This window comes from Pelophylax lessonae (genome assembly GCF_965119305.1).
Source record: "Pelophylax lessonae genome assembly, chromosome: 12".
NCBI classification, from domain to species: Eukaryota; Metazoa; Chordata; class Amphibia; order Anura; family Ranidae; genus Pelophylax; species Pelophylax lessonae.
In genome coordinates, this window is record NC_138779.1 from 13,953,313 (window position 1) to 14,025,401 (window position 72,089).

The following is a 72,089-nucleotide window of genomic DNA, read 5'->3' on the forward strand; positions in this document are numbered from 1 at the left end:
GGAAAGTGTAAAAATAAAAATAGAATAAATAATAAAAAAAAAAAAAATTAAACCCCCAGCCCCCCCGTCCCCACACGCAGAAGCAAACGCATGGGTACCTCGTCGGTTTACGTTCTGAAGTATTTCGGGCAATATTATCTGCTCATATTCAGCCAAATGCTTCAGAACTCATTGGACGGCGCTTCACAGTGCAGATGGACAATGACCCGAAGCATACTGCGAAAGCAACCAAAGAGTTTTTTAAGGGAAAGAAGTGGAATGTTATGCAATGGCCAAGTCAATCCCCTGACCTGAATCCGATTGAGCATGCATTTCACTTGCTGAAGACAAAACTGAAGGGAAAATGCCCCAAGAACCAGCAGGAACTGAAGACAGTTGCAGTAGAGGCCTGGCAGAGCATCACCAGGGATGAAACCCAGCGTCTGGTGATGTCTATGCGTTCCAGACTTCAGGCTGTAATTGACTGCAAAGGATTTGCAACCAAGTATTAAAAAGTGAAAGTTTGATTTATGATTGGTAATCTGTCCCATTACCGTATATACTCGAGTATAAGCCGAGTTTTTCAGCACATTTTTTTGTGCTGAAAACGTCCCCCTCGGCTTATACTCGAGTCAAAAAAAAAAATGTCCCCAGCCGGCGCCAAGGTATCACCACACATGCGCCGCCGCTCGGGACAGGCTGTACACGTTCGGCTATTCCCGTTAATAGCCGAACGTATATGAGGTTTCCCGAGCGGCGGCAGCGCATGTGCAATGACGCGTCGGCACCGGGCGGCCCCATTTTTAAATTTAAAGCGCTTCTAGAACAGGTAAGTGAAACACTCCGCACTACCTGCAATTATGTGGGGCTGCGGGCATACTACAAGGGATGCAGTGCTGCGGGCATGGTACACCTGTACCATGCCCGCAGCACTGCATCTCCTGTAGTATGCCCGCAGCCCCGCATTGTCCCGTACCATGCCCGCAGCCCTGCATTGTCCTGTACCATGCCCGCAGCCATGCATTGTCCTGTACCATGCCTGCAGCACTGCATTGTCCTGTACCATGCCCGCAGCCCAGCATTGCCCTGTACCATGCCTGCAGCCCTGCATTGTCCTGTACCATGCCCGCAGCCATGCATTGTCCTGTACCATGCCTGCAGCACTGCATTGTCCTGTACCATGCCCGCAGCCATGCATTGTCCTGTACCATGCCTGCAGCACTGCATTGTCCTGTACCATGCCCGCAGCACTGCATTGTCCTGTACCATGCCCGCAGCCCTGCATTGTCCTGTACCAGGCCGCAGCCCTGCATTGTCCTGTACCATGCCCGCAGCCCTGCATTGTCCTGTACCATGCCCGCAGCCCTGCATTGTCCTGTATCTTGCCCGCAGCCCTGTATTGTCCTGTACCATGCCCGCAGCCCTGCATTGTCCTGTACCATGCCTACAGCCCTGCATTGTCCTGTACCATGCCCGCAGCCCTGCATTGTCCTGTACCATGCCCGCAGCCCTGCATTGTCCTGTACCAGGCCGCAGCCCTGCATTGTCCTGTACCATGCCTGCAGCCCTGCATTGTCCTGTACCATGCCCGCAGCCCTGCATTGTCCTGTACCAGGCCGCAGCCCTGCATTGTCCTGTACCAGGCCGCAGCCCTGCATTGTCCTGTACCATGCCCGCAGCCCTGCATTGTCCTGTACCATGCCCGCAGCCCTGCATTGTCCTGTATCTTGCCCGCAGCCCTGTATTGTCCTGTACCATGCCCGCAGCCCTGCATTGTCCTGTACCATGCCTACAGCCCTGCATTGTCCTGTAACATGCCCACAGCCCTGCATTGTCCTGTACCATGCCCGCAGCCCTGCATTGTCCTGTAACATGCCCGCAGCCCTGCATTGTCCTGTAACATGCCCGCAGCCCTGCATTCTCACCCTAGGCTTATACTCGAGTCAATAATTTTTCCTATTTTTTTGTGGTAAAATTAGGGGACTCGGCTTATACTCGGGGTCGGCTTATATGTGGAGGTGTATAAAGCCAAAAAGATTAGAATTGTGTCCATGTCCAAATATTTATGGACCTGACTGTATATAGCAGAAAGTGAAAATGATTGTTTTTTTTTTTTTTTTTCTTCAGAATTGTCGCTCTTTTTTTGTTTATAGCGCAAAAAATAATAATCGCAGACGTGATCAAATACCACCAAAAGAAAGCTCTGTTTGTGGGGGAAAAAAAGGTACAGCATCGCACGACCGCGCAATTGTCCATTAAAGTAACGCAGTGCGAATCGCAAAATATAGCCTGGTCAGGAAGGGGGCAAATCCTTCCGGTCCAGAAGTGGTTAAGTGCTTCTGTCAGCACAGCAAATGGCTATGGATTCCTCCATCTCCTCCTCCTCCTGTCCCTAGATTCAGCAGTGCAATTGGAGACTGTATAGTAATGCAACATGCAGTGAGATTGTCCCTCCTGCTTCTCTCTGTTACCAGGCTCCCAACAACATGTGTTGTAGAAATGAGAGGCGAATGCTCATAGCGTAAAATGTTTACATTTATTAACCACTTCTTGACCGGAAGGATTTTCCCCCTTAATGACCAGGCCATTTTTTGAGATTCAGCACTGCATTATTTTAATGGACAATTGCGCAGTCGTGCAACGCTGTACCCAAATAAAATTGATGTCCTTTTTTCCCCGCAAATAGAGCTTTCATTTGGTGGTATTTGATCACCTGTGCGATTTTTATTATTTGTGCTATAAACAAAAAAAGAGCGACAATTTTGAAAAAAAAAAAAAACAATATTTTTCACTTTCTGCCATATAACATTCCCCCCAAAAAAATGAAAAATCAAAATGTTTTAACATTTTAGGCCAATTTGTTTTCTGCTACATATTTTTGGTAAAAAAAAAATTCAATAAGCGTATTTTGATCGGTTTGCACAAAAGTTATCGCGTCTACAAACTACGGGAAATATTTAGGTATTTTTTTTACTAGTAATGGTGGCGATCTGTGATTTTTTGTGGGACTGCGACATAGCGGTGGACAGATCAGACCCCTGACTGACTTTTTAGACACTTTTGGGGGGACCAGTGACATTACTACAGTAATCAGTGCTAAAAATATGCACTGTTACTGTAATAATGACACTGGCAGGGAAGCGGTTAACACAATAAGTGATCAAGGGGTTAAATGTGTACCTAGGGGAGTGATTCTAGCTGTGGGGGGGGCGTGGCTTGTGAAATGATCATAGACCTGTGATCCTATAAAGAAGGTTCACAGGGGCTCTGTGATCATTCCATTTACAACAGCTGACCGTCCCTCTCTCTCAGCGGGGAGCGATAGCAGGTGTCAGGTGGCAATCGGAGCGGCCTGCCCCGTGCATCGGAAGTCCTGCTGCCGAGTGGGGCGCTTGCCCTCTAGCTGCAGGCGCGCAAACGACATAGCCCTACGTCGGTTGGCGCAGTAGGGCCGCCCTGCCACAGTACATATGCAGTGGGCGGTCCGGAACCGGTTAAAATATAAAAGTGAATACACTTACAAAGTAAAATGATATGTTAGGCAGTAATAGTCCTGGTGGATGCTGCGGTGGCATGCATTCAAACCACCGCATGTGACCTCACTCATCGGTTCCCCTGCTTTGCGCGTTTTGCCTTTCCCACTGGGCGTCTTCAGAAGTTTACATCCACCCTAACTGGAAGTGATGTAATGACATTGCCGTTCCTTGGCCAGCTCTATGATAAGCTAGCAGCACCACCGGATTGGATACTGGGCTCTCCAATTGAACAGAAGGTAGGGGGACATCCCCTCCCACCACCTGTATAAGCAATCCAGCAGCTAATCAGCCATTAGGATTGCTTTTAGATGATACAGCATCGCTGGCTTCCGGTCCTTGGCCAGCATTTTGCCCCTCCCACTGGGCATCTTCAGAAGTTTACATCCAGCCTAACCGGAAGTGATGTAACGACATTGCTTCCGGTCCTTGGCCAGCTCTATGATAAGCTGGCAGCCCCACCGAATTAGATACTGGGCTCTCCAATATAACAGAGGGTAGGGGGAATGTCCCCTCCCACCACCTGTATAAGCAATCCAGCAGCTAATCAGCCATTAGGATTGCTTTTAGATGATAGAGCATCGCTGGCTAGGCTAGAAAAAAAACATACTTGGTTATGATATACAACTGCAGCCATAATCCCGGTATAACCATTTAATGCCAATCGTGTACATGTAGGGGAATTGGTGGGAAGTGGTTATACTCACACACGCTGCAGCAGCCCTTTAAATCTAAAATAGGCAGCGTTAGTTTTAAATGGTCCTACCGGTCTGCTTAGCTGGCATTGTCCGGTGCCAACACAGCTCGCCGAGAATAAACATTGCCAGCCATTGTCTGCTCTCTCCCATTTTGTCTGCTCAGTAGACTGCAGTGTGATGAGTGCAGCGTGCCGGAATCCGCCGGCCGAAGGAAAGGGTTTTGCATCTTGGATGAAGAGAGGAACTCGGCCAAGAAATTGGGCAGAGGAGGACGAGGAATGTGCATGGAAAGGTCTACAAAACACCCCAGAGAGCCCGTATCTGATTTACTGAAACAAATTGAATGTTTGCAGACAACATAGGAAAACCCCCGAGGAGGCAGCTGTCCATGAACTGGAAAAACTCAGAGCCAAACTCCCTCCCAGAGCTTTCTATAGAAAAAGAGATAATTTAAAGAGTAACTTCACTTTTACTAAGAGAAAAATCCCCAACCCTCTGGGTGATCTCTGTACATTGCAGGGATTGTAACAAACTATGTTGCAGAATCCTACCTTAACTGAACAAATCATTGTTTGCTCCTCTGTGCTGAGTGGGTCTAATGGGAGTGGTTTCACAATTATCTATCAGCTGTGGCAGCTGCAGAGCACTAATGAAGAAATCTGCTGGGCCTGAACAAATAGCTGTTTGTTTCTCTGTGCCCATGTGCAAAGTGAATGTGAATGGGAGTGACTTTATAATTATCAATCAGCTGCTCCACCTGCTGGGCTCTACTGAGGAAAGCGGCAGGGCCTGCATCCCTTTAGATGTGTTCCTATTGGGAGTATCTCGCCAAAAATGACATTTTTGATGCAGGGGATGCCAAAAATCTGACTTGTATCTTAGTGCAGTCTTCTGGGAAAATCAGTCAGCCAATCACACAAGCAGGACATGACATTTCTGGGGAGCGTTCTGTATACCATCTGTGTACAGAACACCTCCAGGTGGCCGTATTGCATTTTACAGAAAATTACCGATTGGAAAGGAAAAACTATTTTTAACCACTATTTTTTTTATATATTCCCTTGGAGCCTAAGCCTTTTTCTGACAATTGCTGCTTACAAGTTAAAATCAGTATTTTTTGTTAAAAGATTACTTAGAACCCCCAAACATTATATATATATATATATATATATATATATATATATATATATACACACACACATACTGTGTATATATATATATATATATATATATATATATATATATATATATATATATATACAGTGGGGATCGAAAGTTTGGGCACCCCAGGTAAAAATTTGTATTAATGTGCATAAAGAAGCCAAGGAAAGATGGAAAAATCTCCAAAAGGCATCAAATTACAGATTAGACATTCTTATAATATGTCAACAAAAGTTAGATTTTATTTCCATCATTGACACTTTCAAAATAACAGAAAACAAAAAAAATGGCGTCTGCAAAAGTTTGGGCACCCTGCAGAGTTATTTTCTTGTATTGCCCCCTTTGGCAAGTATCACAGCTTGTAAACGCTTTTTGTAGCCAGCCAAGAGTCTTTCAATTCTTGTTTGAGGTATCTTTGCCCATTCTTCCTTATAAAAGTCTTCCAGTTCTTTGAGATTTCTGGGCTGTCTGTCACGCACTGCTCTTTTAAGGTCTATCCATAGATTTTCAATTATGTTGAGGTCAGGAGATTGTGAAGGCCATGGCAAAACCTTCAGTTTACGCCTCTTGATGTAATCCTCCGTGGATCTCGAGGTGTGTTTAGGATCATTATCCATTTGTAGAAGCCATCCTCTCTTTAACTTCAGATTTTTCACAGATGGCATCAAGTTACCATCCAAAATTTGCTGAAATTTTATTGAATCTATTATTCCTTCTACTGGTGAGATGTTCCCTGTGCCACTGGCTGCAATACAACCCCAAAGCATGATTGATCCACCCCCATGCTTAACAGTTGGACAGAGGTTCTTTTCATTAAATTCTGTGCCCCTTCTTCTCCAAACGTATCTTTGCTCATTCTGGCCAAAAAGTTCAATTTTAACCTCATCGGTCCACAGAACTTGTTTCCAAAATGCATCAGGCTTGTCTATATGTTCATTTGCAAAGATCAAACGCTGATTTTTGTGGTGAGGACGTAGAAGAGGTTTTCTTCTGATGACTCTTCCATGAAGACCATATTTGTACAAGTATCTCTTTATAGTGGAATAGTGTACCACAACTCCAGTGTCTGCCAGATCTTTCTGGAGGGATTGTGCAATCAAACGTGGGCTTTGAATTGTTTTTCTCACAATCCTGCGAGCTGTTCTGTCTGAAATTTTTCTTGGTCTTCCAGATCTTGCTTTAACTTCAACTGTTCCTGATGACTGCCATTTCTTAATTACATTCCGAACAGAGGATATTGACATCTGAAAACGGTTTGCTATCTTCTTATAGCCTTCTCCAGCTTTGTGAGCGTCAACTATTTTCAGTTTTCTAGACAACTGCTTAGAAGATCCCATGGTGCTGATTGTTGGGGCAAGGTCAGATGAGTCTGGGCATTTAAAACCTTTGAGATTGACATCACCTGGTCTTCCCAGACGATGACTGAGAACAATCCATGACACTGGCAGGTCTCAGCCTTGCAAAGGGAGCAGTGCATGCTATCAATTCTGTAGGGTGCCCAAACTTTTGCAGATGCCATTTTTTTTGTTTTCTGTCATTTTGAAAGTGTCAATGATGGAAATAAAATCTAACTTTTGTTGACATATTATAAGAATGTCTAATCTGTAATTTGATGCCTTTTGGAGATTTTTCCATCTTTCCTTGGCTTCTTTATGCACATTAATACAAATTTTTACCTGGGGTGCCCAAACTTTCGATCCCCACTGTATATATATATATATATATATACTATATACTGTATAAATATATATATATATATATATATGTACATATATTTTTTTTTTTTATCAGAGACCCCAAAAAATAAAATGACGATCATTGCAATATTTTATGTCACACATGCACAGCGGTCTTTCAAATGCAATTTTTTGGGAAGACATACACTTTAATGAATAAAAAAAAAAAATAAAGCAGTAAAGTTAGCCCAATTTTTTGTGTATAATGTGAAAGATAATGTTACCCCGAGTAAATAGATACCTAACATGTCATGCTTTAAAATTGCGCACACACTCTATCCAAATACTTTATGTTAAATCAACCCCAAACTGTTTTTCCTGTAGGCCATTTTACTACGTGACCATTTAGGTTTGGGGCCTGTCCAAGGTGCCTGTGGGTCCAGGAGGGCTCCCATTTCCTTTTGCCTAATAGGGAATGATTTCATTCCCTAACCTTTTCTATCTGTACAACTCAAGGAGTGGTGTATCTTCTGGTCTGCCAATGCCATGTGTTTTACATTGGCAAGATCAACGGTGACTGGGATAGCAGTGGAATGGCGACAAACTACGGTTCTTAAAAATCTCCATAGGGAAATAAAAAATGTTAACGGTTACCAGTTTAGAGTTACAGAGGAGGTCCAGCGCTATAATTATTTCTCTCACTGTAACAATCACGGCGATACCTCACAAGTCTGGTTTGAACACCATTTACATATGCAGGTGCGTCTTGCTTATGCGTTCGCTTCTGCGTGTCTCCCATAAGGTCCCATAAGGTTTGTGGGACAAAGTCGGAAATGACGAAACACGTCGGGGCGTCCGCAATCAGCTGACAGGAACCGCCAAGTGTCTCTGAAAGATCTCGTATGAGAGGGTGGAGAGGGTGCGACCTTATGGGAGACGCTTAGCATGTACTCACAGGCGATTTTAACTTTTTGATCATGTGAGTGTATATAATGAAGTCTTTGAAATAAATGCGATGATTCCAACAATATCACACTAGTGGAAGCTATTCTTTTTCATATGCCTGTATACAACACCCCGGGGAAGTGGAGACAGCGAGTGAGGCGGTCGCACACTAATCATCTGGGTGATCGTGTTAAAAACACACTGAGTGCTCTGAGCCTTGTCTATGAGAGTGGAAAGGCATGGATGTCTGGTGAGTGTTTTATCTACCAAGAGTGTTCCTACACAGTGGTGGTGGAGTGTGAGGTGCCCCCATTACTGCGCATTGGAATTATCCTGGACTCTCCCGGAGGTTTAAGCTATACACCCATTTTCGGAAAGTGTGTTTGATGGACTCATTTCTAAAGAACTTTTAGGATTTTATTGATATTTATATTTATATTGTGTGGATCACTTTTTACTGTTCATCTGTGAAAGGTCAATTTTGCGCTACTGTTTTCTTTTGATGTGTAACCCAGTTTACTTGGGCACACGCTGGATTTCTTTTTTACAATAGGCAGTGACAGGTACTCTTTATGGAGCTATCGGGTTTTAAAAGACCCCCCAAATCCCTCCTCTGCACTCTTAAAGCATTCAAAACGCCAACGCCATACATTCAACCCATGTCCCCTTTGGTGCCACCCCCTCCCACTCCCGCCCCCTTACTCATACCGCTCTTCTTTCTTTCATGTGCCTCCTCCTCTTTTCCCAACTCTCCACCTCCCACCCCCCCCCCTTTACCTATATTCTTCCTATATCTCTGCATATTTCCCATATCTTTCGCAGGGAAAAAAATAGCAAATAAAGAAAAAACAATATAGCGTATGCAATTGTGACACAAATCATATTGTAATTGAATGGTATTAAAAATGACCTTTCCTTTCCAATCTGCAGCCGCTGTCATTTTCTGAAAATACAATATGGCCGCCTGGAGGTGTTCTGTACACAGAATGTATACTGACCACACCTCCAGAAACATCATTTCCTCCTTGTGTGATTGGCTCACCAATTTTCCCAGAAGTCTGCACTAAGATACAAGTCAGATTTCTGGCATCCCCTGCAACAAAAATGTCATTTTTTGGTGAGATAATCCCAATAGGAACACGTCTAAAGGGATGCAGGCCCAGCAGATTTCCTCAGTAGAGCCCTGCAGCTGCCACAGCTGATAGATAATTATGAAACCACTCCCAATAGACCCACTCAGCACAGAGGAACAAACAATGATTTTTTCAGAATAACAAAAGATAGGAATCTGCAACAAAGTTTGTTATAATCCCTGCAATGTACAGAGATCCCCCAGAGGGGAATGTTTTTTTTCTCAACAAAAGTGGAGTTAAGCCCCGTACACACGTACTGATCATCGGCCGAACGATCGGCCGTCTTTTGTCCAGGGCTGTCGTGTCTGTTGAAAACTGCAAAAGACTGCACACAAATTTTGTCGGCCAACAACAGCCGACTGCAGAAGTGATGTCATGTGATGGTTAACTTTCCTGGTCTGTTTTCTTTTCTGAGCATGCCCAGTCTTGCTAATCTGCTGTCTGTCGGCCGAAATCTGTACTGACTGGCGAACAATCAGCCGCTCTGGGGGTGGCCAACAAAAATTTTAATGCCTGCACGACAGATTCTGTTCGGCCGAAAATGCGCTGTCGGCTGTCGGAAGCATCATACTAACAAGCCTACAATCGGCCGATCGGTCGTCAGCCGAATATTTACGACCGACAATCGGTACGTGTGTAAGGGGCTTTACTCTTTAAATTCTATCCATTTTCCCCAGATGTTTGAGGAACTCTATATCAAGGAAATGCAAATGGTGGCCCTCCAGCTGTTGCAGAACTACAAGTCCCAGGAGGCATTGCAAGACTCTTGAAAGCCACAAGCATGACACCCAGAGGCAGAGGCATGATGGGACTTGTAGTTTTGCAACAGCTGGAGGGCCACAGTTTGCATATCCCTGCATATGATCTTCTTCTCTACTGCTTAGATACTCACTTATATATATGTAAATATATGTATTCAATTCATTTGAACCAGTCTCTTATTGTGGGGCATTTTTATATTTTTTAACTACTTGACCTCTGGAAGATTTACCCCCCTTCATGACCAAGCCACTGCGTTATTTTAGCTGACAATTACGCGGTCACGCAACTCTGTACACAAATGAACTTGATGTCCTTTTTTTCCCACAAATAAAGGTTTCTTTTGGTGGTATTTGATCTCCTCTGCGTTTTTTTTATTTTTTGCGCTATAACCAAAAAAATAAACAAAAAAATTTTTGAAAAAAACCCCCCCAATATTTTCTATTTTCTGCTACAAAACACATCCAATAAAAAAAATGTAAAAAAAATCTAATTTCTTTAAAATTTAGACCAATATGTATTCTGCTACATATTTTTGGTAAAAAAAAAAAAAAAAAATCACAAAAATTGTATATTTGTTGGTTTGCGCAAAAGTTATCGCATCTACAAACTTACGTGACGCTAAAACTTCGTACACTTCTGGGTAGAGCTGCCATTTGCTACAGCAGAAGCCGATCAGCGGGTTCCAGCCAATGATTTATGGTCAGAACCCGCCCATCGGCTAAGCGAATGACAGAAGGGAGCTCATCCATGTCTTTATGGACCTTGCTTTGTGCACTGGTGCGCAGTCATGTTGGAACAGGAAGGGGCCATCCCCAGACTCCTCCCACAAAGTTGGGAGCATGAAATTGAACAAAATGTCTTGGTATGGTGACGCCTTAAAGAGGAGTTCCGCCTGGAGAGAAAAAAAATGAAAAGTCAGCAGCTACAAATGCTGTACAAATCCTGTAGCTGCTGACTTTTATTATATAGACCTGTCCAGGGACCCCAGCAATGTCAGAACCCCAGCCGATTTTCGGATCGACTGTCAGGTGCTGCCGCCCCCATTTTTTCTAAAGGAACCCGGCAATGAAGCCTTTCGGCTTCAAAGCTGGTTCCCTACTGTGCATGGGCGAAGCATGCTGCACATTCTTATAGGCTTGGCAGTGGGGGAAGGGGAAGGAGGGCGGAACTTCCGGTGGAGGGTGCCGCGGCGCTGTCTCCCAGAAGTGGGGAAGGGTACCTGTTTTTGTCCATTCCCCCCTCCCCCCTGAAAGGTGCCAAATGTGGCACCGGAGGAGGGGAGGAAGCAAATGAGCGGAAGTTCCACTTTTGGATGGAACTCCACTTTAAGAGTTCCCTTCATTGGAACTAAGGCACTTTTCCACTGTAAGTACTGGCTTGGCTCCACTCGGCCCTGCTTGGCTCTGTTTGGTTTTCCACTGCATGGTACTGCATGGTACGGTGTTGGAATGGTTCGGTACGGTTTGCTTTTCCACTAAAGTAAAGTGGGTGGGATAACAACGATTCCCTGACCAATCAGTGGCTAGTAGTGACAAACAGTCAAGGCTGCATGCAAAGGATTGTGGGATCTGGTACCAGTACGGCCCTCTTGGAACCACAACTGAGGAGGTACTGTTTAAGCGAGCCGTACCATTCGGTTCCATGTAGTGGAAAAGGGCCGCCATACCGAACCGTTCCAACACTGTACCATGCGGTACCATGCAGTGGAAAAGTGCAAAAGCGAGCCGAACCGTTCGGTTCCATGCAGTGGAAAAGCGCCATAAGGGGCCAAGCCCAACCCCTGAAAAACAACTCCACACCATAATCACCCCTCCACCAAATGATTTGGACCCGTGCACGAGTTTGGGGTGGAGGAACTTAACTGGCCGGCACCTCAATCCCGATAGAACACCTTTGGGATGAGACTTGCGAGCCAGGCCTTCTCATCCAACAACACAACCATGAACTTGAATGGCATCCAGGTGCACAAAGCGAGGTCCATAAAGATATTGATGAGCGAGTTTGGGGTGGAGGAACTTGACTGGCCTGACCTCAACCCGATAGAACACCTTTGAGATGAATTAGAGTGGAGACTGCGAGCCAGTCCTTCTTGTCCATCATCAGTGCCTGACCTCACAAATGCGCTTCTGGAAGAATGGTCAAACATTCCTATAGACACACTCCTAAACCTTGTGGACGGCCTTCCCAGAAGAGTTGAAGCTGTTATAGCTGCAAAGGGTGGGCCAACTCAGTATTGAACCCTACGGACTAAGACTGGGATGCCATTAAATTTAATGTGCGTGTAAAGGCAGGCGTCCCAATACTTTTGACAATATAGTGTATTTGAATACAGATTTTCTCGGCTTTGGCTCTTGCAGCCGTTGATCTGGGCAGAGCTCAGACTTAAACTAGGCGCGCTCAGATTTGCATAGATTACTATTTCACTTAAAATTTCCCCTTCGGTAATCTTCTGGTCGCTACAACAGCTGGAGATGTTCCCATATACAAATCGCCACATCCCGTGGGCGGATGATGGGAAGGTATTTACGTCACCTGTACAGAACAAATACCTCTATTAATAGAAGGCACCTTGGCTCCTCCACTTTCCTATCCCATCGTTGGTGATATTTTGCACCATGGCGGTCGTATCAGCGTTGGATGGCTTGTTAATTCTCCTTCTCCGCCTCGACGTAGCGTTGGGCTTCCAAAACGTCAATTATAAATCAGAATTCAGACTGGCTGGGGATTACGTGATCGGCGGAATCTTCCCTCTTCATAAAGCCGATACGTCGCAATTTACGCCGCTGAGGATCGACTACTGCGACAGGTGAGAAGCCTGGAAAACGTTCCTCGTGAAGCAAACCTGGCATGCGGGAAACGAAAAGGCGGCCATTTTTTGAGCACTCCTGAAAATGCCAATTGCCTGGCTTTCATGGTGACCCTCCAGCTTCAATGCTCCAAAACAAGTAGGACAATACAGACTTTTGATTATTCTATTCTGATTTTCCTGATCTGTACACTGGTTCTGCTTTGGTGACCTGAGCCGTGGGGAATATCATAATAGCCAGGCAACTAGCATTTTTAGATCAGCAATGTCAGACCCTTTATGACAAATAAAGTAGATGATTGGACTATATTGGTGCTTAACCAGTGGCCCTCCAGCCCTTGTGGAACTACAAGTCCCATCATGCCTCTGCCTTCAGGAGTCATGCTTGTAACTGTCTGCCTTGCAATGCCTCATGGGAATTGTCGTTTTGCAACAGCTGGGGGGGGGGCGCAGATTGAGCACCATGCCCTACCTTTTAAATGATGCCCCCTCCCCCTATTGCCCTTCGTACATTGTAGCATAACCCCAAGAGACAATGTATGTGCGCCTGGTACAAGCCCCCTCCCCCCCCCTCCCGTAAATTGGATATTTTTTATTTTTGAACTGCTTTTTATTGTTTTGTGGTGCAGAGCATTGCACATGTGTGCGCTGATGTGCTGAAGAGCTCTGCCAAGCTTAAAACAGAACTCCACCCAAAAAAGCAAGCCATCCATTGTGTACAATTGTCGTGTGACCTGCTGTGATTGGTCACATAGGTCACATGGTACCGACAGCGAGTCGGTACACTGATTAGTCATGGGTGGACGCAGCAGTGACAGATCGCCTACATTTGTGAAGAAAATTGTCGTTTTACATTTTTTATAGGATGTGTTTTATAGCAGAAAGTAAAAAATATTGTTTTTTTTTTTGTTTTTTTTAAATTGTTGCTCTTTTTTTGTTTATAGCGCAAAAAAATAAAAATCGCAGAGGTAATCAAATACCACCAAAAGAAAGCTTTGTTTGTGGGGAAAAAACAGGACGTCAATGTTATTAGGGTTCAGCGTCGCACGACCGCACAATTGTCCATTAAATAACGCAGTGCCGTATCGCAAAAAAATGCCCTGGTCATTAAGGGGGCAAATCCTTCCGGTCCAGAACTGGTTAAAGCGGAGTTCCAGCCTAACACACTCACCTGTCCAACGGTCCAGCGATGCGGCTGCCCGAAGCCTCGCTCTTCTCCCTCTCTGCTCTCTGGCGCCGGCATCACTGGTGTGGACACCCGGCTGTGACAGTTTGCGGCTTCACAACCAGGTACGCACTGCGCATGTGCGAGTTGCGCTACGCGTCGTGATTGGCCGGCAATCTTGTCCCAGAAGATTGCAGGGAGGGAGGGGGAGAGGAGAACTTCCGCTCAGGGCGCCACGGCGCTCCAAACGGAAGTGGGAGCGGGTACCTGTCAAAACTAGGTACCCGCTCCCCCCCCCCCCACCCCCAAAAATGACATGCCAAATGTGGCATGTCAGGGGGTTAGCACTACCTAAAGCGGAAGTTCCACTTTTGGGTGGAACTCCGCTTTAAGGTGACAACAGAGATACTTTTTTTTCTCTGCTTTTATGCAAAAGTGTTGTTTTTTTTTTTGTACATGACATATGTGATGCTGTTCACTGTCTTTGGTTATTGTGAATGCCGTCTTGGAAACTTTGGGTTTATACTACTGTTATGTTTTCTGTTCTTTTTTTTTTTAATAAAATTTTTTCTGATTTAAAAGAAAAAAAAAAAGAAAATGCCAGAACATGACAATAAAATCTATATAGTCAGGGTTGAAGAGGTCCATATATCCCAAGTTACACACAGTTACATAGTTAGTTAGGTTGGAAAAAAGACACAAGTCCATCTGGCTCAAAATGTTTTCTGTTCTTTTTTTTCTTTTTAATAAAATATTTTCTGATTTAAAAAAAAAAATTCCAGATCATGACAAGTACATTTATATAGTCAGGGTAAAGAGGTCCATATATCCCAAGTTACATATAGTTAGTCAGGTTGAAAAAAAGACACAAGTCCATCTGGCTCAAAATGTTTTCTGTTCTTTTTTTCTTTTTAATAAAATATTTTCTGATTTAAGAAAAAAAAAGAGAGAAAGTTCCAGATCATGACAAGAAAATCTATATAGTCAGGGTAAAGAGGTCCACATATCCCAAGTTACACAAGTTGAAAAAAAACACAAGCCCACCTGACTCAAAATGTTTACTGTTCTTTTTTTTTTTTTAACCACTTAAGCCCCGGAAGATTTTACCCCCATTCCGACCAGGGGGTATTTTGCGATTCGGCACTGCGCGACTTTAACGGACAATTGCGCGGTCGTGCGACGCTGTACCTAAACAAATTTGGCGTCCTTTTTTTCCCACAAACAGAGCTTTCTTTTGGTGGTATTTGATCACCTGTGCGATTTTTTGATCACGCGCTATAAACAAAAAAAGAGCGTCAATTTTGCAAAAATAGCAATATTTTTCACATTTTTTTATATGAAATTCCCCCCAAAAAAAATGTAAAAATCTAAATTTTTTTACATTTTCGGCCAATTTGTTTTATGCTACCTATGTTTGGTAAAAAAAATCACAAAAAGCGTATTTTGATTGGTTTGCGCAAAAGTTATCGCGTTTACTAACAAAGGGAAAGATTTTTGTCATTTTTGTTGTTTTTTTTTTTTAACGCGTAATGGCGGCGATCTGCGATTTTTTTTGCGGTACTGCGACATTGCGGCGGACAGATCGGACCCTTGACTGACATTTTTGACACTTTTGGGGTTACCAGTGACATTTCTACAGTAATCAGTGCTATATATATGCACTGTTACTGTAAAAATACACTGGTAGTGAAGGGGTTAACTTTATTTGGGAGGGAGGGGCTGTGTGTGTCCCTAGGGGCATGCTTTCCACTGTGATTGGCTGTGGCTTGAGCTGTAAGGACACTGATCAACGGATCTACATAGTAGATCCATGTGATCAGTGTCTTTACAGCGAGGAGAATGACAGGTGGCTTGTTTACACAAGCTGCCTGACATTCTCCCTCTCCCCCGCCGATCGCCGAGTGGCCGGCGGACATCGGGTCCGCTGGTCACACGCGCGGGGGGGTCCGTGACCACGCGGGAGCGCGCCTCCGGCGGCGCGCGCTCGCTCCCTAGACCCTCACAAGCAAGCGACGTAGCCCTACGTTAGTTTGCCTGTGAGGGGCTGACCGCCGTCGTAGATAGTCGTGCGGCGGTCGGCAAGTGGTTAATAAAATATTTTCTGATTTAAAAAAAAAAATTCCAGATCATGACAAGTAAACTTATATAGTCAGGGTTGAAGAGGTCCATATATCCCAAGTTACATATAGTTAGTCAGGTTGAAAAAAAGACACAAGTCCATCTGGCTCAAAATGTTTTCTGCTCTTTTTTTTTTTAATAAAATATTTTCTGATTAAAAAAAAAAAAAAAAATTCCAGATCATAACAAGTAAATTTTTATAGTCAGGGTTGAAGAGGTCCATATACCACAAGTCACACATAGTTACATAGTTAGTCAGGTTGAAAAAAAAGACACAAGTCCATCTGGCTCAAAATGTTTTCTGCTCTTTTCTTTTAATACAATATTTTCTGATTTAAAAAAAAATATATAATTCCAGATCATGACAATAAAATCTATATAGTCAGGGTTGAAGATGTCCATATATCCAAGGTTACACATAGTTAGTCAGGTTGAAAAAAAAGACACCAGTCCATCCGGCTCAACCAAAAAAATAAAAATAAAGCAGTAAAGAAAACCCAACCATATAATTCCATATACATAATCCTATATCTGCAGCTGGTCCAATTTTTGTTGATTTTTTTTTGGATATCCCCTTCACTCTTCTCCTTCTTCCATTTTTCAGCACCGCCTTTAATACCCAGGGCTATCACTTAATCATGGCAACAAGAATGGCCATAGAGGAGATCAATAACTCCAGCACACTGCTCCCCAACGTCACTCTGGGCTATGAGCTATATGACACGTGCTCCGACCCCACCAACATATACGGAGTCCTGAAGAACCTCTACCAGCCTGAAGACCCCTTTATAAAGATGCAGAACAACTTCACCAACTACAAGACAAAGGTCATCGCTGTGGTCGGCCCATCCAGCAGTAGTTCTGCTTTTGTTGCAGCCAGTATTTTGGGCAAGTTTCTCGTTCCCCAGGTAAGATCCGTTTATCAATATCGCCATGATGTGTCGATAAGATAAAACGTTTTTCAGTAGAGCTACTTTTCTTTTAATGCATGATGATCGTAATTATAGGATCTCAGGTACGCGCCTCATCCACAGTATATGACTGGAAGCTTTTAGATTCCCTCCAAAGGATTGAGATCAGGTCTCTGGTGAAGGGTGCCGGTAATACTACAATATACAAAGATACCTGTGCTCCTCTAACCTTGCAGGAATAGTTTGCAGCAGCCCTTGTTGTAAAGTTTGGGGGGTAAACATACGGGGGGGGGGGGGGCAAATTATGTAAACCAATACCAATAAAACCAAGGAAATAAAATATACACTATATTGTCAAAAGTATTGGGACACCTGTCCTTTACACACACACATGAACTTTAACCAGATGGTCCGGCCGCATCCAGAGTATGCCGTCCAGTTCTGGGCACCGGTCCTCAGGAAGGATGTGCTGGAACTGGAGAGAGTCCAGAGAAGGGCAACAAATTGGGGTAATGGAGGATCTCAGCTATGAGGAAAGACTACAAGCATTGAACTTATTCTCTCTGGAGAAGAGACACTTAAGACACTTAAGAGGGGATCAATGACCCACACACAAGTGGGACACAAGTCGAAAAAGGGTCATGTACTACTTTGGGGAGACCTGGAGGCGACTTGCATTGACTTCAATGATATGAAGTCCGTGCATGTCACGCTGTGCACCGCGACTTCACAGGTCGCCCCGGCAAGTCATGTCGCCCCTGTGTGAATGGGCTCTTATACAAGCTGTACACTCACTACTTTACATTGTAGCAAAAGTGTCATTTCTTCAGTGTTGTCACATGAAAAGATAGAATAAAATATTTACAAACATGTGAGGGATGTACTCACTTTTGTGAGATACTGTGTGTATATATATATATACATATGTATACATATATATATACATATATATATATACATACTGTACATGTATATATATATATATATACATATATATATATACATACTGTACATATATATATATATATATATATATATATATATATATATATATATATATATATATATACATACTGTACATATATATATATATATATATATACACACAGTGTGTGTGTGTATATATATACAGTATGTATATATATATATATATATATATATACAGTATATGTGTATGTATATATATATATTTTTTTTATTGGATATGTTTTATAGCAGAAAGTAAAAAATATTGTTTTTTTTTTTTTCAATATTTTCGTTTTTTTTTTTTTTTTTTTTATAACACAAAAAAATAAAAAACCCAGTGCTTAAATACCACCAAAAGAAAGCTCTATTTCTGGGATAAAATGATATAAGTTTAATTTGTATACAAAGCTGTACACTGATGAAACATATACAGTATAATTTTTTTTTCACCAATTTGACCACAAAATCGCCAGTTAAAGTAGCGCAGTGCCAAAAAGCAAAAAAAAAAAAAAAATGGTCTGGTCATGAAGAGGTTCATTTTCCGGAGGTCAAGTGGATAGGAAACTGAAGTATTGATTAAAAGTACAATGCAGGTTATGTACGAGCTACCAGTACCTAAATGTGTCACAAAGGTTTGCAGAGATTGCAGTCAGAAAGGCAGGAGGGAGCCGAGTGACACATCGCTGCACACAAGGCAACATTCTGCAAAAGGAGCAGCAAGCTGAGAAGTGGATTTCTCTTCTTCTAGTGTACATGTAATATTTTATTAGGAAGAGAAACACTGCCCCCTGGTGTTTAGAAACCTAAACTGTAAATTGCCTGACTGCTTTTGAAGGCCACACTTTTTTTTTTCTTCTATAAAAAAAATATTAATTTTGTATCATGGACGAAAAGGAACAAATATGTGATAATAATCTTTATGTGTTGAAAAGTACTGTCAAGGGGATATCTTTTTTAGTTAAAAGCCATTTGAAGTCACAAAATTGGGCATTAAAGAGAAACATCAGAACAGAGTTTTAGTGCGGCAGGCAGCCCCTCCTGCGTGAACTGACATAGGTCTACGTCGGTCACGCGCCTGCAGCTAGGGGGCGAGCCCCTACTCGGCAGTGGGGACTCCGATGCACGGGGCAGGCGGATCCGATTGCCGCCTGCCACCCGCGATCGTTCCCCGCTGAGAGAGAAGAACAATCAGCTGTTGAAAAAACAACTTACCGTTCTCTCTGGAATGATCACAGAGTGCCTGTGATCCTTTAATATAGGATCACAGGTCTCTATGGTCAATCCAAAAGCCACGCCCCCATACAGTTAGAAAACACTCCCCTAGGCTCACATTTAACCCCTTGATCACCCTCAGTGTTAACCCCTTCCCTGCCAGTGTCATTATTACAGTAACAGTGCATATTTTTAGCACTGATTACTGTAGTAATGTCACTGGTCCCCCCCAAAAGTGTAAAAAAATGTGAGTTAGGGATCCGATCTGTCAGCCGCAATGTCGCAGTCCCGCAAAAAATTGCAGATCGCCGCCATTACTAGTAAAAAATAAGAAAAAAACAATAAAAATAACAAATCTTTCCCGTAGTTAGTAGACGCGATAACTTTTGCGCAAACCATTCAAAATACGCTTATTGCGATATTTTCTTTACCAAAAATATGTAGCAGAATACAAATTGGCCTAAAATGTTGAACAATTTTGATTTTTAAATTTTGGGGGGGGGGGGGGGGGAATGTTATATAGCAGAATGTGAAAAATATATATTTTTTTTTTTTTTCAGAATTGTCCCTCTTTTTTGTTTATAGCGCAAAAAATAAAAATCGCACAGGTGATCAAATACCACCAAAAGAAAGCTCTATTTGTGGGAAAAAAAGGGACATCAATTTTATTTGGGTACAGTGTTGCATGACCGTGCAATTGTCAGTTAAGATAACGCAGAGCCAAATCGCAAAAAATGGCCTGGTCATTAAGGGGCCGAATCCTTCCGGTACAGAAGTGGTTAACAGACAATTATACAGTTGTGCGACGCTGTACCCAAACAAAATGAATGTCCTTTTCCCACCCCAAAAAATAGAGCTTTCTTTTGGTGGTATTTGATCACCTCTGCGGTTTTTATTTTATGCGCTATAAACAAAAAAAGAGCAACAATTTTGAAAAAAATATATATTTTTTACTTTCTGCTATAAAACATTCCCAATAAAAAAAATGCAAAAAAAACTGGATTTTTGACTTACTGTAAAATCCTTTTCTCTGAAGTTCATTGACAGACGCAGCTCCATATTCTTCTTGACCACTGGGTTATGCTGCCCCCTACAGGAGAGTAGGACACTAGGTGGAAAAAAGTTTGACTACGCCTATGGGGCAGTCCCAGGGGGGTATACTCCCACTTCCTGCTATAGGTCTTCAGTTTTTTTCTGCCTAGTCACAGGCGTCAATGGTGCAAGTTTGCAAGGTGGCCACTTGCTCATCCATGCACAGATGCAGGAGAAATCTTTACCACGCCTATGGGGCAGTCCCTGCAGGCATACACCCACTCACTCTGCTATAGGATTCAGTTTTGTTGCAAGCAGTGTTTAGAAGAAAAAAAACCAACCCCCCTCTATTAATAGAGGGGCGGGTGCTGCGTCTGTCAATGAACTTCAGAGAAGAGGATTTGACAGTAAGTCAGAAATCCAGTTTTCGCTACCGTTCATTGGCTCCATATTTTTCTTGACCATTGGGACGTTCCAAAGCAGTATTTGCATGAAGGGTGGGAAAACAACGCAGAAAAGAATGTTATTCCCTAAAGGCTAAACTTAGCCAACCAGGTAACATGGAGCTCAACCAGGAACAACTGGAGCTCACCTAGAAACATACACCCTCAAAGAGAATATTTTCTCTTTTAAACAACAGCCTGCAAAACCTTGCGGCCAAAAGAAGCATCCCAGGATGCCAACACATCTACTTTGTAGAATGCTGTAAACAGGTGCACAGATGACCAAGTTGCCGCCTTGCAAACTCTTATTACTGACGCCTGATGGCGAGAAGCCCAAGAGGCACTCAGGGCCCTAGTAGAATGCGCTTTCACAGGGAAAGGTGGAACCTGACCCTTAAATGAATACGCCTGTACCACCTTCTGCCTGATCCATCTGGATATGGTCGCAGCAGACGCAGCCAATCCCTTGCGAGGTCCTTCCGCAAGGACAAAAAGAGAGTCTGATTTCCTGAAACATTCAGTAGCCGCCAGGTAAACCCTAATTGCCTGAACCACATCCGAAGAATGCAAGGCAATTTCCTTTGGATGCCTGGGCTTAGGACAGAGTGAAGGCAGCACAATGTCTTCATTCAAATGGAAACCAGAAACCACCTTAGGAAGAAACGACTGATTAGGTCAGAGTACCACTTTAACTCTGTGGACCACCACATTCACGGCGGCCATATCTACCTCAGAATCTGAGGACACAGGAGAGCCAGGTTTTCCAAAACCGTCGTTAAGGCAGACAGGGGTTGCGACCCAGAGGTTCCCTTAACCACAAGGAGGGGATCTGTAGGTGAAATTTGTTCCTGGGACTCCATATGAACCCTGGAAAAGCTCAGTGTCACTTTAAGAAAACTGCGGAAAACTGACCCACACCGCTGCACCAGCAGTACTACAAGTCCCAGCCACTAGCACTGCAGATAGCAGGGTGAGAGAGAGAGACTTACAGGGACCCCAATAGACATACCACCATTTGATATGGAGGAGAACAGGATCGTTCTGCTGGCAGAAAAAACAGTCTTCACAGGAAGAGGAAGTACCTGGGTCATTCACTAGAGTGAAGGCCTAGTGGCTCCCTGCTGTCTAGCGTTCGTGGACTCCGAGAAAATGGCTGTCCAATGCAACCACAAAAACATGGCCGCCCATGCATTTCAATGGGAACTTCTGCAAAATGAGGCTGAACGATTCTACAGTAAAATGGCGGGCCCCCTCAGCGTGCCATGCGGTCTCCAGGACCCCCTAAGCGGTCCAAATGATTAGTGGCATCGGGGGGGAGGGTCCCCGGCAGGGACTCCCACCAGGATTAACCCCCCCAAGTGGATCCGCTATAGTGGCACCTGTGGGTCTACCCCCCAAGGACCCCCGTCACTGACTGAGGTAGGGACCCCTATGATGGTGAGGAGGGAGGCCTTGGGGGGGGCCTGGTACATACCGAGAGGCCAGGGGGAATGAGGGGTACCCAAGGGTCCGACCTTCCCAGGGAGGGGCTCACGTCTGCCCCAAGACAGCCAGAGCTACGGGGGACACCATACCAATGACATTGGGTGGTTGCCACTCCGGACAGGCTACCTCTCCACTCGGGGTGTGGATGCTGATGGCCAAGGGATACGCTGCAACTCAGGTCAAACCAGGTCATGTGTGTCCCGGCGAGGTGTTTCACTCGAGGGCTAGCCCCTGTCCATTCGGCCTCTGTTGTGGCGAGGCCTAGCCCGGGGCTATAACCTGCTCACGCTCGCTGGCCGGACTGGGAGACCTTAAGGATCTAAGATATCCAGTCTGTTCATTGCAGTACTCTCAGGAACATAACTAGCAAAAAAATTAAAATTTCAACAAAGGTTCCCTTTAAAATAAAAAAGACAAGCTAACACCAAAGTCCCAGTCGGGAACTAGGTCCTACTCCTAAACTAGGCAGAAACAAACTGAATCATACAGCAGAGTGAGTGGGTGTATGCCTGCAGGGACTGCCCCATAGGCGTGGTAAAGATTTTTCCTGCCTAGTGACCTACTCCTGTAGGGGACAGCAAAACCCACTGGTCAAGAAGAATATGGAACTGCGTCTGTCAATTAACAATAGAGAAAATCTAATTCCTTCATCATTTTAGGCCAATATGTATTCTGCTACATATTTTTGGTAAAAAAAATCCCAATAGGAGTATATTGATTTGTTTGCGCAAAAGTTATCGCGTCTACAAACTATGGGATATTTTTATGGAATTGTTAAATTTTTTAATAGTAATGCGATCAGCGACTCGGAGGGACTGCGACATTGCGGCGAACAAATCTGACACTATCATGACACTTTTTAGGGACCAGTGACACCAATACAGTGGTCAATATTAAAAATATACACTGTCACTGTACAAATGACACTGGCAGGGAAGGGGTTAACATTAGGGGCAATCAAAGTGTTAAATGTGTTCCTAGGGAGTGCTTGCTAACTTTGGGGGAGGTGCTTGTACTGTGGGAAGACAGAGATCCATGTTCCAGACCCACTGATTAACACCTTAAAGAAAAAAGACGTACTGGTACGTGATTTCACGCTGAAGGGTCGCTCTGCCGCAGTATATGAGGGTGGGACGGTCCAGAAGTGGTTAATAAAGCTTGGCAAATGTCCTGTGTGTGTTTCATTTCTATTTGTTTAAAGGGTCCCAGTAGAACTCCAGCTCAGTAGTTCCCCCATTTAGCAGATCCCTAGTTCATTAGTACCCCCATTCATCAGATCCCCAGCTTAATAGTACCCTCGTTCAGCAGATCCCCTTGTTCAGTAATATCTCCAGCTCTGCTGACACCCCACTCAGTAGTAGCCTCCAGTTCTGCTGATCCCCGTCCGTCCCCTACTCGGTAATAACCCCCAGCTCTGCTGATCCTCTGGTCTGCTGATCCTCTCTGGCCCCTGTTCAACCCCTTCCCCCTGCTATATTGTCCCCGGGCTGCTCACCATGTGTGACATCTGCTACTCTTTCCTGCTCTGCTGAACCTCTGCCACTCAGTCCTCTCTCTCCGGTCCCGCTCACCTTCTGCTGTAGTGTTCCCATATTGCACATCACGTGTGTCGTCTGCTAGTTAGTCCGCTCAAGTCTGGACCCTGCTCACCTTCCTCCTGCTCCATGCTGCACACCAGATGTATGTGAGCTCTGCACCAGACACTCCCATAATATACACTATATTGTCAAAAGTATTGTGACGCCTGCCTTTACATGCACATGAACTTTAACCTCCCTGGCGGTATGATTATATCAGGAATTACATACCAAAAGCGGTACAATTGTTTTCATGGAAATTTGGCATTATGTATTATATCTCATCTCAAGTCAAAGCCCTATTGGAGGAAACGCGTCAGGAGGGAGGCGTGACGTCATTACGTCATCGGAGGTCCGTGCTGCAGCCGGACCCGATGCAAATAGAGATCCTCAGCCTGTCATTTTTATACTTTCTGCTCGTAATTGATCAACTCAATGTAAGTGCAAGTCTGTACACCTAATAAATTGTTTATTGCGGTAATGCACTATTAGTCTCATTTATACTTCCATGTGCATTGGAACATCGTGGGGAGTACACACTTTACCCTAAGGGAGTAGGAGACTTACGTGGTTCATACAGAGGGAAGAAAGTGGGAGCCATCCATCCATTCGCAGTGTTAAGGAAGCATCCTCATATCCATAGTGTCATCTGATATTTCAGAGGCTTGATTGTCTCTTATATCTGGTAAGAGGCTTGGATTGATTTATCACCAGTGGGATCGTGCACGTGTGGAGGTGGAAATAAGATTTTGGCTTCACTTTTATAGAAATTATCACTATCAGGCACTTACCTTCTTTCCGCCAGGTAAGGAGGCATTTCACCAGGTGGAGGGAACATCTCAATCATCACTAGATTTATTATTTGGACTTTACCACCATTTTTTCATTTTTTCAATTTTTTGGAACACTTTAATAACAGGACTTTAGTTCTCGTGTTTATTTGTTTATTTTCACTTTTTAATGTTTTTTGAAGACACTGTTTATTTATTGTTTATTCATTATTGATATAATTACTTAATTGGATCACACCTGTGCATTGATTTATATATTGTGCTATATATAATTTCCTATTCACTTGAAAAGCGCACCATCACTTTTAAACATTCGCATTTCACATCATCTGGTTGCAGCATTTCACTCAATCAGCGCACCCCTTTCTTTCAACGTTATGTATTATAGGCCTACAATTCTTAGTAATTACTGACTTAAATCTGACCAAAACAAGAGTCTAGTAGACATCCCAGATGTGATAAATTTGAAACACAAACAAGTGAATTATAATCGAATCAATAATATAATTTTATTATATAATATATATAATAAAATTATATTATTGATTAGATTATAATTCATGCATTATATATTATATATATATATATATATATATATGTGTGTGTGTGTGTATATATATATATATGTATATATATATATATATGCATATATATATATATATATATATATGCACATATATATAATATAAAATGTGTTATGTGTTTTGTGCAACGTTTTTTTTTTTTTTTTTTTTTTTTTAATTTCCCTCCCTAGTTCCGCTCCCATGCAGCATTGCTGCTGCAGGGAACGGAACTAGGAAGTCATCACACCGACGGAGGACGGAGGAGCGGCGGGACTCTCAGCTGGCGGTCACAGCAATGAGAGATCATCGCTGGATCGCCAGGAGAAGGTAAGAGAACACCGCTGCGCTCTCTGCACATCCACCCCGAGCGTGACTCGGGGTTACCGATCCTAACCTAAAAAATCCACCCCGAGTCACGCTCGGGATTACCGCCAGGGGGGTTAATGGCATCCCACTTCACATAAAAAGGTCCGTAAAGACATGAATGAGCGAGTTTGGGGTGGAGCAACTTGACTGGCCTGCACAGAAGCCTGACCTCAACCTGATAGAACACCTTTGGGATAAATTAGAGCAGAGACTGCAAGCCAGGCCTTCTCATCCAACATCAGTGCCTGACCATACAAATGCCCTTCTGGAAGAATGGTCAAACATTCCCATAGACACACTCCTAAACCTTGTGGACGGCCTTCCCAGAAGACTTGAAGCTGGTATAGCTGAAAAAGGTGGGCCAACTCAATGAACCCTACAGACTGAGACTGGGATGCGATTAAAGTTCATGTGTGTGTAAAGGCAGGCGTCCCAATACTTTTGACAATATAATATATACACATGAACTGGAAGTGACTGCTGATGACATCTTTCCGGTTCGCTTGTTGTTATCCTAGTGCATCCTGGGATATCACATACCTGTAATACCTCCAAAACAAATCAAAGCTAGAGCTCAAAAAATTCAGGTGCTGTTAGCGAGCGTTGTCATAAACTTCTATGGAGAGTTTGGAGACACTTTGAAGCACCAAGAAAGCGACATGGGGGATCATTTTTTGAAGCAAAGCAAACGCAAAGTTTGAACAGGATGGTAAGGTAACCATTTTATTTAATGACAGGTGCTTAAAGCGGAGTTCCGGGCACAAAAACGTTTTTTTTTTTTTGTGCTCCTCCGCTAGGTAGAGCTCACCTGAAAAGGAATTGGATAGTTATTTTTATTTTTTTTGTTTACTCACCTTTTTATTGAAGATCGTAAATACTCACCTCTGACTGCTTCCTCCCTCGGCGCCGCGGCTCACCCCGTCACTTCCTGCCTCGCGATGATTCCTGGGAGCTAAACGTCATAGCTCCAAGGAATCAATGCGACGGCACCGACCCCGCTCGTCATTTCCGGGCGACGCCGCATTCCCCTGCTAAACAGCTTCTGGGCATGCCCAGAAGCTGTTTAGGAATGCGGCGCCGCACCGGAAGTGACGAGAGGGGCCGGTGCAATGCATTCTGGGACACGAAGACGCGGAAGAAGACAGAGAAGAGGACCGCGCCGGCTTCAGCTGCCCACAACAGAGATGGACACGCTGTGGAAGAAATTTTATAAGTAAGTATTTCTTCTAAAAGGTAAGTGCGATCCGGGACAGATCAGAGGCTAGCCATTGTGGAATGTGCTAGCCCTGACTGTCCCGGGGGTATGTTCAGTAAAAAATAATTTCTGTGCCCGGAACTCCGCTTTAAAAGCAATTGTAAATTACCCCCTTAGAGAATGTCTGGTTTGTTTTTTCAGATAAGTTACTCAGCCACTCATGAGCAGCTCAGCAATAGGAATATCTATCCATCCTTCCTTCGCACCATCCCCAGCGACAAGCTCCAAGTAGAAGTCATCTTAAACCTGCTGCAGAGGTTTAAATGGACGTGGGTGGCAATAGTTGGCAGTGATGACGTCTATGGCCGGCAAGGCGTACAAGACTTGAACACCTTGGCCAGCAAGAATGGCATCTGCATAGCGTACCAGGGCCTGATCCCGTACAGCACAGACACAACCATGGTCAAGAAGATGGTGGCCAACATTGTCCAGACCAGAGTCAAGGCAACTGTGGTCTTCTCTGCCTTTTTCAACGCAAGGATATTTTTTCAAGAAGTCATAAATGCCAACATCACTGACTTTGTCTGGATCGGGAGTGAAAGCTGGTCTACAGACTCCCAAATCACGGCACTCACCAGTACCAAAAGAATTGGCTCGGTTTTAGGAGTTTCGGTGGGTCAGGTCTATTTCTCAAAGATCCTCCAATTTGAAACGGACTATGTCACATCTCCAAAAATGAAAACCACGGGTCAGAGTGGCTGCAACCAAGTCTGCCGGGACTGTCAGGCCTTCACACTGCAGACCATGCCCATCGCCACTCAGTTTGCCATGTCAGCTTCTTTCAATGTCTATTCGGCAGTGTACGCCATAGCAAATGCCCTACATGATCTACTCGACTGTGAATCTGGACAGTGCAGTAACAACACTTTCTACCCATGGCAAGTAAGTATTATTATTCAACCCTTTTCGCTGCCAGAGCCATTTTAGGATTTTTTGCACATGCATAAAAAATGCATGATTTAGGCCTGAATATTAATTAAACCCCACACACTATATACTGTATGTTGTGTTCACCCCCACAAGGGCAGCTGATTTTCCACAGGTTCTCAGATTTCTTGCCACAGCAGCCAGGCACACAGCAACAGTCACTCTCCTGGCTCAATGAACAGTCTAGGGCAGGGGTCAGGAAGACGTCAATCACCAGTCAATCACGGGCAGCTGACAGGTAGATTGGGAACACAGCCCTGCAAACCAGCCCTTCCGCTGGAGTTACCTGTTCAAATTTACCTGCAGGTGATTGGTTGCTGGGAAACTGGGTTGGGCAGAGGGCACAGGACACTGCTATGGGGAGGCACAGGACACTACAGTGGGGGGGGATGTGATGTGAAGGGGACAGAGGGGAATGGACACTGCTTTGGGAGGCACAGGACACTGCAATAGGGGGAGGGGCAAACAGAGGACACTACATTTGGGGGGAGCTGATGTGAAGGGGGGCAGAGGACATTGTTTTGGGGGGAGGGGGCACAGGACACTGCTATGGGGGGAGGGGGGGCACTACAGAGAGGTGTGATATGAAGGGGGGGTGGCTGAGGGCACAGGACACTAGAGTGTGGGGGAATGTGATGTGAAGGGGACAGAGGGGAAAAGACGCTACAGTTGGGGGGGGGGGTTATGTGAAGAGGGCAGAGGACACTACAGTGGTGGGGGGATGATTTGAAGAGGACAGAGGACACTACCTTGGGGAGGGGGGGGGACTGGACACTGTTATGGAGGGCAGAGGACACTACATGGAGAGGGTTGTAAAGGGGGCACTATGGTAGGGGGTTATGTGAAGGGGCACATGACACTGTTATTGGGGGGGGGGCAGAGGACACTGCTATGGGGGGCAGAGAACAATACAGTGGAGTGGGGGGATTATGTGAAGGGGCAGAAAACACTGCTATGAGGGGAGCAGGGGACACTACAGTAGGGGGGGGGGGGGTTATGTGAAGGGAAGAAGGACACTGGTAAAGGTAGGAAGAAGACACTACTATATGGGGGCAGACGACACTACTGTGGGAGGGATGATGTGAAGGTGAGCAGAGGACACTACATGGAGGGGGATGTAAAGGGGGCAGAGGACACAACGAGAGGGGGTGATGTGAAGGGGGGGCACAGGACACTGTTATGGGGGGAGAAGACTACACTGCTATGGGGTCACAGAACACTACAGTGGAGTGGGGGGGGGAATATGTGAAGGGGGCAGAAAACACTGCTATGAGGGGGGGAGTAGAGGACACTACAGTGGGGGATTATGTGAAGGGGAGCAGGACACTAGCATATGGAGGAAGAAGACACTACCATATGGGGGGCAGACGACACAACTCTGGGAGGGGTGATGTGAAGGGTAGCAAAAGAGTGCGTGGGGGGCACAGGGCACTATGCTGTCTTTTTTTTATTTTTTTAATGGGGGCTGTATGTTTTTTCTTATTTATTTATTTTTTTTTTTTAAAGGGTTTTCCTCCGCTAAAGACTTATGGTGACCTTCCCCAGACACAGAGGCTTCCCTTCCCAGAGTGTCCCTAATTAAAAGGACTCTATCCCTAGTGCAAGGCCAACCTCTCCACAATTGGGTCTCTGTCCCTGTCTGAAACATCACCATCCAGCAGGGGCTAAAAAAAAAAAAAACCCTTATGAGTTCAAGATGGCCACCCAACTCTTGAGAGAGCTCTAAGTCCAATGAAAATCAGGCTATCCCAAGATGGAGCCTGCAGTCCAGGGCAGAGGATACATTGACCTTTTATTAAATATCATTGGCTACATGACTGCTTTGCTTACAATGAAAATACGAGCCCCAAGTGACCTTGGCCAGCTTCTCCCTTCACAGAGCCCTTCTCGAGCGTAGGAACCTAATTCTCAATATATTCTGGACAGACTTCGTAGAAAGTGATTTAATAATTCCTGCACCACTTCCTAGCCCTGGTAATCTGACAAAGCTACTCAAATTACCAGCACCCATACTAACACCTGCCTACATCCTGTCTCGATGACCACTGTCTTTGGGAATGGAAACAACATATTCCCATTAGGGTCACAGAGAGCAGATTCTGACTCTTCCCCGATCTCTACAAAGCAGCCAAACACCTTGGGAGGCATACCCTTAAGGTTTTACCGTTCACTGGTTCAATTCTTGTGTTTTTTGTCCATAGCTTCTGCAAAAGGTGAAGAATGTGAATTTCACTCTCTTCAATCAGACTATTAATTTCGACAGTAATGGAAACCCGGCCACTGGTTATGACATAGTCATGTGGTCCTGGAGCAGCGACACCACAACAGTCAAAGTCATCGGCTCCTACAGTAAAACTTCACAGAGGTTGCAGTTGAATGACAAACTCCATTGGCACACCAATGACAATACCGTGAGTTGGCCTAAAAATTATTTTCAAACATTCCTCCCATATGTGGCTGCCTGTATTGCTCCATTTCAGAGCTGGTTGGGTCATATCTATATAATATTCTCTTGATGGTTGATTGCCATTTTCCATGTGGCACAGAGCACTGGTAAAGTGAAATTTCACACTTTTGGTTAACTACCTCCGCCAACTCCTATTCTAACTACCCCGAGAAAATAAAAAATATATACTTACTTATTCTGAGGGCACTTTGGTCCGGTCATGCGATTTTCCCAATGGCCGGCTTCAAGGAGAGGAGGGATCTCATACAACAGCTGAAATGCCTGTCACCTATAGGCTTACTATGGGGCATGTGTTGTTGACTGTCCCTCCTCCCCCTTGAAGCCACCGCTAGGTGCCGATTACATGACCGCAACAGAGTGCCCTCATAGGTAAATATAAGGATCTTCCTTTCACAGGGTAGCTAGAATAGGATTTAGAAGGGGCGGGAGCAGTTTAAGAATAAGTAGGAAACAGCCTGGAATTCCACTTTATTGGGTAGGCTTTAACGCCCACAGGTCGCACATATGTGTCAATGGGCAGCAGATCTTTCCGTGCTGAGAGTGTGCCGACTCCCAGCACGGTGACCAAGCTGTCGAGGCCGGTTCCCAGTCTCTAGTAATGATTGGGAGCTGGCGGGACTAACTCGTGATCAACGTGACAGCCAATCGCAGTGGTCACATGATCAGGAAGAAACTCCCACCCCCAGGGCGTAGTAGCCCAGTTAAAGAGAAGACAGGGCTGGGCTAAAGAGGGTTAACACATTGATGTAATGTCTACAGTTATTTTTAACCCTGCAGCTTTAATTAAAATAATACATGGCATTCCTGGCACGAAGCTCCTTGTTAATACGTCAGATCCGTCAGGCGACACATTCCTCCCCCCCCCCCCTCCTTACCTCCTGTCGGGAGCCGGGGAGTGCTGGATGGCTGAGCCGCTGTCCTCCTGCCTCCTCCAGCCTCCGTGTATCTTCTGCCTCTTCCTGGCCACTGGCCAGTAAGATCGCTTCTCTTTTCAGCCAATCAGGAAAGGGGTCTCACAACCCTCTTTCTGATTGGCTGGGAGGAGAGTCAGTGTGACAATAGCGAATATTAATTCGCTATTGTCACACAACTGGGTGGGCTCGGGGCGCAGTGCCCTGCGCCCCAAGCCCACCCTTTTCTGAAGCCTATTAGAGCCTCTGGCTTAAAAAAAAAAATCACCTATTGGATTCCATGCGTACGGCGCCCTGCATGTAGATTAGGGGACCGGATGCATGGATAGGGGAGCGGCGCCCCTGCATTGCGCATTAGCAAACCAAATGGAATTGTTCTAATTTACATTTGCTTTAGGAGTATTTTCTCTGTGGCATTAAAGTGTGCGGCCACTGTGATTCTTAAGAGCATAACCTCCGCATCATTTAGGTGGTATAGTTGCTTTGGCCCTTACATTATTATTGTGTAAAATTTGTGTGATATAAATGTAAACAAGAGGTCAATGAAGGCAGAGATATTTAATAGATAATATACTATGGATCTACATTATAATGAGGTTTGTTTGATACCCTATTCGGAAAAAGGTTTGTGGTTACTTGACCATCACACCTATATAAGTTTGCTGGGCATCCCATTCCAAAACCTTTGCCATTTGTATAGCATTGGCTCTCCTTTGTGGCTTTTCTACTCCAATCTTCTGGGAAGGCTTTCTACGAAATTTTGGAGGGTGTCTGTAGGAATTTGTGCCCATTTGTCAGGTACTGATATTGGATGAGAGGAACTTGCTTACCAGTGGGGTTCCAATGCATCTCAAAGCTGTTCAGTAGGGTTGAGGTCAGGGCTCTGTGCAGAATACTGACACCAAACTGGTCTAAACTGGTCAAACCATGTGTTTATGGAGCTGGTCTAAACTGGTCAAACCATATGTTTATGGAGCTGGTCTAAACTGGTCAAACTATGTGTTTATGGAGCTGGTTTAAACTGGTCAAACCATGTGTTTATGGAGGTGGTCCAAACTGGTCAAACCATGTCTTTATAGAGCTGGTCCAACCTGGTCAAACCATGTCTTTATAGAGCTGGTCCAACCTGGTCAAACCATGTCTATATGGAGGTGGTCCAAACTGGTCAAACCATGTCTTTATAGAGCTGGTCCAACCTGGTCATACTATGTCTTTATGGAGCTGACTTTGTATACAAGGGCACAGTCATGCTGGAACAGAAAAGGGTCTTAACCCAAGAATTTTGTGGTATGCTGCAGTATTAATAGTGCCCTTCAAACACCTGAACTTAATGGTTTGGAAGGATGTTCAATAGTGTACTTTGGTTTTTGAGTTCCAGGAGCCCAACACTTTGGTTCTGAAAACAAGTCTAAATAACAGAGTTATAACAAGAGGCTAAATGGGAACTGGCCAAATCTCAAGGTCGTATCTCAAAGTAAACCAACCATTTCATGTTGTCTTTGCACACAGGTACCAGAATCGGTTTGTTCTAAAGAATGTGGAAAGGGAGAAAGAAGGGTCCAGACTGGGTCCCACACCTGCTGCTTTGAATGTATCCCATGCCCGACAATGAGTTTTCTTAACACAAGCGGTGAGTTACTAATAACTGTATTTACATATATGACCATTCCAAAAAAAAAGTCCAGTTCTTGTAATTATATATTAGGAGGTGTTTCTGATACACATATGGAGTTGTCTTAACACATTTTCTTAAAGGCTCCCTTGAATGTTTTTAGTGGACTGTCTCTCTTCCCTCATAGACAGCCCTGCACCACTCACCATGCATCCATGCCATTACATGAAAGAAAGGAAAGTGAACAACATGTTCCTCCATATCTGGAAGTACTAAATGCTTTCTTTGCCACCCATGGTTGAAAAAGGAGTATGTGCTGCCAAGGTGGAGGGTGGAAGAAAGCAAACGTGTTGCTCTGCCCTATGTGGAAAAACTTAGGTTTTCTTTAACGTAACCATGTCTGTAAAGAGAAATTACCCACTAAAGAATCTTCAGAATCCAAGACTTCTGTAAATGTTAGATTCCTAGTTCCCCCTGTTCATAGTGGTTACTCCTGCCAGCTGTTACGTAACTAGAGGACACAGCAGTGATGAAGGCCAGAAGGAAAGACCTAACGGTGCTTAACCAGGTGGATCCGGTAGAAGTGTGTAGGCGACGGTGCTGCGGATAAGACCCCCGTAAACCTTTCCAACAAATTGTATGCAAAAACCAGCATTCAGCTATGGGCTGTACAATCTTTATTACATCACAGGATAAAAATACCACAGGACAGTGCTATTGCGTTTCAGCTAGAAAAGGCCTTAGTCTGGTAGAAACATGGTAGTGCTCTCCTGTAGCATTTTAATCTTGTGATCGAATAAAGAAGATTGTACAGCCCATAGACGAGTTCTGGCTTTTGGATACAAGTAGTGACGAAGGGGCTGGAGGACTGTACAAGTGACCACAGCGGGGGACCAGGGACTAGACACTACTGGAAATGTGTCAATTTCTACAGATTCTTCAAGTGGCAGTTCATGATCCTTACAGCAGAGATTGCCCTCAAGGATTGCGGGAGTGGTGAGAAGCTCAGGGTACATTCTTGGCACAGAGTTTTTGTGCCTAGATGAGTTAACTCATGTGCAGGAGTTATGTCATTCTTGTGCCGGCAAACCAAAACAGCCAAAGACCTGGCAACTGGAAGAGGTAGAAGAAAAGGTACCGGCACAAGCAGGGGACTTCATGGATGTTGGACTGTTGCTGGGGAGGTAAGACCTGGCAACTGGAAGAGGTAGAAGAAAAGGTACCGGCACAAGCAGGGGACTTCATGGATGTTGGACTGTTGCTGGGGAGGTAAGTATTTGCAGACTTTAGTACTTAGTGCTGTTTTTGTAATAAAACTTAAACATTTAATATCATGAACTGCAATGAGCCAAACTGCCCTAGGCTTGGCTAAAGCAGGGTTTGGCGAACTTCAAAAACGTCTGGATGCGAACCCTAATCCCATGAATAGTATGAATTTTTAAGGAATACGGCATGGTAAAACCCAAACAAAAACAAGAAAACCCAACAAACCTGGAACCATCCAGGAGCTAGCACAACTGGTCTGGATGGTTCTGCTCACAGAATGAAAGCTCCCCAAGCTGTCATTAACATATAAGGGAAGAGGTTGAGATAGTAGTGGAATCACTGAACAAACATGGCCATGGCCTATGTTTGGAATGAATCACTGACTCATCCCTAATCAAGACAAAATTACGGTGAAACAGTAAGGTTTGTGTATTTAACCTATAGGTTTAGCTGTGTGGCTGGAAATCTACTTTAAAAATCTTGTGAGTCCCAAACAAGGGAATCCAAAGAAATATAGGAAGAAATAACAACTGCCATGAAACACCACTACTGTAGATAAGTATCTGTTCTGGTGGAGAACAGGGTTGGGAAAACTGGACAGAGGTTATATGGAAGGAACTGGACACATCACAATCACTTCAAGAGTGCGTAAATTTCCTGGTGTCTATCAGAAAATTAGTTTTGGATGGGATTGGGGCTTTTTCTATAAAATATAACTTTATTTATGTAAACAAAATGACAAAATCAATATTTATGTTTTCCAGATCTTTATTCCTGTCACCCTTGTGGATCTGATCAGTGGTCACCAATGAAAAGTGACATCTGTTACAACCGAACCTTGGAATACCTACCTTGGACTGACCCATTGTCCCTGGTTCTTCTGTCTCTTGTTACATTGTTGCTATTAGTGACCATAGCAATAGTTGTTATATTCGTTATCAATCTGAACACTCCGGTAGTGAAATCGGCAGGAGGGAAGATGTGTCTGGGGATGTTAACGTCTTTAGCGCTCTCTCTTTGCACCTTATACTGCTATTTTGGTAAGCCTGGAATCATCACATGTATGTTGAGGCAACCAGTCTTTGCCGTGAGTTTCACTGTCTGCTTTGCTTGCATCGTGGTCCATGCCTTTCAGATAGTGTGCATTTTCAAGATGGCTACCCATATGCCAAGAGTATACGACATCTGGGTGAAGAAGAATGGCTCAGATGTCTTCATTGTCGTCAGTTCCGCCATTCAGGTTCTGATCTCCGTTGTGTGGATTGTGGTGAAACCTCCGATGCCTGTAGCAGATTATTCCATCTTCCCAGATCAGATCATACTGAAATGTTCCGAGGCTGTTTCTGTCGGCTCCATCGCTGAAATTATTTTCATTGCTTTCCTCAGCATGATATGTTTTATTTTCTGCTACATGGGGAAAGATTTACCGGCAAACTACAACGAGGCCAAGTGTATCTCATTCAGTTTACTGGTCTACTTCATCTCCTGGATCGGGTTCTTCACCACGTACATCGTCTATCAAGGGAAGTACCTTGCTGCGGCCAATGTGGGTGCCGTGCTCCTCAGCGTTTTTGGGATTCTAGCTGGATATTTTACTCCAAAATGTTACGTCATTCTGTTCAGACCAGAGATGAACACTACAGAACATTTCCAGAGTGCCATCCAAGATTACACCAAGAAACAGTCCGCACATGACTAATGATCAGAGGAGCATTACTAAGTCGATCGGGCTGATGGTTATGGAAATATGTAGACTGACAAAGTTAAGGAACTACCTAGAAATGCATTGTTTGTCAAATGAAAAGAAAACCTGAAAACTGGGGCTGGAGGAAACTGTCTCTGTCACAGAGCAACCAACCACATTCCAGCTTCAGTTTTTTTTTTTTTTTTTAGCTTTATTGATTATTAAACAGCCCAGTATTACGTATTAGGGTAATTTACTAAAACTGAAGAGTGCAAAAATCTGGTGCAGCTCTGCATGGTGGCCAATCAGCTTCTAACTTCAGCTTGTTGAATTAATGGGGTTGTAAAGGCAGAAGGTGTATTCTATGCATTATGATAAGAAGCGTTCTGTGTGCAACAGCCCCCCTCAGCCCCCCTAATACTTACCTGAGGTCCCTCTAGCTCCAGCGATGTTGTAGGAATGTCTCGGCCTTCTGGGACTCCCCTCCTCATTGGCTGAGACAGCAGCGCAGCACCACTGGCTCCTGCTGGTGTCAATCAGTCAGTCAGCCAATGAGAATACAAAGTGGTTGGGGATGGGCCGCAGCTCCGTATCTCAATAGACACACGGAGCTGTGACTCGGCTCGGGTGCCCCCACAGCAGGCTGCTTGCTGTGGGGTCACTCAGCAGGAGGGAGTGGCCAGGAGAGCCAAAGAGGGACGGGCGGTGCTCTCCCGCCCCCGCTTGTCAGCGGGGAAGCCGATGCGTGTGTCAGGCGGCTCTGATTGCTGCCTGACATTCTCGATAGTTCCCCGCTGAGAGAGGACGGTCGGCTGTTGTAAACACAGCCGACCGTCCTTCTCCCTGGGATGATCACAGAGCTCATGTGATCCTTTTATATAGGATCATGTCTCTATTGTCATCTCAGAAGCCCAACTCCCATACAGTTAGAATCACTCCCCTAGGGTCACATTTAACCCCTTGATCACCTATACTGTTAACCCCTTCCCTGCCAGTGTCATTATTACAGTAACAGTGCATATTTGTTAGCACTGATTACTGTAGTAATTTCACTGGTACCCCTAAAAGTGTCAAAATGTCAGTTAGGGGCCCGATCTGTCCGCCGCAATGTCGCAGTCCTGCTAAAAATTACCAGATCGCCGCCATTACTAGTAAAAAAAAAAAAAAAACAATAAAAATGATAAATCTTTCCCGTAGTTAGTAGACGCGATAACTTTTAATTATTGCGGATTTTTTTTACCAAAAATATGTAGAAGAAAAAAAAATTGGCCTAAAATGTTAAAAAAAATGTGTTTTTTATGGGAATGTTATATAGCAGAATGTAAAAATTATTGTTTTTTTTAATCAAAATTGTCGCTCTTTTTTTGTTTATAGTGCAAAAAATAAAAATCGCACAGGTGATCAAATACCACCTAATCGCAAAAATAGGGCCTGGTCATTAAAGGAGAAAATCTTCCGCTCTTAAAGTGATAAAGTAATGCAGTGCCGAATTGCAAAATATGGCCTGGTCATTAAGGGGGCAAATCCTTCCGGGGCTGAAGTGGTTAAAGTGGTGGTAAACTCTTACAAGTTGAAATCCGCTGACGAGTAGACTCTTTATAACATGAGAGACCTCTCTGCCTGTCAGCGGGTAATATAATCTGAGCTGCACATGCGCAGACCACATTTATGGCCCGCTCTGCATGCCGCAGCAATGTGATTCCTGTGGGCACAGCCATTCAAGTGCCTGAAGATCGGGAACCTGGAAGCAAGGAAGACCAGGCGAAGGTGGAAGCTGCCGTAGAAGGGGAGCCTTGTCAGCGCAGCGCTGGAGGGTAAGTCTGTGATAATGTACTAGTACAGTGCAGTGCATACCAGTACATTATGACCTAAGCCTGCACGGGGCGCCATCTAAATAAAAAGACTTTAATATCACTTTAATGGCGGCTGTGCCAGTGGAGCGACCCTCTGTGGTTACTTAGCAGAAGAGCAGCAGCTCGGGACAACACCTGGAAGACTGCGGCTATCATTGTAGTAGTTTGGGCTACTACAGTGATTTGCAGCTTCTACAGTGGCTGTTACATATGTGTACTTACATTGTGCCAAGCTGGACCATCCCTGGAGTTCAGCTTTAAACACTCGCTGACTGCCCTATAGCAGTTTCACTGCTACAGAGCTGAAGCTGTGCGCAGGATCGTGTGTATATACATGACCCTGCACTCCCGGGTAGGTGGCGCAAATGCGCGCTGCTGGCTGCTCGCTCCCGCTGTATATACACGAATTAACATGAATTTTGAGTACTCCTATCTTATTTTCCTTACCCTCCTTTTTCGCTTAATTTCTGGGGATACTGTATCTCCCCTAATCCTGGTCCTCCAGTATCTCACCCCCCACACCTAGCACCCTCCTTTTCTCCTAATTTCTGGTGGATACAGTTGTGCTCATAAGTTTACACACCCTGGCAGAATTTATGATTTCTTGGCCATTTTTCTGAGAATATGAATGATAACACAAAAACTTTTCTTTCACTCATGGTTAGTGTTTGGCTGAAGTCATTTATTATCAATCAGCTGTGTTTACTCTTTTTATATCATGATGAAAACAGAAACTACCCAAATACAAAAAGGATTCCCCTATAGATATGGGACTGTGAATGCCACTGAACACTGTGTTTTGTATAAAAATAACTTTATTAATTACAAAAAATTAAACACACAAAGAAAAAACGTAAATCAATAACATGTACAGGGCATTAAAAATGCATGCATTGACAGACCAAATACCGAACCAAAGGGGCGCATAGGTGTACAAGGTGATCATGGAACCGGAACCGACCCTACGCGTTTCGGGCCAAGAAGCCCTTCCTCAGGGGTCACCCAGAGTTCCAGATAAAACACCAAGTATATCCTTAGCGTCCAGCCCTCAGGCTTGGATTGGTCTGTCGACTAAAAACTGGTATTGCTACCATCAGGAGGAATGCCCAATTCCCACAGGCCCATTCAAAGGCTACGAAGTCCGTGAGAGCATATAGAGAAAGTAGTAGCAGTTGCCCAGAGGGACCAGCAGGGCACCACGATGATCGGCAAAAAGGGTGGCTCGATATGGACTACTTCCCATAAAGGGGAGGATATGTTCATATAGTGAACCTGTAGTGTACAAGAAGAGTAGGACCGCAGAAGGTCATATACAGTACATGTAGTAATGGTCTTGTGTGGACCAAGTCAGAGTTTGTATATATCTGTCCCTGAGCTTCCTATGGGCATGGCATCCTCTGTGTTTACTCTTTTTATATCATGATGAAAACAGAAACTACCCAAATGACCCTGATCAAAAGTTTACACCCCCCCAGTTCTTAATATTGTGTATTGCCCCCTTTAACATCAATGACAGCTTGAAGTCTTTTGTGGTGTTTGTGGATGAGGCTCTTTATCTTCTCAGATGGTAAAGCGGCCCATTCTTCCTCCAGTTCCTGTAAACCAGGCATGTCCAGAGTCCGGCCCGCGGGCCAAATGCGGCCCCCGGGCTGCTTTAATACGGCCCCACAGGTAATTTGGAAAAATACATTGGCATCATTCATGACTTTTTTTGCTGCCATCATTAATCATCATCGGTGGGTTCATATAGCGCTTATATGTGGTTAACCCTTGTGTGACTGATTAGGAAGCACGCATGTTCCGGATTATGATGAATACATTGTAAAATCTCAGTTAAAGTCAGTTGGTCTAAATCAGTTATCAATATATTTGAACACAACATGTATACTTGGTGTTATGTTCCTGTTCATATTCTTTTTTAACTTAAAAGTTGACAGACAACCTTTATTACCAATAATATGTAATGTACTTTACAATGTTCCTGACATATATTTCAGCTTCCTGGATTTTTTTTCATCTGGCCTTCAGATATGAAAGGCGGAGCGATTTAACATCCGTTTAGATTTGTCATCCATGTGATGAAAGGAAAAGTATGCCGTTTGCAATAAACTTTGCATAAAATAGTTTGTTTGTATTTAATTTGAATGGTCCAAAGAATGTCAGGCAAAATGGTCGGCCCTCACGCATGTTCATTTCATCAAATCTGGCCCTCTTTGAAAAAAGTTTGGACACCCCTGCTGTAAACTCTTGGTCTGTCTTGCATGAACGGTACGTTTGAGATCTCCCCAGAGTGGCTCAATGATATTGAGGTCAGGAGACTGAAGTGGCCACTCCAGAACCTTCACTTTATTCTGCTGTAGCCAATGACAGGTGGACTTGGCCTTGTGTTTAGGATCATTGTCATGTTGGAATGTCCAAGTACGTCTCATGCGCAGCTTCCGGGCTGATGAATGCAAATTTTCCTCCAATACTTTTTGATAACATTCTGCATTCATCTTGCCATCAATTCTGTCCAATTTTCCTGTGCCTTTGTAGCTCACACATCCCCAAAACATCAGCGATCCACCACCGTGTTTCACAGTAGGAATGGTGTACCTTTCATCATAGGACCTTGTTGACTTCTCTCCAAATGTAGCGTTTATGGTTGTGGCCAAAAAGCTGAATTTTGGTCTCATCGCTCCAAATGACTTTGTGGCAGAAGGTTTGAGGCTTGTCTCTGTGCTGTTTGGCGTATTGTAAGCGGGATACTTTGTGGCATTTATTTATTCCAGGTACTTATATAGCGCTGTCAATTTACGCAGCGCTTTACATATACATTTTACATTCACATCAGTCCCTGCCCTCAGGGAGCTTACAATCTAAGGTCCCTAACTCACGTGCATACACAGTAGGGACAATTTTTTTATACAGGATCCAATTAACCTACCAGCATGTCTTTGGAGTGTGGGAGGAACCCGGAGTACCCGGAGGAAACCCACGCAGTCACAGGGAGAACATGCAAACTCCAGGCAGGTAGTGTCGTGGTTGGGATTCGAACCAGTGACCCTCTTGCTGCTAGGTGAAAGTGCTAACCACTACACCACTGTGCCGCGTACTCATAGTTACATAGTTAGTGAGGCTGAAAAAAGACACAAGTCCATCCAGTTCAACCTATGTGTGTGTGTTTGCTTTTAACCGTACATTGTATACCCCTGTAATGACTTTGTGGCAGAAGGTTTGAGGCTTGTCTCTGTGCTGTTTGGCGTATTGTAAGCGGGATACTTTGTGGCATTTATTTATTCCAGGTACTTATATAGCGCTGTCAATTTACGCAGCGCTTTACATATACATTTTACATTCACATCAGTCCCTGCCCTCAGGGAGCTTACAATCTAAGGTCCCTAACTCACGTGCATACACAGTAGGGACAATTTTTTTATACAGGATCCAATTAACCTACCAGCATGTCTTTGGAGTGTAGGAGGAACCCGGAGTACCCGGAGGAAACCCACGCAGTCACAGGGAGAACATGCAAACTCCAGGCAGGTAGTGTCGTGGTTGGGATTCGAACCAGTGACCCTCTTGCTGCTAGGTGAAAGTGCTAACCACTACACCACTGTGCCACGTACTCATAGTTACATAGTTAGTGAGGCTGAAAAAAGACACAAGTCCATCCAGTTCAACCTATGTGTGTGTGTTTGCTTTTAACCGTACATTGTATACCCCTGTATGTTGTGGTCTTTAAGGTGTCCATCCAATAGTTTTTTGAAACTATCAATGCTCCCCGCTGATACGACTGCTTGCGGAAGAGAATTCCACATCCTTACCGCTCTTACAGTGAAGAACCCCTTACGCACTTTAAGGTTAAACCGCCTTTCCTCTAGTTTTAGTGAGTGGCCACGTGTCTTATTGTATTCCCTTACTCTAAATAGTTTGTTCCTTATGCTAGGGTCGCCAGTACAGTATTTGTACATTGATATCATATCCCCCCTCAAGCGTCTCTTCTCCAGAGAGAAAAGGTTCAGGGCTTGTAGTCTTTCCTCATAGCCGATGTCCTCCATTCCCCTAATTATTTTTGTTGCCCTTCTCTGGACTTTCTCCAGTTCCAGCACATCCTTCCTGAGGACCGGTGCCCAGAACTGGACAGCATACTCCAGATGTGGCCGGACCAGAGTCTTGTAGAGTGGAAGAATAATCTCTTTATTTCTGGAGTGAATCCTCTTTTTTATACATCCCAGTATTCTGTTGGCTTTGCTTGCAGCGGCTTGGCATTGCATGCCACTTCCAAGCCTGTTGTCTACCAGTACCCCCAGGTCCCTTTCCATCCTAGACTCACCCAGAGGTTCCCCCCTAGTGAGTAGCTTGCTTTCTGGTTTCTGGCCCCCAAGTGCATTACTTTACATTTTTCTACATTAAATCTCATCTGCCATGTAGTTGCCCACCCCGTTATTTTGTTCAGGTCTGCTTGCAAGATTTCCACATCCTGCATAGAAGATATTGGCATGCCTAATTTAGTATCATCTGCAAATACTGAGATTGTACTAGATATCCCCTCCTCTAGATCATTTATGAATAAATTAAACAGGATTGGTCCCAGGACAGAACCCTGGGGGACCCCACTTTCCACACCCGCCCAATCCGAGTACTCCCCATTAATCATCACCCTCTGGACTCTCCCCTGGAGCCAGTTCTCTATCCAGGTACTCACCTTATGGTCCATACCTACCTTCCTTAGTTTGTACAGTAAGCGTTTGTGGGGAACGGTGTCAAAGGCCTTTGCAAAGTCCAGATACACCACATCCACAGGCTTACCTTTATCTAAGTGGCAGCTCACTTCATCGTAGAAGGTTAATAGATTGGTTTGGCATGAACGATTTTTCATGAATCCATGCTGATTACTACTTATAATACCGTTTTCATTACTAAAGTCTTGTATGTGGTCCCTTATCATCCCCTCCAAAATTTTGCAGACTACAGATGTTAGGCTGACCGGCCTATAGTTACCCGGGATATATCTCGGCCCCTTTTTAAATATTGGTACCACGTTGGCTTTTTTCCAATCAGCTGGCACCATACCTGTCTGTAAACTATCCTTAAAGATCAAGAATAATGGTCTGGCAATCACCTGACTGAGCTCATTTAGAACCCTTGGGTGCAAGCCATCCGGTCCCGGGGATTTATTTATGTTAAGTTTCTCTAGTTTAGCTCTAAGTCTATCCTCTGTTAGCCATGGCGGCACTTCCTGAGGTGTATTATTTAGTTCGGCCTTACAAGCGGGGTTCGTGTAGCCCCCCGATTCTTTTGTGAAGACTGAAGAAAAGAAATTATTTAACACTTCCGCCTTTTCTCTGTCCTCAGTGGCCATTTTTCCTTTATCATCTTTTATGGGGCCAATGTGTTCTGGCCTCGCTTTCTTACTGTTTATATACTTAAAGAATTTCTTGGGGTTCTTTTTACTCTCCTCCGCTATATGTCTCTCGTGTTCTATTTTAGCCGCCCTGATTTCATCTTTACATTTCTTATTACACTCTTTGTAATGCTTAAATGCTGCCAATGACCCCTCAGTCTTGTATTTTTTGAAGGCCTTTTCTTTAGCTCTAATATACATTTTTATGTTGGAGTTTAGCCACCCAGGGTTTAGTTTTGCTCTTTTAAATTTATTTCCCTGTGGAATGCACTGGCCCACCCCCTTGTTAAGTATGCTCTTGAAGTACTCCCATTTTTCCTCCGTGTTCTTTGTTCCCAGGGTTCTATCCCATTTGATATTTTCTAGCAGCGAGCGCAGTTTAGGGAAATTGGCTCTTTTGAAATTCAGTGTCCTTATATTACCCTTGTGTTTCCTATTACTGTAATTAATACTGAAACCAATTGACCTATGGTCACTGTTCCCTAAGTTGTCCCGTATTTCTATATCCGTGAGCAGGTCTGTATTGTTGGTAATCAGTAGGTCAAGTACCGCATTGTTTCTTGTCGGTGCATTCACCATCTGACCCATGAAATTGTCCTGCAAAACATTTAGGAACTGCCGAGCCTTGGCTGAATGCGCGGTTCCTTCTGCCCAGTCTATATCAGGATAATTAAAGTCCCCCATTATAATGACATTTCCCATCCTTGCTGCCAATCCTATCTGTAACATGAGGTCCACCTCACCCTCCTCCCTCTGGTTTGGGGGCCTATAGCATACGCCCAATATTACCTTCCCCACCGTGCCTTTCCTTTGAAGCTCTACCCATAGGGATTCTGCCTCGTCCATAGCTCCATTATTAATATCATCCCTCATATTTACCTGTATACTGTTCTTAATATACAAACATACCCCTCCCCCTTTTTTACTCTCTCTATCTCTGCGATAAAGGGAATACCCCTGAATGGTCGCCATCCAGTCATGAGAGCTGTCAAACCAAGTCTCAGTTATCCCCACAAAATCTAAGTCCTCCTCAAACATCAGCAGCTCCAGCTCTCCCATCTTGTTGGCCAGGCTTCTGGCATTGGTATATAAGCCTCGTAATTTTGATGTTTTTAGGCTGCTCTCTTGATTTTTCCCCGTACCCACCCTGGGTATAGGGGCTCCGAACACCCTACCGCTAATGCCCCCATTTCTGCCCTCTGAAACTTGCTTTCCACTGGCTAATTCTACATCTGTACCCTCCCCCCCATTCCCTAGTTTAAAAGCCCCTCTAACTTTTTGGCCATCCTCTCACCCAGTACGGCTGCACCCACCCCATTTAGGTGCAATCCGTCCCTACCAAAGAGCCGGTGACCGACTGAGAAGTCGGCCCAGTTCTCCAGGAACCCGAAACCCTCCTTACTACACCAGCTCCTCAGCCACTCGTTAACTTCCCTAATCTCCCGCTGCCTCTCTGGTGTGGCTCGAGGTACCGGTAGTATTTCGGAAAATACTACCTTGGAGGTCCTAGTCCTCAACTTAGCGCCTAAGTCCCTGAAATCGTTTAGGACTCTCCGTCTTCCTCTGCCTATGTCATTGGTACCCACGTGTACCATGACAGCTGGGTCTTCCCCAGCCCCACCCAATAATACTCGACCATGCAGCCCATATTTCTTCAAGTGCCTCCTTATTGTGCATCTTGAAACAGCCACACCACATGTTTTCAGAGAGTCCTGTACTTCACCTTAAGTTATTTGTGGGTTTTTCTTTGCATCCCGAACAATTTTCCTGGCAGTTCTGGCTGAAATTTTAGTTGCTCTACCTGACCGGGGTTTAGTTTCACCAGAACCCCTCATTTTCCACTTCTGGATTAGAGTTTGAACACTGTTGATTGGAATTCCCAATTCCTTGGATATCTTTTTATATCCCTTTCCTGTTTTATACAGTTCAACTACCTTTTCCCGCAGATCCTTTGACAATTCTTTTGCTTTCCCCATGACTCAGAATCCAGAAACGTCAGTGAAGCACTGGATGAAAGATGCAAGGGTCTGTCAGGAGTACAGAAACTCATTGACCTTTTATAAACACACATTAATTACAAGCATACAGATCACAGGTGAGGATGATTACTTTTAATAGCCATTCCAAACCCCTTTGTGTCAACTTGTGTGCATGTTATCAGGCCAAAATCACCAGGGTATGTAAACTTTTGATCAGGGTCATTTGGGTAGTTTCTGTTGTCATTATGATTTAAAAAGAGTAAACACAGCTGATTGATAATAAACGTCTTCAGCCAAACACTAACCATGAGTGAAAGAAAAGTTTTTGTGTTATCATTCATATTCTTGGAAAAATGGCCAAGAAATCATAAATTCTGCCAGGGTATATAAACTTATGAGCACCACTGTATCTCCCCTAATCCTGGTCCCCCAGTATCTCACCCTCACACCTAGCACCCTCCTTTTCAGTTTAATTCCAATTCCCCTGCTCCCAAAAACCACCCCCCCCTCATGTGTCCTCTGGAATGTCCACTCTGGCTGTAAGGAACTCACCTCTGTCTATGGCCTTTTTGTCCCCTACTCTCGTAACCTACTTGTATTTACAGAAACGTGGCGTAAAGCACCAGACTATGCCTCTCCCGCTGCCCTCTCCCATGGAGGCCTCCACTGGACTCACTCACCCGGACCCAGTGGTCAGAAAGGAGGTGTAAAGGCCTGTACACACGTACCGATCGTCGGCCGAAAAGCTTCGGCCGACGACCGATCTGCCGATTGTAGGCTTGTTAGTATGATGCCTCCGACAGCCGACAGCGCACATTCGGCCGAAAAGAATCTGTCATGCAAGCATTAAAATTTTTGTATGCCGACACCAGAGCGGCCGATTGTTCGCCAGTCAGTACAGAATTCGGCCGACAGACCGCAGATTTGCAAGACTGGGCATGCTCAGAAAAGGAAAAACACAGGGAAAGTTAACTATTACATGACATCACTTCTGCAGTCGGCTGTAGTCGGCGGACAAAATTCTTGTGCAGTCTTTTGCACTTTTCAACAGACACCGACAGCCCTGGACAAAAGACGGCCGATTGTTCGGCCGACGATCGGTACGTGTGTACGGGGCTTAAGAATTGCAGTGATCTATTGGCCTCTTGGACCTGGGTCATGCTTTTCTGATGACTTCCCTGCCTGGCTACTCTACTTTCTCTCCTCTAAAATACCCACTATCATTCTTGGTGATTTTAATATCCCCATTAATGTTAACAGCCCAGCTACATCCCAACTTTTCAGCTTAAAGCGGAGTTCCACCCACATTTCAGGACAGCGAGAATTGCCTCTCCCGCTGCCCTCTCCCATGGAGGCCTCCACTGGACTCACTCACCCAGACCCAGTGGTGGGAAAGGAGATGGAGTTGGCTTGCTTCTGGAAATTCCCACAGAGCTCCTTTCAAGTCCTTCCTACCCCTTCCTCTCTTCTTTCGAGACTAACTGTATTTGTCTGTTTTTCTCCCATTTCTGTAAGGATTGCAGTGATCTTTTGGCCTCTTGGACCTGAGTCATGGTTTTCTGATGACTTCCCTGCCTGGCTACCCAACTTTCTCTCCTCAAAATACCCACTATCATTCTTGGTGATTTTAACATCCCCATTAATGTTAACAGCCCAGCTACATCCCAACTTTTCAGCTTAAAGCGGAGTTCCACTCACATTTCACACTTGGCTCCATGCAGATCTTGTTTGCAAGCTAAAAACTTTTTTTCAGTTTTTTGGGTTTTTTTCGGTCGATTTACCTTCTTTTTGAAGCCATATGTGTCCTCTTCACGTGTACCTCACCACGGCGAGGTACGTAATTTCTGGCGGTGCTTCGGCTCCTGGGAGATGAGTATCATCAATCCCAGGAATCAATGGCCAACACTGGCCACTTCTTTTAGTTCCTGGTTCCTTGACTGATAGAAGAGGTTTCTGTAGCCACGGGGCGACGCCGCCATCGCTATGGAAACCCAGCCAACATGCAGTGGGGCAAGATTCCATTGCACTGCACATGGGCAAGATCGACTACCCAGCATGCATCGAAACCTGGAACAGAGATCCAAAGGGCTTCACATGCCCACAGTCTAGATGGCTGCGCTGTACAGAAGAAGAGAAAAGTAGGTTTTCAGTGCAGCTCAAAAACAAACCAGCTTTCGCTTACTACACTCCACTGACACGGCCCTACTAAAACTCACTAATGATTTACTAACAGCTAAAACCAATGGCCTCTACTCCTCACTACTCGGAACTACTAGACCTCTCAGCAGCCTTTGATACTGTTGACCATCCGCTCCTTCTCAAAAAAACTCCACTCCCTTGGCCTTCTAGACTCTGCTATCTCCTGGTTTTCTTCCTACCTATAACAGTGGTCTTTCTGTATTACCTATAACTCTGTCTCCTCCTCTCCACTTGCTCTTTCTTTAGCGGTCCCCCAAGATTCTGTCCTTGGACCCCATCTCTTCTACATCTCTTCCCTTGGCCACTTGATTAACTCCTACAGCTTCCAATACCATCTCTATGCTGATGGCACACAAATCTATCGGTCTACTCCTCACCTCACTCCTTCAGTCTCCTATTGAATTACTAGCTTATTAACTGACCTATCAGCATGGATGTCACACCACTTCAAAAATCACCTCAAAATCAATCTGTCTAAAACTGAGCTCATAATATTCCATCTGGCCCCTGCCCCCTCCCCTGACTTCTCCATCAAGATCAATCATACAACTATCAGGGTGCTAGGTATAACCCTGGACTCTGACCTTTCCTTTCAACCCCAAATCCAATCGCTGTCTAAATCTTGTAGACTTCACCTCTGGAACTTCTCCAAAAAACTGACCTTTTTAACAGTTGAAACCACTAAGCAACACATCCCTTGTTATCTCTCACCTTGACTATTGTAAATCCCTCCTATTGGTCCATCTTTTCGCAGGCTATCCCCTCTTCAGTCTATCGTAAATGCTGCTGCCAGACTCATCCACCTTATTAACTGTTCAGTGTCCGACACCCCTCTCTGTCAATCCCTCCACTGGCTTCCCATTGCCCAACGAATACAATTTAAAACACTAACAAGAGCATACAAAGCCATTTACAACTCTGCTTATGCTACATCATCAATCTTGTCTCCAAATATCACCCAAACCGTCCTCTCTGCTCCTCCCAAGACATTCTGCTCTCTAGCTCCCTTGTCTCCTCCTCCCATCTCCAGGACTTCTCCAGAGCCTCTCCCAACATCTGGAACTCCCTAATCCAATTTGTCCAGCTATCTCTAACACTGTCCAAATTTTAGGCCATCCCTGAAAACTCATTTCTTCAGGGAAGCCTATCCTGACTTCAGCTAATAACCAAATCTTCTTTTTCTCCCATCAGTTCATCCCTCACAGTTATTTATTACCTTTTGCTCCACCAGCCCACCCCTATTAGATTGTATGCTCCCAGTAGCAGGGCTCTCCCAACCCTCCTGTATTGAATTGTTGAGTTAAGTTGAGTTGAATTGAGTTGTTGCTGTATTTTCTCCCTTTATGTTGTAAAGCACTGTGCAAACTGTTGGCGCTAAATAAATCCTGTAAAATAATAATGTGTGTGTGCTTCTTTTAACCAGCTCTGGACCGGAAGGTTTTCCCCCTTAATGACCAGATAATTTTCTGCGTTACTTTAACGGACAATTGCGTGGTCATGCAACGCTGTACCCAAATAAAACTGATGTCCTTTTTTTTCCCACAAATTAATCTTTCTTTTGGTAGTATTTGATCACCTGTGCGATTTTTATTTTTTGCGCTATAAACAAAAAAAGAGCAACAATTCTGAAAAAAAAACTGTATTTTTGTCTTACCATAAAATCCTTTTCTCTGATGTTCTTTGACCGACACAGCTCCATATTTTCTTGAACCTTGGGTTATGCTGCCCCCTACAGGAGTAGGACACTAGGCTGAAAAAAGTTTGACTACGCCTATAGGGCAGTCCCAGGGGGTATACTCCCACTTCCTGCTATAGGTCTTCAGTTTTGTAACAAGCAGAGTCAGAATAACATATAACCCATCTCAATAGAGGGGTGGGTGCTGTGTCCGTCAATGAACATCAGAGAAAAGGATTTTACGGTAAGACAAAAATCCAGTTTTCTCTTTTGTTCATTGATGGACACAGCTCCAGAATTTTCTTGACCATTGGGATGTCCCAAAGCAGTGTCAACATGAGGGGTGGGAAGAACACAGCAATAAACATGCTTCCCAAAAGCTAAACGTAGAAAACCAGGGAAAACAGGAGCGCAACCAGGAACCAACTGGAGCTCACCTGACAAAAAAAATACAGCCTCAAAGAGGGCTAATCCTCTCCAACAGGAGGCCTGTTGGCAGCATCCGCAGATGCCAACACATCCACCTTATACATTTTTGTGAAAGTGTGCATGGATGACCAAGTGGCCACCTTGCAAACTTGCAGGACAGATCGGACACCTAACTGACATTTTTTACACTTTTGGGGGGAACCAGTGACATTATTACAGTAATCAGTGCTAAAATATGCACTCTTAGTGTACTAATGACACTGGCAGGGAAGGGGTTAACACCAGGGGCTATCAAATGGTTTAAAGTGTCCCTAGGGGGTGCTTTATAACTGTGTGGGGGGTGGGATTGCTGAATGAACACAGAGACCTGTGTTCCTAAATAGGAGGAACACAGGATCCCTGTATTCATTACCGACAGAACAGCGGTCTGCCGTGTTTACAACTGCCATTCTGTCTCCACAGGGGGGCGATTGCGGGTGCCCGGCGGACATTACGGCCGCCGGACCAACTCATTGGCTCCCCCTGTAGCCAATCGGCGTGCACGCGCCCCCACTAGAAGTCCTGCGAAACGACGTACAGTTACGTCGTTTCGTGGGACAGAGCTGACTTGTCACAGGATATGTACTGCTGGCGGTCAGCAAGTCGTTAACAAAATCAACGGCAGCTAATCAGGGATGAGCATGACCAACTATAGTCCTTTAGAGATTTAAAGGGACATAGGTCAACAATTGCATTGTGCAGCAAAGTGTGTGCTTGCTTGTGCTACTGAAACCTTGTAGAATTTGGCTCTGTTTGTTCGACAATAATAAAAACTTTTGTAAAAGAAAACTTGTAGAATTCAGGTTCTGTAAATAACATGCCTATTTCTTTGCCTTAAAATGGCATCAAACAATTAAAAAAGCAATTTTACAATTAAAGCCTAACTCAAGGTTTTGGGTTACTCTTAATAGCTGGCCCAAATTAACTATTTCCATTACCAAGAAATGTGCCTGCTGTCAGCACAGTATAAATTGTATGTAGCATCGGCTTTATAATTAATGCAGCGCAGTAGTACAGGGACTTCTTATCCTGTTTCCGGAACGAAATTGAATTGGGCTGAGTGCTGCTCAGCTATTTGAAGGAAGACAAATCCTGGACTCCTCCAGGATGGCACATCAATACATGCAATTGCCGGAAGGTTTGCTGTGTCTCCCAGAAATGTCTCAAGAGCATGGAGGAGATTCCAGGAGACAGGCAGTTACTCTAGGAGCGCTGGACAGGGCCGTAGAAGGTCCTTAACCAATCAGCAGGACCGGTATTTGCTTCTTGGTGCAAGGAGGAACAGGATGAGCGCTGCCAGAGCCCTACAAAATGACCTCCAGCAGGCCATTGGTGTGAATGTCTAAACAATCAAAAACAGACTTCATTAGGGTGGCCTGAGGGCTCGATGTCCTCTAGTGGGCCCGTGCTTACTGCCTGGCACTGTGGAACTGGATTGGCACTTGCCACGGAACACCAGAATTGGCAGGTCAGCCACTGGCACCCTGTGCTTTTCACAGATGAGAGAAGGTTCACCCTGAGCACATGTGACAGACGTGAAAGGGTCTGGAGAAGCCGTGGAGAACATTATGCTGCCTGTAACATCGTTCAGCATGACGGTTTGGTGGTGGATCAGTGATGGTCTGGGGAGGCATATCCATGGAGGTACACACAGACCTCTACAGGCTAGACAATGGCACCCTGACTGCAATTAGGTATCAGGATGAAATCCTTGGATCCATTTGAAGACCCTACGCTAGTGCAATGGGTCCTGGGTTCCCGCTGGTGCACCACAATGCCCGGCCTCATGTGGCGAAATTATGCAGCCAGTTCCTAGAGGATGAAGGAATTTATACCCCTCTCTCGCCTCTCTCTCTCTTATGGCCCCCACTCTCGCCTGACCTAAATCCAATAGAACACCTCTGGGTCATTATGTTTCGGTCCATCCGACGCCGCCAGGTTGCACTGTTGTCTGTTCAGGAGCTCAGTGATGCCCTGGTCCAGATCTGGGAGGAAATACACCAAAGAGGCCATCTGTCATCTAATTAGGAGCATGCCCCGACGTTGTCAGGCATGCATACAAGCACGTGGGGGCCATACAAACTACTGAGGACTATTTTGAGTTGCTGCAATGAAATTGCAGCAAAATGGAGTAGCCGGCTGCATCATTTTTTTCACTTTCATTTTCGGGGTGTCTTTGAATTCAGCCCTCTGTAGGATGATAATTTTCATTTCCATCAAACGATGTGGCATCCTTTCCTTCCTAACACATTACCCAGTCCATACCAGTATAGATCCTAACACATTACCCAGTCCATACCAGTATAGATCCTAACACATTACCCAGTCCATACCAATATAGCTCCTAACATATTACCCAGTCCATACCAGTATAGATCCTAACACATTACCTAGTCTATATCAGTATAGATCCTAACACATTACCCAGCCCATACCATAATCGATCCTAACACATTACCCAGTCCATACCAGTATAGATCCTAACACATTACCCAGTCCATATCAGTATAGATACTAACACATTACCCAGTCCATACCATTATAGATCCCAACACATTACCCAGTCCATATCAGTATAGATACTAACACATTACCCAGTCCATACCATTATAGATCCTAACACATTACCCAGTCCATATCAGTATAGATATCCAGCATGAGATTTTTCCCCATTGAGATCTGATGTGTTTTCAAAGTGTTCCTTTAATTTTTGCTAGACTAATGTAAATATGTGCAAATATCCATACCTGGAATTCAGCTTTACGAAAGCATGCAACATGTCACATGCCACCCCACAATGCAGCACTTGAGACCTGAGTGATGTAGTCACCTGTGGTAGGGGTGATATTTAGGCCCCTTTCACACAGGGAGTCCGTCAGGCGGACTCCGTGTTTCTCAGCGGGGGGATTGATCCGCCGATCCCCCCGCTGAGCAGACGGATGGCAGCTCTGTCTCCACCCTGTGTGCGCAGACAGAGCTGTCAGGTCCCCATTCTTCTCTATGGGGGAATCGGATGAGAACGGACCGTCTGTCCGTTCTCATCCGATCCACCAGACGGAAGTGAAAATAGGGTTTCCATCCATCCGGATTTGACGGATCGGATGTCAGCGGACATGTCTTCGCTGACATCCGATGCCCCATAGAGATACATGGGGCATCCATTCAGATCCACGTGAAAAATGGACAGGCGGATCTGAATGGACTCCCTGTGTGAAAGGGGCCTTAGGCTGGGTTCGCACATACGCGGCCGGTCGTGGTTTCAGTGCGGCAGTGCGGTGCATTTCTGTTCACTGGTTCAGGTGCTATTCATGTGCAAATTTTTACCTGAAATCGCACCTGAACCAGGCCCAAGAACACAAAGGACTCTTTTTGAAACTGCACAGTGGCCGCCCCACACATGTGTAAACTGGCTGCATTGAAAGCCGTTCACATTCACATGTTATGCGAATTGGATGCGGTTAAAATGCATCCAATTCGCATATATGTTACACAGCCTTAAGAGTAATACTATAAATTAGTTTGGACTGTTTACCAACCTGCTAGACTAAATTTTACCAGCAAACAAAAAAATGTTTAAACCAGCTCCTTGATAATCCCTCCTTGACCCAGCTTGCTGCTTCCTTTTCTTTAGTTCTCTTCAAAAATCTGACAAATTATTGCTAGCCTTCTAACTTTGCGTTTTTATCTTGCTGACTTTAGTCAAGATTCCTTGCTACACCACTGCTGGAACTGGTCTGTAAATGGCAGCTATACGGATCGGTAGCTCCTCAGCACTAGCTTTGAAGGCTGTGACTCTGGCTTACTGGACGTGCAGGAAAAGTGTGGAATGGCTCACAGGGACCTCCATATCCGCTTTGCACTTCCTTGCTGCTTGTGCTCAGATACCAGGACACTCTGCCCAAAGAGCTTCTAAGCATGCTTCTGCACCATCCCCTGCAGAGTCTGTCTCTGAACATCCTGAGACCCTAGCTCTAGTTGGCCCTGCAGCCCTTGTTAATTACTTTGATTAAGATTCAGTTGCAATAGTCTATCTCTGATGAGACGATTTCTAGACTCCGCAGTCTCTTCAGATTTACGAAGGGTTGCTTCAAACCCTATAGATGCAGTGTGTACCACCCTGCACCCGGAGGATCAGTCTGCTGGCCTACAAACCAAAAAAAGGGCACACCAGCCTAGCGCATTACCTTCATATACACTTTTATTAATGAATAAAAGCAAATATCATGCTCACAGCTGTAGTGTCAACAAGCATATCCGAAATCAGTCAGGCCTGATTCACACCAATGTAGGTTGCAGTTTGCATATTCCAGGTGCATTTTGCGTTTTTTTTCAAAACACGCTTTTGATCCATTGCAGTCTATGGAACCAAAAACCAGAGAAAAGTCCCTGGCCCTTTCCATAAAATGCACAGATGTGAACATGACCTATAGGAAACCATGGTAAATGGACTGTAGTGTGTTCCTGCAAAACTGAAAATGCACCAGAAAAAAAAAAAAATTCATGGGTGTGTACCAGGCCTCAAAGAGTACCTGTCTTCAGATCCAAAACATTTTGCTTGTAGCATGGGAAGACCCTTCAGCGTTCCATATGACTTAAATATTTCAAAGGGCAGTGCCTCTTGCTCAGAACCCGTTATTTTTCTTATGGACCTTTTCTCTCTTTTTGGCTTTTTCCTCTACGAGGTACGTAAACACACCAAAGGTTACTGGACTCCACCTCAGAGTGTGCTAGAACTTTCTCCTTTTTAGAGGGATTTTATAGATCTGCGTTCCTTTGCCCGCTGTTGATGTACCCGTGATCCATCTTAACAGGCAGACCTCCAAGCAGGTGGACAGCATGCTTATTTTTTAGGGATTTTACTAACAGACAGTTTAACTCCCTCCTAAAATCCCATTTTGAATTAAGTGGTGTGGCTCACTGCTCTGTGTTTAATCTGCCAATCCCTACCCTTTCAGGGAAGATGTCGCTACAGACCTACTCCTGACACTGCCATTATGCTACAGGTAGCCAGAGTGAGCTCCTGTCCTAACATAGGAGGTCTGTGAAGAGGGTTGAGGAAACCCACCCAGCTCCTTCATCCACTTCAGTAGTCAGTACATGTAAGCATTCTAAGCCTACCTGCCATGTAGGGCTCAAAGCCAGAAGTCAGCCATTCCCACTGGAAAGCCTTCTGCATCTTCTGCATTAAAGTGTGCCTCTTTTTAAGTTGGGGGGGGGGGGGCCCATTTCCACATCCTTATGGGTCCTTGGGTAGAGGGAGTCAGTACACGTAAGCATTCTAAGCCTACCTGCCATTTAAGTTGTAGGGCTCAAAGCCAGAAGTCAGCAATTCCCACTGGAAAGCCTTCTGCATCTTCTGCATTAAAGTGCGCCTCTTCTTAAATTGGGGGGGCTATTTCCACATCCTTATGGGTCCTTGGGTAGAGGGAGTCAGTACACGTAAGCATTCTAAGCCTACCTGCCATTTAAGTTGTAGGGCTCAAAGCCAGAAGTCAGCCATTCCCACTGGAAAGCCTTCTGCATCTTCTGCATTAAAGTGCGCCTCTTCTTAAATTGGGGGGGCAATTTCCACATCCTTATGGGTCCTTGGGTAGAGGTACTTCCTGCCCTTCCAGGCCAGCAGGATCAGTTTGTTCTGTTCCCTTCCCTAAAAGGGACCTGTTTTTGCACGGATCTTCAGAGGCTTCTATTGCTGCTCAAAAACAATGGATCATATGTATATCCTAGTATATCCCCCATTGTGGAATGTTCAGACAAGCTCCCATTGAAAATGGTCAGTTTCCTGGACTCTTTCAGTATAAACCATTCATGGGGGCCTGATTGATACCTGCAAGCTTCAATTGGATTTAGCAATGGTAGTTCTTGCCCACCATTGGGGAATGTTATTTAGCTCAAATCCTCGCTTAGAAAGCTCACCCCTTGTGAGATGTTTATCCCTTTCTTATCTGTGAGGAAACTTCTCCCTTCTTCCTCTCCAGGGATTGTAGGGTGCCAAGAGAATACTCTCTATATATAGTCTTTCCTTTTCTGGTTTATTATCAGCCCTTTTCAGTCTCCACTTCTTGGTCTGGGCGCCTGGATTAGGAGCAAGACATCCATCCAAATTGGCACTTGGGTAGTACTGGGACATTTGGACCAGTCAGTCTCTTGAGGTGAAGAGGGTAGTCTCTTCCCCTGCCCTGGAATGATTCTACTTGATGGTGTGTCCCCATACCTTGGGCTTCAATCTGGTTCCCCTGTACAGACAGTTCTTGCTTCATCAGGGGAACCTTCTTTAACTCAGTATCATGACCTAGTCTCCATTGGACATCACTCAAATGTTGCTGAGCCATCACCTCTGGGAGAGCCTCTCCATGTGACAATTCAAGGGGCCTTGTCCCCACAATGAAGGACATTGAGAATGCTATGCCCGACTACACACCATTCCATTGATGGTCTCCACATGGTGTAAAGAAGATTTGGCTCCTGGGCACGCCTCAGCTTCTGCATGGCAGGAAGTAGCCATCGCTGGGTGGCCCTGTGCTTCGCTGGATTAACACCAGGCTTAATATACTAGGATCCTGTTGCCAGCACCGCCTGGCAGGGATATTGTATGTCCAGCAGCCTTTGTGAGATCTAATCACTAGAAGATGGATCCTCCTGCTGTGGCTGGGGTGCAGATTTTTGAGGCAGTTGCTCCAGATACCTTCCTTGCTCATGTTCTTAAAGCAGTAATAAACCCAAAAGCAAACTTTAGATTGCAGATTACTAATTTTTAGATGTGATGACTACATAAGTTTCCTTTTTTAGACTCTTACTTCTACCCTCATCTGTAGATCCAGCCAGAAAATCTAAGTTTTCAAAAGCTCAAGCTCTCCAGCAGAATGTATCAGTTTACATGGACGAGACAAGTAGTGTCATTACTTTTGGCAGTAACATCTCTATCCTGGACTGGGGCACCAGGTTGATCCTTTGTGGTCTCCCCTTGGTCATGCCAGTTCTCAGTTTGGCTATTGGACCTTTAGGTACCTTTGTGTCCCATACAGTTTCCAACACCTTGTCAGTGGCTGTTGGCCATTCCTAAATTGAACCACTTTACTATTCTTTCTGAATTCCTTTATATCAATGGAAGAAAGGAAGGATTTTTGTACTTACTGTAAAATCTTTTTCTCCATGTTGGTTGAGGGACATCGGTCCCACTGTGTCTTTTTCTGATCCTGTGTATTGCGCCCACACTCTCCTGTTATGTAGAGGAGGGTTCATACTAGGGGCTAACTTACAAATGTTCTGTTTGTCAGTGGCCCAGCCTCCTGTAGGTGACAGTATAACCCAACTTTTTCTAAATCCCAGTGTCCCTCAAAATATTTGAAAAAAAAGATTTTACGCAAAGTACAAAAATCTTATTTAAAATAAAAAATGTTTTTGATGCACAGGGATTACATCTTCTTTAGGTAGTAAACATAGCTGAAGACCCCGTTCACACTGGGGCGACCCGACTTTGCCGGGCGACCTGTGAAGTCGCGATGCGCAGCTCGCACCGCGACCTCGTAGTGCCAGCACGGACTTCATATCATTGAAGTCAATGCAGGTCGCCCCAAAGAAGCTCCGGACCCTTTTTCTAAGTCGGACTTGTGTCGCTCCTATTAGAACGGGTCCACAGCTACTCTATGGCAGGCGACCAGGTCGCCTGATAGGCCGCCCCAGTGTGAACGGGGTGTTATCGATTTTAAATCTACAGCCAATCGTATGTGTCTACAGTTAAAAGTCCCCTTAAACTCCTAATTTGTAAACCTACGCAGTGTTTTTAGATGCCATTATTCTCGGTGGAACACCTCCCTATTCCTGCTGCTATGGAATTCAAAAGCTTGCGCATATTCAGATATGGTATGCTGACTTTGTGGAAGGACATACAACATATTATATAGCTTTGTGATCTTCAGTAAAGCAAAAAGTCCTATAAAATAGACCATGCATCCAGTATTTATTCAGTATCAGAAGACATCACGCCAGCCACCTTAAAGGACAATATGAGGTCCTTTAGTATGCACTTCTATTTTTAATGCGTCTGGTTGCGGAAAATGGAATGTGGAATTTAGTTCACCTGGACATTTCGTCTTCAGAGGTTTATTCACTGTCCAATAAGCAGAGGGCTCTGTAAGATCCACACCGGATTGACATTAGGTTAGAACATTTTCACATGAAAGGTTTTGTTTGTACCAGTCAGTTTAAAACAGGGTGCAGGAAAGGCACACGGAACAAGGCTTTCCCGCACTGCGTCCTGGTGTGAAAGGTCCCTGATTGTTTAGACAAGGGTCACACAATGGGTAAATGAAATACACATACAAACTGCTCGGTTTCATTTTATCCTTTATTAACTCTCGACACTACATTGTAGAAAACAGTTTTTTTTATTATTGTGGTCATTTCTTTATTACAAGAAACATTTTATAACATACACCGTAAACAAAAAATACCTGGAAGGAGATTGTGACGTTTACTGGTTTTGATGATAGTGAGTTAGATGGACATATTGCAGGGACATTGCATAATCCATGGCTGCTTGCTCTTCTATTAATGGTATTACTATTACAATGGACTAAGTCTGGGTCACATTGACGGAGTACGCCTTCCTTGACTGTATTAGTCTAGGTCACACTGACTGAGTGCACCTTCCTTCATTGTATTAGAATCTGGGACACATTGGTAGAGTGTACCTCCTTGACTGTATTATTCTGGGACACCTTGGCTGAGTGCCCCTTGTTGACTGACTTTGAATGTGGAACACTGGATGAATACATCTTCCTTGGCCGTATTAGTCTGGGACACATTGGTCAAGTACGTTTTCCTTTAACGTAAGAGTCTGGAATACACTGGCTGAGCACGTCTTCCTTGACTATATTAGAATGCAAGACATAGCTTGAGTGCACCTTCCTTGACTGTATTGGAATCTGGGACACATTGGTTGATTGCACCTTTATTGACTATTAGAATCTGGGACAGGTTGGTTGACTGCGCTTCCTGGACTGTATTCATCTGGGACACATTGCTTAAATGCACCTTCTTGACTATATTAGAATCTGGGACACATTGTTTGATTGTGCATTCTATGACTATTAGTCTGGGACAGATTGGTATAGTGTTTGCCTTCCTTGACTATTAGTTTGGAACACATTAGTTAAGTGTGCCTTTCTTGACTATATTAGTATCTGGGACACATTGGATGAGTAAGCCTTTCTTGACTGTATTAGAATCTGGGACACATCGGATAGGTGTGCCTTCCTTGACTGTATTAGTCTGGGACACATTGTATAAGTGAGCCTTCCCTGACTATTAGAATCTGGGACACACTGGATGAGAGCGCCTACCTTAAACATATTAGCCTGGGACATTGGTTGAGTGCGCTTTCCTTGACTGTATTAGTCCGGGACACATTGGATGAGCGAGCCTAACTTGACTATGAGAATCTGGGACACATTGGTTGAGTGCGCCTTTCTTGACCGTATTAGTCTGGGACACATTAGATAGGTGTGCCTTCCTTGACTGTATTAGAATCTGGGACACATTGGATGAGTGCGCCTTCTTTGATTGTCTTAGTCTGGAACACATTAGATAAGTGCGCGCCTTCCTTGAGTGTATGAGTCTGGGACACATTGGATGAGTGAGCTTTCCTTGACCGTATTAGCCTGGGACACATTGGATCAGTGCGCCTTCGACTGTATAAGAATCTGGGGTACATTGGCTGAGTGCCCATTCTATGACTATTAGTCTGGGACAGATTGGTTGAGTGCGCCTTCCTTGACCGTATTAGCCTGGGACACATTGGATGAGTGCGTCTTCCTTGTCCGTATAAGAATCTGGGACACATTGGATCAGTGCGCCTTCCTTGTCCGTATAAGAATCTGGGACACATTGGATCAGTGAGCCTTCCTTGTCCATATAAGAATCTGGGACACATTGGCTGAGTGCCCAATCTATGACTATTAGTCTGGGACACATCGGATGAGTGCGCCTTCCTTGACTGTATTAGCCTGGGACACATTGGATGAGTGCACCTTTCTTGACTATATTAGAACCTGGGACACATTGGATGAGTGCACCTTTCTTGACTATATTAGAACCTGGGACACATTGGTTGAGTGCGCCTTTCTTGACTATATTAGAACCTGGGACACATTGGTTGAGTGCGCCTTTCTTGACTATATTAGAACCTGGGACACATTGGTTGAGTGCGCCTTCCTCGACTAGATTAGAATCTGGGACACATTGGTTGATTGTGCCTTTGACTATATTAGAACCTGGGACACATTGGTTGAGTGCGCCTTCCTTGACTAGATTAGAATCTGGGACACATTGGTTGAGTGCGCCTTTGACTATATTAGAACCTGGGACACATTGGTTGAGTGCGTCTTCCTTGACTAGATTAGAATCTGGGACACATTGGTTGAGTGCGCCTTTCTTGACTATATTAGAACCTGGGACACATTGGTTGAGTGCGCCTTTCTTGACTATATTAGAACCTGGGACACATTGGTTGAGTGCGCCTTCCTTGACTAGATTAGAATCTGGGACACATTGGTTGAGTGCGCCTTTCTTGACTATATTAGAACCTGGGACACATTGGTTGAGTGCGTCTTCCTTGACTAGATTAGAATCTGGGACACATTGGTTGAGTGCGCCTTTCTTGACTATATTAGAACCTGGGACACATTGGTTGAGTGCGCCTTTCTTGACTATATTAGAACCTGGGACACATTGGTTGAGTGCGCCTTCCTTTGACTATTAGTTTGGGACACATTGGCAGAGTGTACCTTCCTTGACTGTATTAGAATCTGGGCCACATTAGATGAGTGTGCCTACCTTAAACATATTAGCCTGACACACTTTGCTTGAGTGCGCATTCCTTGACTGTATTCGTCCGGGAAACACTGGAAAAGCGAGCCTTCCTTGACTATTAGAAACTGAGACACATTGGATGCGTGTGCCTACCTTAAACATATTAGCCTGAGACACATTGGTTGAGTGCGCATTCCTTGACTGTATTAGTCCGGGACACATTGGACGAGCGAGCTTTCCTGGACTATTAGAATCTGGGACACATTGGTTGAGTGCGCCTTTCTTGACCGTATTAATCTGGGACACATTGGATGAGTGCGCCTTCTTTGACTGTCTTAGTCTGGGACACATTAGATAAGTGCTCCTTCCTTGAGTGGATTAGTCTGGGACACATTGGACGAGTGCACCTTCCTTAACTATATTAGAATCTGGGACACATTGGTTGAGTGTGCATCCTATGACTGTATTAGTTTGGGACACATTGGCCGGGTGTGCCTTCCTTGACTGTATTAGAATCTGATACAGACTGAATGAGTGCCCCTCCTCCTTGGCTGTTAGTTCTATTTGTAACACTGATGCAACTTGAACTCTTATTTTTTTTTTTTTTTTTTTATATATACGAACTTGATATTTGGGCTTACACTGGTTTTACATGTTTTAAAAGCCTTTTCAAAAGCTGAATTGTAAAAAAAAAAAAAAATAATTTAATAAAACAACACAATAGCAAAACAAAGAGAAATAACAAAAACTTAGAGATGTTCGCGCCTTTTGAGGTGTTTCTTGCTCTTCATCTTCCCCGAGCCGTAGATTGTGAAGTCATAGTCTGAGGTGACGTAGGGAACCTCCACATTAATTCCAGGCTGAGAAACGAGAGAGAAGAGAATTGCTTAGATAAAAAAATTGAAAACTGCCCACTGAACAAAAAAAGGGAGCGAACATAACAGACTCCAGATCCAGAAAGAAGAAAACAGAGAAATCTGTCAAAATACCTGTGTAAGAAGCCTCAGGCTGAAGCTGGCATTCTTTAATTCCTGAGCGGCACACTAATCTGACCACTAGGTATCGCTGAAGGTTCCCTGTCCTGGGACTAGCAAAGGCAGGCGGATTGTCAAAAAGCACTGGAGCATTTTCCAATGGATTCCGAATGCAAACATAGCCTCTTACTTCCTAAACGTTATTGCTCTGGGACTCTTTAATGTACATACTCATCTTGGATGTTCATAACTCACCAATTATTCCTTTACTCGGTCATACCTACTATTTTGTTTCGTTCTATACTAGACCAGAAGCATTGCCTACACACATTGAAACACTCCAGGTCTCGGTCAGCACGTACTGTACTCCTGCCAGCATAAGAGAAGGTAGAAGATGATGTGAAGTTTTACACTATGTGGAGTTTTCTATTGAGCATTTGTGGAGAAGAAAGTGTGGCTCCTTTAATATCTGGATTTCCACTGTTAACACTACCTTATCTGAGAGGTCAATCTGTTGAGGCTGTTGTCACGATTGCAGCCCATTCGGATATTCTCTGGCTTTCCATCCATCGACCCACTAGGCATAAGCCTATGCGAGTCCTCTTCATCTGGTAATCCCCCCCCCTCTGATGTTGGATGTGGTTCTTATGAACAAGGTTAAAAAAAATCACATGGAACAACAACGTTTGAAGATTCCTGCTTTTCACTTTGCACCTTGGACTCACTTTGGGCTTCTTTCCCTATTAATTGCAACGTTTAGCCATTATCAACATTATATTTGGCTACATTATGTATTTTTAGTACCATTTGTCACACAGTTTATTACTTTGCACTATATATGCACTTTATTTTTATCCATTCTTAGCGCTGCATTTTTTTTTTCAATGTTATACTAGACTAGGGGTCTCCAAACGTTCTAAACAAAAAAGGCCAGTTTATAGTCCTTCAGACTGTACGGGGGGCCGGACTGTGGCCATTGAGTGTAGAAAAAGTCATCGGCGCCAGGGGGGAGGAAACGGTGCCCCCCGTCATCGGCGCCAGGGGGGAGGAAACAGTGCCCCCGTCATCGGCGCCAGGGGGGAGGAAACAGTGCCCCCGTCATCGGCGCCAGGGGGGAGGAAACAGTGCCCCCGTCATCGGCGCCAGGGGGGAGGAAACAGTGCCCCCGTCATCGGCGCCAGGGGGGAGGAAACAGTGCCCCCGTCATCGCTGTGAGGGGTAGGGGAATGGTGCCCCATCATTGGTGTGAGGGGTGGGCGAATAGTGCCCCATCATTGGTGTGAGGGGTGGGCGAATAGTGCCCCATCATTGGTGTGAGGGGTGGGCGAATAGTGCCCCATCATTGGTGTGAGGGGTGGGCGAATAGTGCCCCATCATTGGTGTGAGGGGTGGGCGAATAGTGCCCCATCATTGGTGTGAGGGGTGGGCGAATAGTGCCCCATCATTGGTGTGAGGGGTGGGGGAATAGTGCCCCATCATTGGTGTGAGGGGTGGGGGAATAGTGCCCCATCATTGGTGTGAGGGGTGGGGGAATAGTGCCCCATCATTGGTGTGAGTGGATAAAATAGACCCCCGAGGGCCAGATAAAAGCAAGCAAAGGGCCGCATCTGGCCCTGAGCAGCAGTTTGGAGACCACTGTACAAGACTACCAATTTCATTGATGGTCACCTGACTGTCCACTTTTGATATCTCACAGTACTAAGCACTCTGATAATCCCCTTAAAGGGGACCATGGATTGATGAAGAATCTCACTCCTGGATAAAGCTGGAGACGCTCATTTAATTCGCTTTCCCAAAATCCATCCACTCATTTAAGGATTTGAACTCGGTTGAATGTGCCTCAAATTGAACAACCTACAAGATGTCTCTCGCAAATGTATGAAGCCCCCAACATCGATCGATAAGTCTTTGTTTCCTGATTATTTGCTACAGTGGGAAAAATAATTCTACACAAATATTACTGAGGATCAAAAAGCGATTATATTACAGCTGCCATCACTCCTCAAACTCCTCCAAAATAGAAAAAGTTAAATTGTGTACAATGCTTTCCAAAATCTTACCTCCATGGTAGGAGGGGTTGTGGCAGAATTGCCACTCATGTCTATATATTATGGCATTGCCCTCTACTCCAGGCTTAATGGCATAATATTCTTCCTAACGTGGAAAAGATTCAGGGTCAATCAGACCCCAGGATTTCTTGGTGCATGTTTTTTCATTGTACAGATGAACCAATAGATCTATAGAAAAGATCCATTACACCCGGTCTACTATCCTCTACCTCTCTCGTCTTTACAATGTACTGAATACAGATTTTATGTCACAACGAGGTCACGTATATTACATGCATTGTTGTATTAGACAGGATACGGTGGAGCTGACCACATTCCCCAATTTTCATGACTCTTGCTTTTGTCTAGGTGGTGCTCCTTACCAGATTGATTAGGGTTATGACAATTATTGTCATGTTTGCATGTTTCTGTGACTTTATTTCAATTTCATGTATGTTACACTTATTAAAAAAAAAAAAAACACTATAATCCCTCTCTGGCATTCATGGTGATACCTACCAGGTGGTGCAATCACTGTTTACATATGCATGTGGGACCTACGTGCATGTGCACATTTGTGTGTGAGCATGGGGAGATGGTTCTAAAGGTAGAAGGTTTTGATACCTTAATGCAGGGGTCTCAAACTGTTGCGGAACTACAAGTCCTATCCTGCCTCTGCCTATGGGAGTCATGCTTGTAACTGTCAGCCTTGCAATGCCTTATCTATTTATACATGGCGATCATATCCCCCCTTATGTATTTATACATGGCGATCATATCCCCCCCTTATGTATTTATACATGGTGATCATATCCCCCCCTTATGTATTTATACATGGTGATCATATCCCCCCCCTTATGTATTTATACATGGCGATCATATCCCCCCCTTATGTATTTATACATGGCGATCATATCCCCCCCTTATGTATTTATACATGGCGATCACATCCCCCCCCTTATGTATTTATACTTGGCGATCATATCCCCCCTTATGTATTTATACATGGCGATCATATCCCCCCCCTTATGTATTTATACATGGCGATCATATCCCCCCCCTTATGTATTTATACATGGCGATCATATCCCCCCTTCTGTATTTATACATGGCGATCATATCCCCCCTAATACATATATAGCAATCATATCTCCCCCTTATGTATTTATACATGGCGATAATATCCCCCTCTAATATATACATAGCAATCATATCTCTCCCCCCCTTATGTATTTATACAAGGGGATCATATCCCCCCCTAATACATATATAGCAATCATATCTCCCCCTTATCTATATTTACATGGCGATAATATCCCCCTTAATATAAACATAGCAATCATACCCCCCGCCCCCCTATGTATTTATATATGGCGATTATATCCTACCCCCTTATTTATACATGTGATCATATCTCCCCCCCCCCCCCTTATTTATACATGGTGATCATATCCCCCCCCCCTTATTTATACATGGTGATCATATCCCCACCCCCCCTTATTTATACATGGCGATCATATCCCCCCCCCCCTTATGTTTTTATATAAGGAGATCATACCCCCCCCCCCCCTTACTCTCCACTTCTACAGAGAATAAAATCAGTTCAGCTAATGGTACCTGGTTCTTGAAGATGCTGTGGGGTATAGATATGTTTCCAATTTGCAGGCAGTTCACCAATCGCAGAACAGCTGGAGGGATGGGTGTAAGGATGTGGTAAACCTTTCTCTCCATATTAATTCCCCGAATAATACCTGGTGAGACAAGAACAATTTGTCAATGTAACAAGCTACTGGTCGCCCACGTCCGCCAATTCCATTTGATCTCTTCTCTCCTGGAGAAATAAAACAAGAGCCCAAATCGGCACTTTACTCTTATGACTAGCCATGTATATCATTTTCCCTCTGTCACCACTCACCAAACCCCAGGCAGTCACAGATTGGGGTCTGCGTGAGGATCACCGGGCCGCTGCTCTGGCTCCCGACGTCATCCAAAATGTGGCACAGGCCGACCCAGCTAGCGTTCGCTGTGTACAAGATGTGTGATGGAGCGACATGGGCGTTGATGACTCGAAGTGCTACTGCATTAAAAGGCACCTAGAAAACACAAGAACACACGCTCTAGGTTATACAGGTTTACCTGCTTGCCATAGAATACATTCACAGCAAGATGTTAGGTTCACAGAGCTCCAACCGCTACATGTATGTCAGCAAAAACAGGGGAATGCGTCCGGCGGCACTACACCAGGAGAGAGGAACTGACACTGTTCCTCCCCAGTGCCCGCTGCTGCTCAATTTTTTTTTTAGTTTTTTTGGGGGGGGGGGGGGGGGGAGGAATGCTGCCTATGACCCCAAGAACACCATCCCCACAGTCAAAGATGGAGGTGGAAACATTATACTTTGGGGATGTTTTTCTGCCTAGGGGACAGGACAACTTCACTGCATCGAAGGAAACGATGGGCGGGGCCATGTATAGGCAAATCTTGGTTAAGAACCTCCTTCCTTCAGCCAGGGCATTGAAAATGGGTCACACTCACCCCCCATCTATGGTCGCGGCTTCCCTGCCCGGCTAATCCGGTCTTTTTTTTTTTAGGATAACAAAGATCCTGTTCCTTGACCCACTTCTGGACCGGAAGGATTTGCCCCCTTAACGACCAGGTCATTTTTTGCAATTCGGCACTGCGTTACTTTAACTGACAATTGTGCGGTCATGCAACACTGTACCCAAATAAAATTGATGTCCTTTTTTTCCCCCCACAAATAGAGCTTTGATCACCTGTGCGATTTTTTATTTTTTGCACTATAACGAAAAAAAAAAAAAGTGACAATTTTGAAAAAAAAAATAAAAATTTTTTTTTACTGCTATACAACATTCCCAAAAAAATAAATAAAAATCAAAAAAATGTTTTCATCATTTTAGACCAATTTGTATTCTGCCACATATTTTTGGTGAATAAAACCCAAAAAGTGTACATCGATTGGTTTGCGCAAAAGTTATCGCGTCTACAAACTAGAGAAAATATTTATGCAATTTTTATTTATTTTTTTACTAGTAATGGCGGCGATCAGCATTTTTTAGCGGGACTGCGACATTGCGGCGGACAGATCGGACCCCTAACTGACATTTTTGACACTTTTGGGGGGGACCAGTGACATTACTGCAGTAATCAGTGCTACAAATATGCTCTGTTATTGTTCTGACACTGGCAGAGAAGGGTTAACACTAGGGGTGATCAAAGGATTCAATTTGTCCCTAGGGGGTGCTTTCTAACTGTGGGGGGGAGATGGGCTTTCTGCATGAACACCGGGTTCTGAAAGAGGATCCCTGTGTTCATAATTGAGAGAACAGCGGTTTGCTGTGTTTACAATGGCAGACCGCCATTCTGGCTTTACGAGGAGTGATTGCTGATGCCTGGTGGCGATTGCGGCCGCTCGACCCGCTGATCGGCTTCCTCCATGGTGAATGGGCATGCACACGCCCCCGCTAAGCGACGTACAGTTACGTTGTTTCGCGGGACAGAGCTGACCTGCCGCAGTAAAATTGCAGCGGGCGGTCTTTAAGTGGTGAAAGCATGGTATACAGCACAGTGCTTGTGCTGAGTCATTTGGCCCACTAGATCACCTGAAAAACCTGCCCGATTCTGCCCCCCTCCTCCTGTAAACTGACCACGGTTCATCATGGCTGCTGAGCCCTGACACCGTGGTCAGTTTACATGCCTCTCATCCGCAGCTCTTCCATCCTCTCCCTACTCCCTGTCTGCTCTGTTTCAGGTGCCCTCCCGCTGCTGAAATGACTTGTAATATCATATATAATCCTGTGTGTTCCCTAATGTCAGGTAATCCCATCTCTGTGTTTTATAACAAAAAGCAGTCTATACCCGATTTCAGAGTGCCGCTCACATGACCCGCAGCTCTCTTCTCCTCTCGTCCCACATGCCATCGGCGGGGGAATCTCGGCCCCGCCCACTGCAGCTGTCAGACGGGGAGAGGACAAAGCCGGCCGGGGCTCTGAAATCCGGTATAGCCAGCATTTTTTTTATAAAACACAGACAGAAGCACCTATCATTAGGAAAAACAAAGGATTATATAAGGTTAACAACCACTTTAAGATTTGCCTCCTGTCCTGATTGGCCGGGAGGAGAAGCCATAAGACAATAGCAAATACAGATTCACGAAGGTCAAAAGTGGGTGGGTTCAGCCCAACCTTTTTGAAGCCAAATTAGAGCCTCAGAAACCTATGAGTCCCGTGCTCAAACAATGCCGATTGCTCGATTCTCGGAGCTTCCTGAGCAGAGAGCTGGTGACTGTCAGTGGCTCTCTGCTCTGGCCCCCCCCCTCCCCCACTCACTGGAGTGCTGGGCTGTGGAGGGGGGGGGGTTTGGGCCAGAGCAGAGAGCCACTGACAGTCACCAGCTCAAGTGGCTCAAGCTCAGCGGCTTGCTCAGAGGCCGAGTCAGGTGCCAGTCAAGGCATGTGGGTGGATCCTGAGCCTGGACCAGCTCTGTGACATCAGCCAACAGTGGGCTTCAGCCTGCTGTCTGCTGAAAAGGGGTCACAGGAGAGCAAAACGAACTGCACCCCTGTGATCCTCAGGTGAAGTACAGCCAAACGTGCTTCGGCTATAATTCTCCTTTAACCACTTCTGGACCGGAAGGATTTGCCCCCTTAATGGTCAGGCCATTTTTTGTGATTCGGCACTGCGTTACTTTAATGGACAATTGGATGGTCGTGCAACGCTGTACCCAAATAAACCTGATGTCCTTTTTTCCCACAAACAGAGCTTTCTTTTGGTGGTATTTGATGACCGGTGCAATTTTTATTTATTGCGCTATAAACAAATAAAGATCGACAATTCTGAAAAAAAAAAAAAAAAAAAAATTTTTCCCTTTTTGCTATACAACATTCTCAAAAAAAAAAAAAATGTAAAAATCTGAATTTTTCATCCTTTTAGGCCAGTTTGTATTCTGCTACATATCTAGCATCCCAATAAGTGTATTTTGATTGGTTTGCGCAAAAGTTATCGCATCTACAAACTAGATGCGATAACTTTTGCGCAAACCAAACTAGGGGAAAGATTTGTCATTTTTATTTATTGTTTTACTAGTAATGGCTTCAATCTGCGATTTTTAGTAGCGGGACTGCAACATTTCGGCGGACAGATCGGACCCCTAACTGACATTTTTTACACTTTTTGGGGGCCAGTGACATTACTACAGTAATCAGTGCTAAAAATATGCACTGTTATTGTAATAATGACACTGGCAGAGAAGGAGTTAACACCAGGGGGCGATCAAAGAGTTAAATGTGAGCCTAGTGGGTGCTCTCTAACTGTGTGGGGGATGGGCTTGTGGAATCAACACAGGGACCTGTGCTCCTAAATAGGAGGATCACAGGAGCTCTGTATTGATTTCTGAGAGAACGGTCTGCTGTGTTTACAACCACAGACCGCCGTTCTCTCTCAATGGGGAGCGACTGGGCGCCCGGCGGCAATTGCAGCCGCTGGGCCCGTGAATCAGCTTTCCCCACTGGCGAATGAGCTTATGGAATCAACACAGAGACCTGTGTGCCTAAACAGAAGGATCACAGGCGCTCTGTGTTCATTTCAGAGAGACGAACGGTCAGCTGTGTTTACAAAAGCAGACCTTCGTTCTCTCTCAGCAGGGAGCGATCGTGGGTGCCATTGCGGCCGCCGGCCCAATGGATCAGCATCCCTGCTGCCTAGTGGGGGCGGGCGGGCGGTCGGAAAGTGGTTAAACAACTAGAGCAGAGATAAGTCCGGTCACTAGCCTGGTTGTACAGTGTGGGGGAGCTGTGTAAAAATTTGAATTCGATGGACAGAAATTCAAATCCTCTCATTTGTGCATTCCATCTTGAGAACCAAATTCATACGAACATTGAATCCTCAGGACAATAGCAATCCATGTCTGCCTGCCAGTGCAAACATCAAGTTTAGGTAATGACACACTCAAGCTGGCCAAAGATGGATCGAAACTTGGCCGGTTCAGCAGGCACCAACCGAATTTCCATCCATCTGTGACCATTCCTGCCTAAACGATTTTAAACTTCTGTTAACCACTTGTTGACCGGCTGCCTTATATATACAGCGGCAAAGTGGCGCTATTGCACAAAGTTACGTACCTGTATGTTGTTTCATTCAATAGCCACTAGATGGCGCCATTGCTCTGCCGGAGGCGCCATCGCGCAGTGATTGGCTAGCGGGGGTATCAATCAACGGGTCCGATGTCCGCCGGCCAACCGCGATCATCTCCGGGAGAGGAGGCAGAATGGCGTTCTGTCTATGTAAACAAGGCAGGTCGCCCTTCTGCAAGGGGGCAAGATAGAGGATCTTGTGTTCCTGCCAAGCAGCAACCAGGATCTCTGTCTTCCCCCAATCAGTGCAACCCCCCCACAGTTAGTAAGCACCCCCTAGGACACACAACTCCTTCCCTGCCAGTGCACTGTTTTTTAGCACAGATCACAGTAATCATGTTAGTGGTCCCCAAAAAGTGTCAAACGTGTCAGAGGTCCGATTTGTCCGCTGCAATGACGCAGTCACGCCAAAAATCGCTGATCGCCACAGTTACTAGTTAAAGATATTGCATCGTTTGTAGACACTATAAAGTTTGCGCAAACCAATCAATATACACTTATTGGGATTTTTTTTTTACCAATCATATGTAGCAGAATACAAAATTGGTCTAAATTAGGGGAAAAAAAATTTATTGACTGTTTTATAACAAAGTAAATCGTTTTTGTTTCCAAAATGGTCGCTTTTTTGTTTATGTTTATAGCGCAAAAAAAAAAAAAAAAAAGCAGAGGTGATCAAATACCACCAAAAGAAAACTCAATTTGTGGGGGGGAAAAAAGGACATACATTTTATTTGGGTACAGTGTCGCATGACTGAGCAATTGTCAGTTAAAGGAACGCCACATTGCAAAAAATGGCCTGGTCATTAAGGGGGTAAAACCTTCCGGTCCAGAAATGGTTAAACGGGAATGTTGGAAAACTATTGTTGATCAGCAGTTGCAGCCTCTGATCAATGTAGGAATGCTGCTGTCAGAATATAATGGCACAGCGGGGAGGATTCCTCCAGCCATCTCACTTGTATGGATGGAGGACATTCTTTTTTCTTTGATGAGCCCAGAATATCGCATCTACTTTTTTCATTTAGCACCAGAATGACAATGCGCTGGCACTGATCTACTTTCTGCCTCAATTGTGAGAAAGACGGAGGTAAAGAGAGAGAGTTGGTTACCAGGATCTCTCTATACTGACCTCGTAAGGCACCAAGCTGTTAATAGGAACGATCTGCTCAAACTGCTGCAACTTGCCAATGTAGCCCAACATGGCAAGATCTCTCAGGATCCAGCCGTGACATCGTCTGAAAGGAGAAAATAAAGCTGAAAAAAAACGGAATTTTTGTAAAATCTTACCTGTAAAATTCCTTTCTCTGAGTCCTCCGACAGTCGCCGCCTCTTCATATTCGTCACATATGGGGGTATTAGACTTTGCTCCGAAGGAGTAGCTAGGCAACAGAATATGTTAACAATAAAGCTTTAACATATCCCACCCTCAAGGGGTGGTCCCCTCAGTCAATACCCTCCTACTTCCTGCAACCATATCTCAGTTTTAGTGGAATAGCAGTAGAGTATACATTCAACCCCAAAAGAGGGGCGGGGGCGGCGACTGTCGGAGGACTCAGAGAAAGGAATTTTACAGGTAAGATTTTACAAAAATTCCGTTTTCTCTTACGTCCTCCGACAGTCGCCGCCTCTTCATATTCGTCACATATGGGGACGTCCCAAAGCAGTGCAAACATGAGGGGTGGGAAACGCATCCGCGCCGAAAGGCAACGCAGTCTCCACATCAAAGAAAGGAACCTTACCAAAGGAAGGAAACCAGCTGGGCAACAGCAAAAATAAGTGCTCAACAGGAGCAACAACCCAGGAAAAGACAAAAAAAACAGGGAATACAAAAATATCCCAACAGCCAGGAGTCCCCAACAAGGGACCCTATGGAACAGCCGCACTAAGAACCTTGCGGCCAAAGGAAGCATCCGCCGATGCCTGAACATCTACTTTGTAGAATTTTGTGAAAGTGTGCACGGTCGACCAGGTCGCCGCCTTACACACCTGGGCTACAGAAGCCCCATGACGGCAGGCCCAAGACGTACTCAGTGATCTAGTAGAGTGCGCCTTCACAGGCACAGGGGGAACCTTCCCCTGCAAGGCATAGGCCTGATCAATGGTCTGCCTGATCCATTTGGCGATGGTAGAGGCCGAAGCCGCCATGCCCTTCCGAGGACCCTCTGGAAGAACAAACAAGGAGTCCGTCTTACGAAAAGACTCAGTCGATTTAAGGTAAACCCTAATCGCCCGAACAACATCCAGAGAGTGCAATCTCACCTCCTTTGGATGTTTAGGCTTCGTGCACAACGAAGGCAAAACAATATCCTCGTTAAGATGGAATTCCGAAACTCGTTTCGGCAGAAAAGAAGGATTAGGTCGCAAGACCACCTTATCCAAATGAACAACCAGATACGGAGACTTGCAGGACAAAGCCGCCAGTTCCGACACTCTGCGAGCCGAAGTGATCGCCACCAAAAAGGCGACCTTTTTGGACAACAGAGACAACGAGATCTCCCTGATCTGTTCAAAAGGAGCACGTTGTAACACAGAAAGAACCAGATTCAAGTCCCAGGGGGGCAAAGGATCCCTCCTAGGAGGAACCAGATGTCGCACACCCTGAATAAAAGTGCCAACCAAGGAGTTGGAAGCCACGGGACGTTGAAACAGAACGGCCAGCGCAGATACCTGACCCTTTATCGTAGCCAGCGCCAAACGCTGATCGACACCCGTCTGAAGGAAAGACAGCACACGGGAAACCGAGTACGTGCGGGGTGAAAACCCCCTGGACTCACACCAGGCAAAATAGGCCTTCCAAGTACGGTAATAAACCTTTCCCGAGGAAGACTTCCTCGCGTTGATCAAGGTATGAACGACCTCTGGAGAGAGACCCTTCTCCTTCAGGACCTCGGTCTCAACAGCCAGGCCGTCAAAGCCAGCGACTGTAAAGCAGGATGGTAAATCGGTCCTTGAGACAGTAGATCGTCTCGAAGAGGCAGACGCCAGGGGGCGTCGACCGCCAGATTCACGAGGTCTGCGTACCAGGACCGGCGAGGCCAGTCCGGTGCCACAAGAATCACCGTGCTGCGTTCCGAGTGTAACCTGCGAAGGAACCTGGACAGCAACTGA

The 72,089-nt window shown here is 44.9% G+C and overlaps 2 protein-coding genes and 1 long non-coding RNA gene across 4 annotated transcripts in view; 2 read left to right on the top strand and 1 right to left on the bottom strand.

Moving 5' to 3' along the window:
• Positions 1 to 16,583: 16,583 nt before the first annotated feature.
• Positions 16,584 to 35,584, top strand: LOC309567821 (taste receptor type 1 member 1-like). Of its 2 annotated transcripts, XM_082273301.1 has the most exons (6): positions 16,584 to 16,884; positions 26,719 to 27,459; positions 29,706 to 29,915; positions 32,392 to 32,512; positions 34,525 to 34,800; positions 34,896 to 35,257. In XM_082273301.1, the coding sequence occupies exons 1-6, from the start codon at positions 16,615 to 16,617 to the stop codon at positions 35,120 to 35,122; spliced, it is 1,845 nt and encodes a 614-aa protein (XP_082129427.1). In that variant the 5' UTR covers positions 16,584 to 16,614; the 3' UTR covers positions 35,123 to 35,257. The 2 variants fall into 2 exon arrangements, with proteins under 2 accessions (XP_082129427.1, XP_082129426.1); XM_082273300.1 differs by having other exon boundaries at positions 34,525 to 35,584.
• A 22,410-nt stretch (positions 35,585 to 57,994) lies between these two features.
• Positions 57,995 to 59,100, top strand: LOC309568708. Its single transcript, XR_014226048.1, has 4 exons — positions 57,995 to 58,119; positions 58,253 to 58,295; positions 58,509 to 58,576; positions 58,968 to 59,100. It is a non-coding gene; the product is annotated as an uncharacterized lncRNA (long non-coding RNA).
• Positions 59,101 to 60,541: 1,441 nt separating this feature from the next.
• NOL9 (nucleolar protein 9) overlaps positions 60,542 to 72,089 on the bottom strand; it is a 48,792-nt gene continuing 37,244 nt past the window's right edge. Inside the window, exons 9-12 of the mRNA XM_082274578.1 lie at positions 70,111 to 70,216; positions 64,754 to 64,931; positions 64,456 to 64,589; positions 60,542 to 60,676 (exon numbers count right to left, since the gene is read on the bottom strand). Of these exons, the coding sequence (XP_082130704.1) occupies positions 60,566 to 60,676; positions 64,456 to 64,589; positions 64,754 to 64,931; positions 70,111 to 70,216 (529 nt within the window). The 3' untranslated portion in view covers positions 60,542 to 60,565. The remainder of the gene's footprint in view (positions 60,677 to 64,455; positions 64,590 to 64,753; positions 64,932 to 70,110; positions 70,217 to 72,089) is intronic.

Excerpts from the sequence above, each read along its gene's own strand:
- LOC309567821 (XM_082273300.1), top strand. The coding sequence starts at position 16,615 with ATGGCAACAAGAATGGCCATAGAGGAGATCAATAACTCCAGCACACTG. Across the intron at positions 27,460-29,705 it reads ACACTTTCTACCCATGGCAA|CTTCTGCAAAAGGTGAAGAA; the intron begins GTAAGTATTATT and ends TTTTGTCCATAG. Across the intron at positions 29,916-32,391 it reads GGCACACCAATGACAATACC|GTACCAGAATCGGTTTGTTC; the intron begins GTGAGTTGGCCT and ends CTTTGCACACAG.